Source organism: Ostrea edulis, chromosome 10 (assembly GCF_947568905.1).
Source record: "Ostrea edulis chromosome 10, xbOstEdul1.1, whole genome shotgun sequence".
In the NCBI taxonomy this organism is placed as follows: Eukaryota; Metazoa; Mollusca; class Bivalvia; order Ostreida; family Ostreidae; genus Ostrea; species Ostrea edulis.
Genome location: NC_079173.1, coordinates 698,274 through 770,362, shown reverse-complemented (window position 1 = coordinate 770,362; position 72,089 = coordinate 698,274). Strand labels below are relative to the sequence as shown.

The 72,089-nt window shown below is 37.2% G+C and overlaps 4 protein-coding genes and 2 long non-coding RNA genes across 8 annotated transcripts in view; 3 read left to right on the top strand and 3 right to left on the bottom strand.

Annotated features, from left to right (window-relative positions):
- The window catches only part of LOC130050839 (uncharacterized), an 11,932-nt gene extending 10,682 nt beyond the window's left edge, over positions 1-1,250 (top strand). For both annotated transcript variants that reach the window (XM_056151626.1, XM_056151625.1), the window contains exon 4: positions 1-1,250. This exon is cut by the window's left edge and continues 4,215 nt beyond it. The gene's annotated coding sequence lies outside the window, so the exon portion shown is untranslated.
- Positions 1,251-8,253: 7,003 nt separating this feature from the next.
- LOC130050837 (uncharacterized) lies at positions 8,254-17,640 on the bottom strand. Its single transcript, XM_056151621.1, has 4 exons — positions 17,152-17,640; positions 15,639-15,767; positions 15,266-15,271; positions 8,254-11,374 (listed from the first exon to the last, which is right to left on the bottom strand). Exons 1-4 carry the CDS (start codon positions 17,407-17,409, stop codon positions 10,199-10,201), a joined length of 1,569 nt encoding a protein of 522 aa, XP_056007596.1. The 5' UTR covers positions 17,410-17,640; the 3' UTR covers positions 8,254-10,198.
- Positions 17,641-18,985: 1,345 nt separating this feature from the next.
- Positions 18,986-22,280, top strand: LOC130050831 (uncharacterized). The gene is made up of 2 exons (XM_056151609.1): positions 18,986-20,353; positions 21,165-22,280. Exons 1-2 carry the CDS (start codon positions 18,990-18,992, stop codon positions 22,225-22,227), a joined length of 2,427 nt encoding a protein of 808 aa, XP_056007584.1. The 5' UTR covers positions 18,986-18,989; the 3' UTR covers positions 22,228-22,280.
- Positions 22,281-33,326: 11,046 nt separating this feature from the next.
- Positions 33,327-66,568, bottom strand: LOC130050846 (uncharacterized). 2 transcript variants are annotated; one of them, XR_008799151.1, is made up of 8 exons: positions 66,305-66,568; positions 65,288-65,338; positions 62,559-65,132; positions 61,864-61,989; positions 56,893-56,996; positions 52,903-53,021; positions 51,774-52,270; positions 33,327-33,421 (listed from the first exon to the last, which is right to left on the bottom strand). It is a non-coding gene; the product is annotated as an uncharacterized LOC130050846 (long non-coding RNA). The 2 variants fall into 2 exon arrangements; XR_008799152.1 differs by lacking the exons at positions 65,288-65,338; positions 66,305-66,568 and having other exon boundaries at positions 62,277-63,364.
- Positions 40,320-50,124, bottom strand: LOC130050848 (uncharacterized). The gene is made up of 3 exons (XR_008799158.1): positions 49,220-50,124; positions 45,662-46,036; positions 40,320-41,253 (listed from the first exon to the last, which is right to left on the bottom strand). It is a non-coding gene; the product is annotated as an uncharacterized LOC130050848 (long non-coding RNA).
- Positions 50,307-52,872, top strand: LOC125648798 (uncharacterized). The gene is made up of 2 exons (XM_048875793.2): positions 50,307-50,379; positions 50,616-52,872. The coding sequence occupies exon 2, from the start codon at positions 50,647-50,649 to the stop codon at positions 52,297-52,299; it is 1,653 nt and encodes a 550-aa protein (XP_048731750.2). The 5' UTR covers positions 50,307-50,379; positions 50,616-50,646; the 3' UTR covers positions 52,300-52,872.
- Positions 66,569-72,089: the final 5,521 nt, after the last annotated feature.

The following is a 72,089-nucleotide window of genomic DNA, read 5'->3' as shown; positions in this document are numbered from 1 at the left end:
AACAAAAACCCAATCACAAATTTATTTACTTTTCCCACGTAAATATACTTTTGTATCGTTATATAATTTATTTGCGCAATACACACGCACGCTAATGTCAAATGACGTCAAAGTGCACTTTTTTCGCGTTTAACTTGTAAATTGCATTACTTTCATGAAGAAATAGGTCTATGACACTTGCCCGTACCTAAATATGATCATAAGAAAAAATGAAGCAAATATTTCAACCTTTCTGAATATGATATACGTTTTTAAATATTGTGTTTTTCAGAAAAGATTTTACTAACAGAATATAACACAATTTTTGTCATTTCGGCTTAATTTTCCTACTTTCCGGTAACGATGTGCGATTTTAAATGCGTGTTTTCAACTAGTTCCCAACATCGCACAGAAAAACTTTGAGTAGAAAAATTGTTTAGTTTTTACTCTACTTTTAGAAAATATGATTTGTTTCATTATATTCCAATTATTAACAAAACGCCCCCAATTTAATCCCGTCGTCACATAAAAGGCGTCACTGGGCGTTAAAGGGTTAAGAGACCGAAAACAACCTGGAGAGGAACAGTAGAAGCAGAAAGAAAGATTGCAGAATGGAGAAACTTGAATGAGATCAAGATGGTAGCAATAGAACAGAGTGGATTGGAGAGAGTCTCGGTCCTATGTGTTTTGGCATGGAGAGAACTAAGTAATGTCTAGATTGTTGGAGATAGGATGACCAGGAATATGAATGGATGTGCTGGAAACTGTACTAAGACCCTTATGTATTTGGATTGATTTACATACCATCATGATTTTGCTATGAAAAACTTGAAAAAAAATCCTCAACTCATATTGTAGCTGACATTATACATTTGTACTTATTAATATTTCAAATGAACATATATTTAGACATACAATATCTAAACTTTGGAGTCCATGTACATCTCCACATTGGATAATAGGTTATGATATATGTGTGTGAAATCTTTTCCTATGGTATGCACATGTTAACACATTAGTTTAAATGATGATGTATATCTTATGACTATAGAAGAGAATGTGTTCAGAACAGAATATGTGTCTAGAAGAGTTGTTGCCCTTGAATGTAATTCATTATTTACATGGGGTTGAAAAATAATCCAGCACACAGTAGTACTAAATGCATTATGTTAAAATACATTTATGAATGGTATAAGTGATACTGTCAATTACTGATTAATACACTTTGTGAAATCATATTATTGTTATGTTTAATAAATTTCAAGGCTGCACCTTTGTACATTTTACAATATAATATTCTGCACTTTGGTATCAAATTCTCTTAACCTAATTTAAGAGTTACATTTTCATTAACAGCAAGTTAATTATGATATGCTATGTAGTTTGTCAAAGAGGCATTAACTGTGAAAGTGATGGCAACCTTTTTATTCAAAATCTCTCGTCAAGAATATATATTAATGCCTAATAATAATATTTATTTTGTACAAAAACATGAGAAACCTAATAAAACGACAATAGATTGTCACTTTTAGTGTATAGAAATACATAAGGACAAATTATTGTCTTGCAAGACAATAATCATTTAATTACCAAAATTCATGTGATATTCATACACATTCATGTGCCTGTTTTGGGGTTAAAAGGTGTTTGAAATATTTAAATGCTGGTGTTATCACTGAAATATACATGTATGATATGGAGCAAATTTCATTTAATTCATTTTTTGATATCAAAATGACAGCTAATGCCCCTTTAAGAATAACTATTTTCAATGCACATCATAATAACCTTGTTAAGCTTGAAAGAATATTGGCTATAAGGAATCTTGATCATAAATATTAAAAATATTTTTAATTTCTCTCAAGGAGTTCCTTATAAACAAGCATAAAATCATGATTATAGTACATTGACTCTTGTGTGTTTCAATCTGTTAGACTTTCCCATTTTATTGCATTTCTTGGAAGTTGTGTTAAAAGAATGGGTGGTCTTGAAAAAGGTTGTTGTAGTGAACAGTAAAGGTCAACTGCTATTCAACAGTCTGTATACCTAGTCACCAAGGGCAAGGATAGAGGTCATGTGGTTCTGCATTTCACAGGGCCAGTTAAGGGGCTAAAAGAATATAGTGTTAATGACAATTATTTCCATGAATAATGAGAGACATCTCCCATCTCTTGTTATAGTGTTCTTCTTTAAAGATTTTGTGGGAGATGTGAAAAACTTTATTTGATGCACAGACACCAAATTAAAAGTGGAGCTTGTTGATTCTAAGTGACATCCTTGCCATTATCTTCAATGTAGTCTTTCATGTGTTTTATAAAGGTTTGCAAACACTAGTGCTTGCATAATGCACAGACACGTGAAGTGGGTAGTGTAGGTGTACAGATGTTGTGTACACACCACCACCCCTCCACTGTCTACAAAATATATACCTGTAGAACCAGTAATATCACCAGAATATGTTATTTCCCCACCGGTCACCTTCATAAGTCATTATGAAGTCAGTTCTACATTCTATGAGCGCTGGTGAGATATTGATACATACCGTACCACTGAATCTAAAAGAAATCCATTTTACCACCGTCCCATTCCAATTTGATATCCTTTACTCTCATGCGCTTTAAATCAGAGACGGGATGCTTTTAACTTTGATAAAGTTGAATTTTCCATTATATTCACATGCATTGTAAATTATCATCCCTTGCGAATTATGATATACTGGCTGACACACACACCCCACCCCCAACCCCTTACATTGCATGGTAGGATGAATCCGCCCCCTTCTTTACATATATGGTGTTGAAGTTTGGAATAGAGAACATCTGTTATGGATTTTTTGGACCCTTTTTTAATTTCGTTTGATTGTCAAGAATTTTAGACGATCGCGAGTTATCCTCTGCTGCCCCCCCCCCCCCTTTCAGAAAAAAAACCCCATGCTATGTGTCTGTCTGATGCTCTTACGATTCTTGTGTGCAACAAAAATGAAAGTTCAGTAAAATTTCTGGCAACTTTCTTGCATATTGTATTGAAAAAAAAAAAATGGTTTACAGTCAATGTTAGCCCTAAAATAATATATATGTCTCTGATAAAAAGCCTACCAAAAATACCGTGTAATTTCATTCCAAATGTACCTAGCCAAATTTGTCATGTAATTGGGTATGTAAGGTATTTTATATCTATTAGAAAATATTTTATTAAGATTAATTTTTCGAATTTGAATATGGCGTATTATACGCCAACAATTATTCCGGAAATATATTATCCATTGGTGACGTTTCACCCAAGTAAGTATAATCTCGCGAGAATACCGCTTGTTTTCATCTGCCCGTGTAGCACATTCCAAACTTTTAAAGAAAAAAGAAGAGATGAAATTGAAAGTATATAATAACACGTTTAACTTCATTTCAAAACAATCAACGTTCTAGGCGACAGAAAACAGTAGGAGGATTATGGAGGGTGATACTGAAGCATTTTCAGAAATTCCCGGTCCTAATGGAGATAAAATGTTAATTTAAAGCAATTTTGATGTAGAAAACTGTTTTAAAACGATTTCTGAAATCTAAAATCCCGAGATCGAGGACTTGGCAATAAAACGAGAAAAGTAGAACCATTATCTTCCGACGTATTTCAACGACTTATAGATGCTAAACAGATGGGAAACGGTAAAAAAAAAAAATTAATTCAGTATAAGGTAGCATTCCTTAAGCAAAGAAATAGCAGCATCAGATCTGTAAACATTCCCGTTCATACGATGACGCCACGTAAACAAAGTTCTACAACTCTTACAAATCATATGAAATATTGAAAACGGGCGAGTTTGGTAAATCCGAAAAAATAAATAAAAATAATTCACTTATTTCCAATTTTAGTATCAATTAGCAAGCCGCTAGGGGCTGCTTAATAGAATATACATGTACATGAACAACACAACGATAGATATGACGAATTTCTCAGCCAAGAAGTTCAGTTAATTCTAGACCACATGAGGGGATGTGGACCCATAATTAATCATCCAATTATCGTGACCAGCAATGGAATAAAACTACAAAACCCAGACTTTAGTATGTTTCACAATACCAATAGTGCTGGAAACGTAACCATTAAAGTAAACTCACTGAAGGAATGGAATAGTCAAATATCGTTGTACAGTATATCATGTATTTATGCTTGGGCCAATACCCCCCCCCCCAATTTAAAAAAAATGTTTATCAACTTGTTGTGTTTTAGGTATATGATATAAACAATATCACACTCTAATGTTGATCTCGGACCTGGGATTGCCCCTCGAGTGATCTCGGCCCGAGCCCGATCAACTCTCGGGGCCAATCCCAGGTCCGAGATCAACATTAGAGTGTGATATTCTATATATCTCGTGCCTAACAAGTGTAAGTTTCAATATTTGATTTCAGTGTAAATTGCACCGTACGTAGCGTGAGATTCAATATCGGTTTTGATTTGACAACAGAGATTTGAGATTACGTTAATAAAATGTCTTGTAAAGTTTATCTTATATATACTAGATATCTGCATGCATAAAAGTGATGGGATATCTTATAAAGAAAAAAATATAAGATGTCTTATAAAAGATACAAGATATCTCGTAAACTTTAGAAGATATAACTTTTATCAGATACCTTATAAATCTTTTAAACAGGAATAACTGTGTTATACTTATAATCCATCGCAGTATCAATAGATATGGGAGGGGGAATACAGGGTGAAAAAGGCGAGCTCCGATATGTAAAGAAAAGACAGGATAGCAATATCCCAGATTTCAAATAGTGTTGAACATTGAAAAGAAAAGAAAAAGACGGGATCGAAAATGCTGCGGGAAAAGGCAGGATCCGCAGTTGTCTCTATATCCCAATAAAAATTGAAAGGTTACTCCCTTAAATTCCTGTGGATTCTTGTCAGTTTTAAGTGATCAGAAATTTCAGTACATGTTTCTATAGGCGATTTTGTCCGTTTAAGAACAATGCTTTTGTTTTGTTGTCTCTTTCACATTCGCAGTTTCCATATCGTTATTTTAAAATAAATCTCTCAGAGGATATTTTCGAAATTTTCCAAAGCATTGGAAAAGATCGATGTCGGAAAAATTTCTAAATTCAAATAGTTAGGGGGAAGTGGGGGTAAAAACTCGTAAGTTTCTGTCATCCTACATCGATTACACGTTAGTGGGGGGAAAAGACAACTGACTTTAAAACCACAAAGTAATATATTTTAATAAACGTTTAATAGTTTCAATGTACACTTTCATTTGTTTTACTTGTTAATCGATTAGTTTCAACATACTTCATATTTAGTTTTGTATTGGGGGGGGGTGTCTTGGTGAGAACTATGCGAACTCAGTTTTCTCTAACATTGAACATTTGATCTCGCCCCTAAAATAATTTGTCAGATTAAGTAATAAGATCAATAGATATTCTACTTCGAGAAAACATTTATTTTCGACACATGGCATGCTTTGATGTCTTTTACTGTTATATATACCCAAATTTTCGTAAGAAATTCGGAAGTAACCATCGCTAGATACTGTTAATTGAATGAACAACGGCAAGTTCTGTGAATTCTAGCAAAAACTAAATTCCCCAAACCACCCCTCTCCTGTACATGTAACACATTATTAAAGAAATTCAGCATTTCGTTAGCATTCTATAACGTCATAATAAACCACAGCAAAAGTCTCTTTTTTGGAAGTAAAACACAGAAAAAACTCTAAACACTTTGTTGAAATATTTCGACCGTGTTACCGGTCTTCTTCACGAAAACACGACTGAAGAAGACCGGTAACCCGGTCGAAATATTTCAACAAAGCGTTTAGAGTTTCTCTCTCTCTCTCTCTCTCTCTTTATATATATATATATATATATATATATATATATATATATATATATATATGTATATATATATTACTGACTCGGCCTAAATTGCAATAAAATCAGTAGCAAAGAAATTTTCAACACTTCGTTCGTGTTCAGACCACAGGGGCTCGTCACGAATTGACCCTCTCTATTCTATATTTACATTTATTTGTAAATATAAAATAGACGATGTCTTTTAAAAAGACAAATATTTCGTGACGAGTCCCTGTGTTCAGACGAAATATGCTTCTCTTGGATTTTCTTTGCAGTTTCTTGAAAGTAATTTCCCTAAAAAATTTTTAGCAGTTCTACAAATTAAAGACACCTTTGGTACATTGTCAGGGGTACAAATATTTCTTTTTATTAAATTTTGTATGATTTCTCTATTAATATACACTTGATTTCTTTTTAATTTCATACTCGATTAACAAAAGTACATCCGGTGTGAGCTTCGTTTGCGACATTTTCGGTGCAAGAGTTCCCATGATTGACAATTTTATAACGTGGCCTTTGCGACGCCTAATTTCTTACTGATTTTACCATAAAATAAACCCTCGGCATGTAATTTTAAAATCAACGTCATTTTTTAGTTGGTATTGGTTTTCCCTTTTCGCAGTCTCTTCCATCGTGCTAAAAGATTATGTAATGACACGCTAGTGTAAAGACACGTGTGACCATCTAAAATTATTTTTATTCCCGCCCCTTTAAATATTGGTCCAATCGCAGTGATTGTTCTTTCCTTGATGCGTCAACATTGACAGATTTGTTTTGAAACCAACTATCCGAGACCTCGAATGAACTTGAGAAGCTGAGTCGTTCACACTTACTGTAAATTCACAGTAATTTATATTTTGATTTGTCTCAGTCTTTGGAAAGTAAGAAATGATTGGCACAACGTCTGATTTGAAATCGATTTATTTGTGTCCACATTGTTTGGCTACCGACCGATGTAACATTGTATAACTACATGTAAGTATTAACCGCATAGCTTTGAAAAATGCCACATTGTGCTGCATTTAATTGTAGCACAGGAGTTTGAAATTTTATCAATAAAGTTAATAAAATGTATTTGATTGACCAAACCATGAGCTATGCGTAAGCATAGCGAACAGGAATGAAACGCCGTTTAGGAGAAATCGAGAATTTCGCTTTGAACCGCCGCTCAATGAATATAACTCGTCAGTATTTATCACTAACAACATTTGCCTACTTAAATTTGCCTCCTAACCCCTCTCTAATGCTGTCAGTATCCACTTTATTTGATTCCGTGTAAACATTGACTTTACCGAGGAGCCATTGTAATACGTCACATTCACTCCGGGCCTGACATTTTAGTATTCCAATATATTAAACTTTAAAATAATTATAAAATGCTATAAATCCTTTCGTATATTTCTTTTTGAATATAATAAAATTAATCATGACATATAAAATCCTCAATTATTATATTTGGAGGTTAGAAAAGATGTTAGGTTTTTAAAAATAAAGGGCGATAACCGTGTAGAAGTTGCATGTGCGCGAAATTTGAAAGTTTGAAGTTGTCTAAGAAGAAGCTGTTGTCCTTTAATTCATCATGTCCAACAATTTTGCTGTTGTGCTTTGGTAAGTTTATGATCAGGTACTTATATAATCAATTGGTTACAGATTTTCACCTGCACATTTAAATCTAGGTCTATATTATTTCATTTATACATTGTGATGAGGCCTTGGGCCTTATAATCATTTCTATAATCGAAAGGAAAAAATGATTGAGATTTCCCATTGCATTGTGCCTTCACACTTCTCAAATACTACCAAATTGACAAACATGAATTGTCAATTGATTAATATATTGTCATGGTTCAATATCTGGGGATATGATCAATCACATGTGTTTTAAATGTTTTAAATGAATTCAATAAAATTCACTTGATTGACCATGTCCTGAGCTTCACTATGCTAATGCATAGCTCATGGCTTGGTCAATCAAGTGAATTTTATTAAAATTATTGCTAATATTGCTGTGAATAAGACCATGGGAGCATGAAATTTCTTCAATAAAATCCACTTGAGTTGATTGAGTGCTAATTCATTAATATACAAATTTGGAAAATGTTTGTGAACATATAATATATTTCAATCATTTTTCCTTTCAATTATAGAGGCCGCCATTTTGTACGAATACTTATTGCATCATACTGTATGTTTTAAATATATATATGAAAAGTAATAGAATAAGCAGTACACAAAGTTAAAATTTAAATGCAAGCGATTTCATTTGTGATTTTTAATTTTTAAATACCTTATACCGGACACTGATTTTAAATTTATTATCTTAATATACCGGACACTGATTTTTAAAAAGGAAAGCGTTTGCGTTGAAATTTTAACTTTGTGTACTGTTTATTCTATTTCTTTTAATATCTTATACCAGACACTGTGATTTAAAAATAACCCAACAATTTGGATATCTATATATACACACACACAGCACAGGAGATTGAAATTGTATCAATAAGTGAACATAGTGCTTACTTTATTGTTAAAATTTCTAACTCTTGTGTCAGATGTAACACAGATTACATGCACTTGTTTTAAATTCAAGTGTGCATATATCATTTTGAAATAAGATTTATTGGGTGACAGACCCACTTCCTATGGCCATAGCAGTGAATGAGAAGAATGTCAGCTGGAAAGTTATGAATAAAACCATTAAGTGGAGAAGGATCAGTATTGAATCCCCCCCTCCCCTCCAAATTAGAAGCCTATGGAAAAGTTTAGAAAAGTCAACTCCCAACTTTTCCTCTGGTTTTGATTGTATATTGTTTAATGTCCCTCTCCTGAATTTTAACTCATGGATACGTCATCAGTGCCCATGAACATAGCGAAGGGCGAGTATGAATGAATTTTTTTTTATAAAGGGCCAATATATGATATACAACCATTTAAATATAAACAAAGGTAGCATTCCACGAGATGTACAACAATTATAACAAGATGCCTAACATCCATGACAGTGTTCGAAATAGGTTTAAAACTTAGTATAGACCACGGGTCTATGCCAACACAAGATGACATCGAATTGGCATAGACCGCATCATTGAAAAAAAACCCCACAAATATAAAACATTTTCATTTACTTCTAATATACTTAGAAAGCTTATTTTCTTTCCATTACCATAACGTTTAGTCGTTTATCAGACATCAACTGACAGGGTCCTTAGGGATAACTTTATTGCTTTAATTCTACAAAATCGGCATAGACCATTTGGTCTATCTCAAATTACAGTTAGCATAGACCAGTGCCATAAACTCGGTCTATGGTTAATTTCAAACACTGATCCATGACCTATAAATTTGATTTCATAATGCATTAGTTTTAGTTGACACTATGGTATTCACATCAATAGAATTTACTTTTAAAAAAACCAACAAAAAAACCCCAGTTAAACATGTTTATGAATAATCCAATAAGAAATCAAAACATGTGCATGTAGGTGATTAATTTGAACCACATGACCTATAAAAGAGATTTTTATTAAAAACAAGGTAGCAAGTGCGAATCCAAAGAATAGCTGATACATTTAGTATGCTGGTATTCGACATAATTCATTGAAACAGAGGCATTAAGATCAAATACTTACAAATATATAGTACAAGTGTTATGTGTCAATTACCAAAGTTATGGTCACTTTAAAATTGTCTAATTATAAGCACACACACATATATACATGCATATACACAGTTAGTGACCAACCCATTCACACTGTGAATGTTTTTCACTATGATCCTTCAAGCCGTTTAAAAAAAAAATAAAAAATCCAGAAAACAGATTATCAGATAATAATATAAAAAAAGTTGAATGAAAAGAAAAAATAGCTTTCTAACATTTATTTAGAAAACATGTATACTAACCATTATAAAATGTAAAGAAACAGTATCTAAAATTGGTGCCAGCAGGATATGCATTACACGAGAAGGCAGTTGCAGATCTTTTAATTTATGTGTTACATAATGTACTTGTACTAATGACCCATAATGTAAATTTATGCAATTACAATCTACCTACATGTACATAAGGAGTACATGCAAATACAATGAGTAGGTAGTGATAAACAAAGATAGTTTTCCTCCAATAACCTTAGTATGAAACTAATAAAATCTTCACATCACATTGGATGTGAATTACACTAACTTTAAGACTGAGGGTCTACTTGACATTACCTAGGTGCTCTAACCACTAAACTATTAAAGCAGATCTGTAGTCCCAAATACAAACAGTTCATGATTCAATATTTTGGTATTAAAATGTGAAGGATGCATACTGAAATAGCTCAGGATATCATGTAATCTAAACAAAGTTACCATTTTTATCCTAAAGTTCAAGATTTGCCCTTTCCTCGTCCTTTTCCCTTTTTGCTGCAGCCAGCACAAAACCATGATGATTTTGATTTTTTCAGGAAAGCTTCTGTTCCTTTTAGATTTACACATTTATAATGGAACCAGCCATTACACTTGTCACATGCAAGACTTTCATTCTTCACCTCAGCTGGTTCCCATTCACATTCAGCCTTACACTTTTTGCAGAGGAAAACCTCTTCTTGAGCCGATTCACCAACTGTTGATTTTTCTGCCTTTGAGGTTTCAGTGCTTTCCACAGTTTTATTTACTTTGGATTTCTTTGCCTTTGAGGTTGAAGTGTCTCTATCACCCAAAGCTTGTACTTTTGTTCGTAAAGCCTGCTTCTTCTTTCGTGGCACTGTTGTTTTAAAATGACGCAGTGCATCAACAAAGGCAATTCGTATAAAATGTTCAGTGACATCTCTAAATAGTTCCATGATAAGTGTTAAGTATAATTCATCTTCTATTTCAGAATCATCACTGAGATTAATATTTTCAAACAGTGAAATCCAAGTATCAATCAAATTGTTATCTGAATCTACAGCCTCTCTACATTTGGTGTGCAAATTTTCATAATACAAATGAAAATATTTATCACTGAGACTTTTTTGGGTGACCTGATTTAACAATACAAAAAAATCATACACTGGCTCACTGACAATGGTAAGTCCTCTTGAGGGGCCTTGTTTAAATTCAATTTCATTCATAGTGTCCTCATTCGTATCACTAACCCGAAAGTTTTTCAACATGGCCTGTTTCTTGTACTCTAGTTTCCTAAGTGTTCTACTTTTCTTGCTACACTTGCCCACTGTTCTTAACACAGATTCTCTAACTCTCTTTGCGACTCTTTGTACACAAGCTCCAGTAAGATAACGAATCTTCCCTTTAGCTACAGAAGATAATTCAGAGTGAATTTGTAGCTGTTCCGCTTCTTCTGCTTGTTTTTGAACAATGTCAGCTGCCATCTTTGCAATCTCTTTATCCATGAGCCAAAAGGCTACTTTTGTGGAAAGTTTATTTTGCAGTTTCGTTACAAATTCATTCTGGAACAATTTCTGCATGGATGTCAAATGCAGCTCACTGGTCACAAAACTATTCAGCATGCTGAATGTTTGAGTCCATTGTTGTGGTGATTTGGGTTGTTGCCTAATGATTTCCTTGATTTTGAAGTACAAAAAGTTGATATGATTCAACACCAAAGAAGAAGACCAAAAATCCTCAGGTATGTCGACTATATAAGGAACATTGCCCTGTTCACTGATGAAGTTGTGAATATTCCAAGGGCTTTGAAGTTGAGGAAATGTAACTGTTCCAAGGGCTCTCTGGTCTGAGGAACCTGGATCCATGTTAGCTGCAGCTTGCTCTGTATCAGAAGACTGTGGAGCTTCACTCAAAGACTGTGTTGGCACTGATCTTGTATTACAACAAAGCAAGTCATCTTTGAAGTCTGTAAAGTCTTGGTCGTAAAATTCATAAACAACTTCAGGATGCTTTACACACGCTGCTTTAGAATTGAAATTCAGGACCCGTAAACCACTGGTTGATACAGCACGTCCAATTGCTACCCCCATTTGTCCCGGAGCAAAAAATGAATAACAATCAATTTCAACATGGTGCAATGTTTGTCCTTGAGCACGGTGAACAGTTAAAGCAAAGGCAAGAATAAGGGGAACCTGAGTCCGGCTAGCTAAATTTTTCTGCTGTCTGGTGTCATATATGTCAAATGTGGTTGCAGTTACTGTGACCATGTTACCATTAAAGTTGATTATTGGAGCACTGCCCTTTTGTAAGTGATGCACAATTCCGGTCATCCCATTAAACAGCCCGTCTCCTATGTTTTTTATCAAAATGACTTTGGCACCTTTCAATAATAGTGTTTTGGGTGCAATGCATCCACGTAATCTTCTGACATCCCCTGAAATTGTATAGATATATAAATAATGAAATATATCTATTAACAATAATAATTTTCATTCAGTCTATGCGAAAGACATCAGACCTGACCGAAGTGCAGTGCCTCAGGTCTGATGCGTCATTTTTTACACCGGATCGGAATGTCTGATGTCTCAATTTCCAGTGATGAGCTTTATTATTTTGAAACAGAGTCATTGAAATGTTTGTTATAAGTAAGAAATATCACACAAATCCAAATATGTAAATGAATGTGATTAAACCGCATGGACCGTCTAAGGTATTATGCAGGAGGGATCCCTGGTATAGTACATGTATTCCTAGTATAATAAATAAGATTTCCTTGGTTTTGCATTTTCACGTGTTTCACTTTTTAGATTAGGTTTTTCGGTCTGACAAAATCTGGTTTGGTCCGGTGTGATCATTGATTACACATGACCGAATGTCCTGTGTGGTCCAAAAAACTTTCGCATAGACTGTTCATTCATAAGTTAATTTGATATATCCTTGTGAATTCGAAGAAAAAAAAATCCTATTTCTTCTTCAATATAAAACAATTTTATTGACAAGTCCTTTCCTTTATATGTTCATAGGTATTAATGTAGTGAATAAATGCAGAGGATTTTGGCAATAGTAATGAATAGAGTTCCTTAACTGTATTGCATTTCCAACCCCCAATTTCTCATAATAATAATCCAAACAGTTTTTCTGCTTGATGTCCAACAGGAGATACAATTTTGTATTCCATGTCCAATACATCATATATATATGACCAATCTATCCCCAATCTTTATATATTCGAATTTGACGGTCATGAATTTCCAATTTATGGTAGAGGCCAAAATGCCCAGTAAAATAACAGAAATTCTGCAATGTTATTTTCATGAATTATAAGCAAATTTTTTCTGTCAATGATTTTATAAACCATGCATCATATCAAGTGTGGCAAAACCATTTCTAAAATTTGTGTTTTCAAATCTAATTCTGTAAAACCAATTCTGGAATGTGTAATAAGAGGCCCAAGAGCCACATCGCTCACCTGAATCACCTTGGCCCTCTCATTGTTCAGCTGTCGTTATTTTAAAAAGGATATTTTCCTTACTCTATATCCCCAAGACAAATTTTGATCCCCAATTTTGGCCCGACGCTATGCCTGGAGAACATGATTTAGAAAACTTGAATCTACTCTATGTCAGGGAACTGCTAGGTAAATTTGAACTTTCCAGGCCCAGTGGTTCTTGAGAAGATTTTAAAATGACACCCATGGCAATCCTATTCCTGCACTTTCATGATAATCTCTCCTTTGAAGGTGGCATAGCCCTTCATTTAAACTAACTACATTCCCCTTCACTTAAGGAGGATTTGTACCAAGTATGGTTGAGATTGGCTCAGTAGTTCTGGGGAAGAAGATAAATGTGAAAAGTTTATGGATAGACAACAGACAAAAGATGATAAGAATAGCTCACTATATCTTTCAGTTCAAGTGAGATAAAAATCATCATAACAAATTTAATGCATTAAAAAATTTCATAGTTTGAAATTAACAAATACAATTTTTATCAATAAATTCTGGTATTAGCTACTTCAAATTCAAAATCTATTGTTGATAGGTCATAAATGGGCCACTGTTCCATTTTACTGTCTATGAGGCCAACTCAACTTAATTGATAGATTATCATCTCTGCCCGCCCCCAATTTCTTTATTTTGTGGAACTTGCGATTTCCGGAATATTTTTTCCATGTCCAACTCCGGTATTTACATTTCTTGTTTACATTTCTGGTATAGCAGCGTGAAAAGCCAGATGAAGAAAATATATCATATGGTTTTCTTGATTTCTTACAGGCGTAAATGAAAGGAAGGGGTTAATGTTCTTCATATCTTGAAACAGTTTGTGATCTTTCCGTGTTTGAAATTGAAGCTTAACCTGAAATTTGTCTGTGAAATAAGCATAGATTGATATGAATGCGGGAGGTTTCGTCCCTATTACCTATTCGTACCGAGTGGTTTCGCCCCCATTTAGTACGGCAACAGTGGTCGGGACGAATGATCTGTGCATACTCTCCTTTAACGATGAGCAATTAATTGAAATTAATAAATACTAAATATTAACTTACTTATGTCCAAGGTACGTCCATTTTTATTATTATACCAACAATTTTTAACATGGCAAGTTGCATTCATTGTAGAAAATCAGTAAGTAAAATTTATCTTATGAAAGAGAATTAGCATTATGTAAATAAAATTAGTGTGTCTATTGTGTGATGAAGAATTCAACAATTCTTAGCTATCATCTAAGCTCAATTATATGACTATTTATGAGGAAATTTTCACATAGAAAAAAAAATCAAATAAAAATTTATAGATATATAATTGAAACTGTAGGAGTTATCATTATGATATTATGAAAGACATGTATTCACAAGATATTTAGAATTAATTTAAGATATGTGTCATAAAAGTCTTCACTTTCTAATATTTTAATGTGAATTTTAGTTGAATTTGTTCATTTAAATTCATATGAATTTTATAGCTTCATATCAAACAATAGTGAACGATTTGTGAATTTATAAAATAGTGATAGCTACAGTGAAAACTACCACCTAGTGTCGTTGTAAAGAACGCATACAAAAACTTGGATTACTTACATTAGAAAGAAAACTAAAATTTCAGTTTCCAAGGATATTCTATTCCAAACGTATACTTATTATTTTTACAAATTCCATGATTTTACGTGCACCTATTAGTACTTAGTGGTTTTATCTAGATTCTGCACAGGTAAATCAGGGTGAAACCAATCAACTAGTACATCGGGGTAAAACCACTCGACTATAATCTAATGTACCTTATGTAACCTGCACTGAAATAGGGACGAAACCACTCAGAGCGAATCCACTCATTGCGAATAGGTAATCGGAACTAAACCACCCTTCTGATGACAAGAACTCGTTTGTCATTAATATTTTTCTCATATAATTAAAAATAAAAAAATCCTCCCATCCGCCCCATACTTTTTGGTGACCCTGGATGATAATCTACTAATTAAGTTGAATTGGCCTTAGAATTATCTAACATTTGTGCATCTGGATCCGGACCATAGAAATAAATCAAAATCTAAAGCTGCAGCCTGGGTTAATACCTTTATCTTTGGCCTTGAATGAAAACATTTCCCCAGGCATCTGTTCCAGCATATCCTGGTTGACAACACAGGTATCAAAATTTGTTCCATACAATCGGGTGATATCTTCAGGTGGTGCATCTAATGGCCTGTTCAAACTTTTCAGAAACTGGATGGTGTCATCTGATGGCCTCCCTTCACATAATTCATTCACTGCTTTGATAAGAGGGAATTCACTCTGACGTAGAACCTATATAGGATAAGAAAAATCTGCTTAGAAATTATAAAACTCAAAATTCTACAATATTGAGTTATTGCTTTAGGTAACAATACAATTCTTGTTAAAGTACACACAAGTAAGGTGAACTCAATGGCCTCAAATTTTCCTTCTTACCTCCAAGAGATTAATATGATGAGGAAATGTCATATTGAATTTCTTACTTTGGAAGCAATAACTTCCGTCATCCTCATATCGAAGGTTGGGAACCGGAGGTAACTGTTTAAAATCTCCACATCCTATGACCTGTTAATTTACAGCAGAATATTTTACACAACATACTTCCCTTTTTGAACATGAGGGCCAACAGGCCATAACAGGCACCTAAGTTCCACAGCCCATATAAGCCTCATTCTGTGGTCTTTAGTGCACAAGTTCAACATGCAGTATCCTTTCACATTAAATTACAATAAAAAAATAGAAGCCTTCGAGAAAATATGAAGACTGAAGCTTTCAAATAAATTCCTTTTCATTAACACCCCCCCCCCCAACCCGAATTATATCTGTATCCTCTCCTCTAAATGTGTACTTAATCAAGCCGATTTCAACAGCATTATACCAGTACACTATGACCATTTTAGCTTCCACTCCTTCAGAAATTAGTATCCCTACCCCAGGAGTCATGAAATTTTTAATAATAAGTAGACAGATTTATCATCTTTTATCAGTTTCTATTCAGTTTCAGCAGAAGTACAAGATTTGTAAACATTGTAATAATACATTTACTGATACTCTATAATATATTTTGGCCCTAATGTAAAATCAGAACACCAACTCTGGAGGCCATGCATGAAGTTGGTAATTATGGTAGAGAGTTCCTTGTCAACATTAAAATATGGCCAAGTTAGCATCTACCTCCAATGTATGAGTAAACTGACCTGACCATTAAGACCCATGTTTTTTTGGTCATAATCATTATACACAATTTTTTTTTTATTGTTGTCACAATACGTAAAATTAAAGAGTAGAGAAAAAGATTTTTCACGATTTCATACATCTTCACTGTATATAGCCATATGAATTTTACAGTTTAGATGCAAGGGTTCATGGACATCATAGATAATCATGCATTTAGTTTTTTTCTCGCACATGTCTGAAAATAGAGAGGAGGATTTTTAAGTTTTGAAATATTTTCCCCATAGAGTTATGTTGGTCCTACCCTAAGACCTAAATTCCTAACCCGTAAATCATGATTTTCATATTTTAGGTAGTGAACTTCACAGACATCATAATCATGCATTTGTATTTCTCCCATGTGTCGGAATATTTTGAAAATTTTGCATTTTAATATTTAAAGCAATTTACCATTAAAGATGGAAACTTGGTCAAATTTTCAACAAACAGTTATGAAGTGAAACTGTATGCTTGCAATGCATATACATTATTTCACTTTTTAAGGTCACTTGAGTTACTGTGGTGACCTAATGTCTTTTGTTTATCATTGTACATTGTGTAATGTCTTTTAACAATTTAACATTTTCAATTTATCCTGGAATATGATATTGTTACCATTTTTGATATGAAATTGTTTTAGGATAAGAGGAATGTAAATTGTGAAATTTATGATCTTCAATTCCCCACGGCTCATGGGGCCCAAAGTGCCAAAAGATGTCAATAGTTATACACACACCTGCAATCCACCAAACACTTGGTCGTTTCCCTTCACATGACGACACACAAATTCAATCATGGCAAATGTACGGGAAGACAACATGCTTATTTCATCGATAATTAAACACTGTGCTGCTTGAATTCTTTTCCTTGCCCCTGCAAAACGATCATCACTATCAAATAGTTCTCCTAAGGTTTGGTGGGAATAGCGACCATCCAGGATTCCAGCCCAATGATGCAGAGTTGTGGCTCTCATCCCCAGCTGCAAACTTGCCATCCCGGTACTAGCAGTCACAGCAGTGTTCTTCTTTTCATTGACTTCTTTAATAATTCTTCTACAAAAGCAATTTCTCAATTAAAAAAAGGAAACAAATATACATAAACATGCATTGTAACGTATGTTGATATTGCATTGTCTTTATCATGTCAAAACCAACTGTTGTTTTGAACCTGTTACCTCAATTTCTCCAACCACAGACCTATACTTCAACTACAGTCAATACCTATCTTATCATCATCCCTTTCCAATTCATTGTAAGAGTAGATTTAGAATGAGATCACTTCTTTGTGCGATTATATCAGAAATGTTGAGCTTATAGATGTTCTACAGTCTGTGTTTTTGGCTCAATTGCTAATACCTCGTACATATATATGTGTGTGTATGTGTCTATGAACACCATTATTAAGTCAACAAGAGGCCCTTAGGCCTTATTGGTCACCTGAATACTAGAGAAAAAGTATCACTACTGACATGGGCTATGACATCTTAAAAAAGAATTCCTGTTCTGAATATATAGTTAGCTAAATTCTAAGTTTGAAGATGTGTTTTTAAAACCTCACCACCCTCAAAAGTGCATACACTGATGAAAGGCTATACATAATATCATAGGTGTATTAACATTAAAACATTAAAAGATATTAATATAATTACTAATTTGGATCCATCCTAAAGTCAAAACCCTGGGTTGTGAAATTCAGCATCTTTTGTACATAATTCTTAAGTGTGCATTTAGATTTTATACAGTATCAGTCGGGGCCGTCAATCTCTTTTAATTGGGTCCATTAATTGAACCCTTCCCAATTGGACCCCCCCCCCTTCCTATTTTACTTATCTAGAAATTCCCAATATAAAAAACTTTTACATTGTGTGTATAAATTTTTTTAAATCGTGTTAGTTGCTTCTTTACATGACTTCTTGTGCATTTTCGACAAGGCCCGAAATGTAAAATTTTCCAATTTGACCCAAAACATCGATTATTATCCCAATCTAATGGGACACGCACCCCGTACCGACAGCCCTGTCAGCAAACTTACACATAAATACTATATACTAAGTTTGGCTCCACTCTGGGGTCACAACCCTTAATCTGGAGATCATCAAATTTACAATTTTGGTACAGGCCTTCCTGCTCTACACCACTATGCATTTAGTTTTTCTTACATGTGTGGATTTCTAGAGAAGAAGATTTTTGAAAATTGGTCAATTTGGACAGTTTTTGCCCTGCCCATAGCGCCCCAGGGGTGCACGAGTTCTGAAATTTACAATTTATTATGTCCCTCTTGTCCCAGTGATGCTTCATACCAAAATTTGAAAAGAATTGGAATGGTAGTTATTAAGAAGTTAAAAATGTTCAATTGTTAATGCACGGCGCACAACAGCAAACTCAGGTGACATAAAAAGTCTTAAGGTTAAGGTTATTGGGGGAATCAAAAGAAGCCTATATAGCTAGGGAATGTCCATCTAGCAGACCGACCCTTGTTATTTATACCATAATCTACATTTAAAAACAAATTGTTTTACTAAATATAAGAATAAAATGATTCTCACGTTCTATTAATTTATCTTACAGGTTGTCAATGAATTTAGAACATAAAGATGATGGGAATTTATCCGTTACATTGAACGATGTACACAATGCCTGTGCAGAGTTCATGAGGAAAACAACAGGAGGGAATGCACCAAATGTGGATGTACTCAGTAAAAGTATCACACGTCCATTTGATGTACAGGGAAATTTGATCTCTACTGGAGGAAAGAGAATAACATTATTCAAAAATCTTGGTCCTCGCGCATCAAACTCCTCGGTTGTTGGGACAATAAATTTACCATCTGTATGCCAGATCCAATGCACAACACCCAACCTCACATTCAAGTGTCCTATTCCTGTTTTAATCAATGACACCCAGCAGCATTGCCTCATGGCATTTGAACCCAATGATTTCTCAATTGAAATAAACAATATAAAGCTATCATCAGGATTTCCCATTCCCTTAGTGCAGTCAAATGTTGATGGAGTTATATTCTTGGTTGCAAACATGAAAATGTGTGGTGGAGTTCCCTCAGATGATGGGTATTTTCCTAAGACTTTCCACCAGGAGAAGATGTCCAGCACGTACGCAAATGATTACAGGGTGGTTATGAGGTCAAAGTACTGCAAGCAAATTCTGGACTGGCTGGGGAAAAACCCATCATGTACATCATGTCATGAATCTCATCACATAAGGAAGAGGAGGGAGAGAAAGAGAAAATGCCCAGACAGCAGTGAAGTAGAGAATAAGGAAAATAAACAGACCTTTTCTCCTCCAGCACAGCAACAAGCCGAAAACCCACCAATTTCTAAGGATGTACTGACAGAAAGAAAGTCCGTGGTGGATAATTATATCACCCTTGATAAAGAAGATCATGCCGACATGGAAAACATTTTGAACTTTGTAAAGAAAACTGATCTCCCTGATGAATTTGTAACCCTACTAAAAGCTCAACTGGAAAACTGTAACAAAGACTTAGAAGTACACCAACGCAGATGGGACCCAAAAATCATTAGTCTGTGTTTAACTCTCTACATCCGTTCTCCTCAAGCTTATGACGACTTGAAAAAATCAAACTTTCTGCTCCTTCCTTCCAAAAGACTTCTCCAATATTATAAAAATTCTGTCAAGCAGATTCCAAGGTTTAATGAGGCCAACTTGACCTGGATGAAGAAGGAAATGGACCGGCAAAACATTCCTGAATTTGGTCGGCACGGAGGTATAGTCATTGATGAGATGACTATACAAGATGACCTCATCATAACAAAGTCCGGCGACACTTGGAAGTTGGTTGGATTTGTGGACATGGACGACACCAATAACAACATTGACATGATCTCCAATGGAAAGAAGCGAATGCAATTGGCAACCCATGCACTACAGTTTATCTTCCATGGATTTACTGGATTCAGGTAATTTGACCTTTAAAGATATTGTGATTTACTTGCATTGAACTCATATTTTTATGCTATGAAAAGGTTCATGAGCTAGAGATTATTTTTATGAACAAAAATGTCTCATGAGCTCTCCAAATTGGAAGTGGGATTTAAGTATTGAACAAAATGTCAAGTTTATCGGAGAAGCCATATATGTAGGAGGAGAAGTGTTCACAAGCTATTTTACACCCTCCATCCCTCTTAGATCCACTATAACTTTAAGGAAATAATTGGATCCTCCTTTCCTGACAATATGCACATCTACAAATGGCAATGAAGCATTGTACAAAGTCCCAAGCTATCCAATGTTGGATTAGAAGCGTTCATAAAATTTTGTGAAAGACAGACGGACAGACAGACGAACATCGAGTACAAAAACAATATGTCTCTCCATGAAAAAGGGGAGACATAAATATCATAATAACAGATTGAGCCTTGTCATTTTATAAAGAACATGAGGTCAATGGGCCTTCATTTAACAACCACCCGAGTATTACTAATGCACAATGAGCTATGAATTGCAGTTCAAAGACAATTTCTTGTTAGAAAACTGCATATCTTAAGCTATATTTTACTATTTAATGACAGTATAAAACAGAAATATCCCTCAAAACAGCCTAGGTACTGATGAAAGACTATACATAAAATAATATATGAATGAAGGGTATTGAGGAATTGCAGCAAATTTTGATTCTATTAGGGAGTTTCATTGCATTCCATCATTACTAGCCCTAAATGTGTTGAATGAATATGACTTGTAATATACAATTTTTACTCTTGACTTTAGATGGCCAGTTGTGTATTTTGGAGCCAATCCTGCGACAGCACATCAACTCTACACAGCATTTTGGAAATGTGTAGATTTGCTGGATGACATGAATGTGACTGTAGACCATGTCATGACAGATGGTGCCTCGACAAATCGTTCGTTTGCAACGATGCTTTTTCCTGACCATCCAAAGAACTCTAATTGGGTTTTTCAAGATATCTTTTTTCGGGAGCATGGCATGTGTTTTGTTCAGGACATCATGCATGTGTTGAAAAAAATTCGCAATAATGTGGAATCCAGTAAATCACAACACAAGACCAGTGCTGGAAGATACTTAGTGCATGGCAGCAAATGCATCACTTGGGACCACTGGGAATCTTGTTACCAGTTTAATTTCCAAAGCGGTTTCTCAATTCATCGCAAACTTACAGAAGAGCATGTCAAACTAACTCCAGCTACAAAAATGAGGAATAGCTTGGCCATTGAAGTGCTAGACAGGGAAATGCTATACTTAATGAAGGCGTACCAAGCTACCCTGAAGAACCCGGAGAGCCTGGCGTCAAGCATCGAACTGTTGGAGCAGACCTCAGTGCTTGTGGACATTTTCTGTACCAGAAATAGGCCAATTTCATCCCAGGATGACAAGAGGTTTGAAATGCTTCACAATGTTGTGAAGTATTTCAAATCATGGGAAGATGCCATTGAGGACTCTGTTATGTTCATTTCCTCAAAAAACCTGATGACTCAAGAGACCAGAACAGACTCCGCTCTAATGGGATTTATATCCTTATGTAAAAACGTGCTCAATGGGAAAAATAGCCTAAATCCCGGATATCTAAACTCAGATATTGTGGAGAATTTATTTGGACAGCAGCGTGGAGTAAGGAATGGATTAAACACCAATCCTACTTTGGCACAGTATGGACCATCAAATACTGCCATTATTCTTGGACAGTGTACTGTGTCAAATAAATCGAATTCCACCAACAAGGCATCCTTCTTCACAGCAACTACCCCATGTCCAATAAATACCTCCAGAAATAAATCTCAAAGAGCTCTGAGGAGAGGGATTCGATTGTGAATCTATGTATGTGGTATGTGAGATTTGATTATATTTCCATGACCATTAACTGATGAACGACTCAGTAACATAATATTTTGAAATTCATAATATTCTCCATATATATATATATATATATATGTAAAATATAAAATAAAATATGACATGTTTTACCTATTGATTAAAGGACACTGAGACAATTTTTCACATTTATATATATATATATATATATATATATATATATATATATAATAATTCCAGTAAGTCAATGAAATTCATTCCGATACTATTTTTCATTTTATGATCTTAATACAAGATTTAGGGGAAAAAAATTAATAAATACAAGAAATAGAAGACTAATCTTCAAAGGTTAATAGTCATGGAGCATGGTATTAAGATATATGTTGTTTTATTTCAAAACAAACCATCTCATCATTTTAATAAACAAGCAGTGTAGCATTGAATATTGAAGATTTATTTGGACAGCAGCATGGGGATTAATTGATCTATCTATTAAATTTAAGTATATATTTGGTATGAGGCCACTAAGTCCAACAGCAACGATGTTGAGAATAATGATGCCATCCATACCCAAGTATCCCACAGGCCCCACTTCTTTTGGCAATATTGACAAGGCTCAACATTTATCATTCATGATTGTGAAGAAATGTGTGTAACATATTTGATATATAACTACTAAGCAAATGGTTCACAAAATATTAAGATGGCAATATTTTCTTTGACTATAATTATTGTACCCCCCCCTTTCATTATCATTTTTAAGTCATCTCACCAGTCTACAAAGTTTATCATTATTTGACTCTCATTAAACTAAATATAAAACAACTAACACAAATAATCAATGCAAAGATTATATGAAATACTAGAAAGTACAGGCTTGTGTACAGCTGTAAATCAGAAATATTCTTTTCCAAATTCATTGACAACACGCAGTAATCATGGTCAATATATACTCAGTTCATAATCATTTCATTATTCATTTACTTTATCTACATATTAATTTCCTTATTTCATAGAAATACTAGTGGTATAACTGGTATTTCTATTTACTGAAGAAATAGTTATAGGCCTATCTGTCAGACTTCACCAAAAGTTTGCGCGGGAAATGTCAACTCCCGTGTTTTTTTTATAGCAAACTCCATAATATCTCTCGAAGTTAACTTAACATCGCTGACAAATTATCTGTACAGTATTACCTCAGTAAATGGGTTTTATCCGTGCCACATTGTCCTGTCAGTAGAAAACAGTGCCCTTGTACTGCTCTAAAATAAGCCTCTTCTCTGGTGTCTTCCATCTCTCCCTCAATGGCCTCAGCGTATTCCGGAAATTTTCAATCCGCAATATCGTTTTAAAATGTCAGGCCCGGAGTGAATGTGACGTATTACAATGGCTCCTCGGTAAAGTCAATGTTTACACGGAATCAAATAAAGTGGATACTGACAGCATTAGAGAGGGGTTAGGAGGCAAATTTAAGTAGGCAAATGTTAGTGATAAATACTGACGAGTTATATTCATTGAGCGGCGGTTCAAAGCGAAATTCTCGATTTCTCCAAAACGGCGTTTCATTCCTGTTCGCTATGCTTACGCATAGCTCATGGTTTGGTCAATCAAGTACATTTTATTAACTTTATTGATAAAATTTCAAACTCCTGTGATTGTAGTAAATGTGTTAGGTCGTAGAAGAGGGTGCATATGTACCTCTACCCAAGGGATACTAGATTTAGAAGAAAAAATATATGGGTATATACATACAAAATGTCGGCACGGTGGATTTGTTGCCTTAAACACTGCACTTAATTACAGAATCTATCCCGGACTTGTTTTTTTCCGGGGGAAAGTCTATATGCGGGGGAAGTCAATGCAGGGGGGGGGGGAGTCTATGCAGGGGAAAGTCTATGCGGGGGAAAGTCTATGTGGGGGAAGTCTATGCGGGGGGGGAGTCTATGTGGGGGGAGTCTATGCGGGGGGGGAGTCTATGTGGGGGGAGTCTATGCGGGGGGAAGTCTATGCAGGGGGAAGTCTATGCGGGGGGGGTCTATACGGGGGAAAGTCTATGTGGGGGGAAGTCTATGCGGGGGAAAGTCTATGCGGGGGAAAAGTCTATGCGGGGGTAAGTCTATGGGGGGAGTATATGCGGGGGAGTCTATGCGGGGGGGATCTATGCGGGTGGGGAGTCTATGTGGGGGGCGGAATTCTATGCGGGGGGGGGAGTCTATGCGGGGGAAAGTCTATGCGGGGGCGGGGGTTTATGCGGGGGGGGAGTCTATGGGGGGAAAAGTATATGTGGGGGAAAGTCTATGCAGGGGAAAGTCTATGCGGGGGAAAGTCTATGCGGGGGCGGGGGTCTATGCGGGGGGGATGAGTCTATGCAGGGGGGAAAGTCTTTGCGGGGGGGGGAGTCTAAGGGGGAGTCTATGTGGGGGGAAAGTCTATGCGGGGGGAAGTCTATGCGGGGGGGGGGAGTCTAGGGGGGTACAAGTCTATGAGGGGGAAAGTCTATGCGGGGGGGGAAGTCTATGCGGGGGGAAAGTCTATGCGGGGGGGGGGGGGGGAGTCTATGGGGGGAATCTATACGGGTGGAAAGTCTATGCGGGGGGAAAATCTATGCGGGGGAAAGTCTATGCGGGGGGAAAGTTTATGCGGGGGGGGGGGGTCTATGCGGGGGAGTCTATGCGGGGGGAAAGTCTATGCGGGGGGAGTCTATGTGGGGGGGAAGTCTATGTGGGGGGGGGAGTCAATGGGGGGAAAGTCTATGCGTGGGGGGGGGTCTATGCGGGGGGAGTCTATGTGGGGGGAAAGTCTATGCGGGGGGGAGTCAATGGGGGGGAAAAGTCTATGCAGGGGAAAGTCTATGTGGGGGAAAGTTTATGCAGCGGAAAGTCTATGCGGGGGAAAGTCTATGTGGGGGAAAGTCTATGCGGGGGCGGGGGTCTATGCGGGGGAGGGGGGAGTCTATGGGGGAAAAAGTCTATGTGGGGGAAAGTCTATGCAGGGGAAAGTCTATGCGGGGGAAAGTCTATGCGGGGGCTGGGGTCTATGAGGGGGGGGGGAGTCTATGCAGGGGGGAAAGTCTATGTGGGGGAAAGTTTTTGCGGGGGAAAGTCTATGCGGGGGAAGTCTATGTGGGGGAAAGTCTATGCAGGGGAAAGTCTATGTAGGGTAAAGTCTATGCAGCGGAAAGTCTATGCGGGGGAAAGTTTATGCGAGGGAAAGTCTTTGCGGGGGAAAGTCTATGCGGGGGGAAGTCTATGCGGGGGAAAGTCTATGCGTGGGGGGGGGTCTATGCGGGGGGAGTCTATGTGGGGGAAAGTCTATGCGGGGGAAAGTCTATGCGTGGGGGGGGGGGGTCTTTGCGGGGGGGGAGTCAATGGGGGCAAAAGTCTATGCAGGGGAAAGTCTATGTGGGGGAAAGTCTATGCAGCGGAAAGTCTATGCGGGGGAAAGTCTATGCGGGGGGAGGGGGGGGAGTCTATGCGGAGGGAAAGTCTATGCGGTGGGGGGAGTCTAGGGGGGAAAGTCTATGCGGGGGGAAGTCTATGCGGGGGAAAGTCTATGCAGGGGGGGGGGGTCTATGCAGGGGGAAAAGTCTATGCGGGGGGGGGAGTCTATGTGGGGGGAAAGTCTATGCGGGGTGGGGGGTGGGGGGGAGGGAGTCAATGGGGGAAAAGTCTATGTGGGGGAAAGTCTATGCGGGGAAAAGTCTATGCGTGGGGGGGGTCTATGCGGGAGAAAGTCTACGCGCGGGGGGGGGGGTCTATGCAGGGGGAAAAGTTTTTGCGGGGGGAGTCTATGCGGGGAGAAAGTTTATGCGGGGGGAAGTCTATGCGGGGGAAAGTCTATGCGGGGGGAGTCTATGCTGCAACACCGGCGGTTCTAACGGGTTATCAGATTATCAATGTGTAACGTATATAACCTTCATAAAGCTTCATCACCTGGTGACCCAAGTCTTGATCTTCGCGAGAAGTGAGCTGCCATTCTAACGGGACTGTCGCTTTCATATATATATATATATATTTTTTTTTTACAAATTCTTAAATTTAAACTTCTAATCCATGTTAGATATTGTTGCAACCGACCAGAGCAAATCAGTGACCCAAATCTTTAAATCTAACAACCACTCAATACAAATTGTCTGTTGAAGTTTATAATAGTGTTTAACATAAACAATACCAAGTCGATGATTTTAAGCGAGAGATACAAGAGAACTCTTTTGATACCTTATGGTGATACTGAAGTCATTAGCTTCACGCATTGATATACGTACGGGCTTTTTATTCATAGTACGAACGTTAGATTTAAAGTTTAAACCACTGCATGCAAGTCCCTGTCTTCTTTTAAAGGTCTTCTTTATCTAGGTGGGGTTACGTCTGTTTGCTGGTTCAAAATACACCCACGGTCGCTCTGTTTGGTCTTTTATCACACATTGACAATCCAGGTGAGGTACGATATATCCACTGTTCTGTTTAGTCTTCACACATTGACAATCCAGGTGAGGTACGATATATCCACTGTTCTGTTTGGTCTTTTGTCACACATTGAAAATCCAGGTGAGGTACGATATATCCACTGTTCTGTTTAGTCTTCACACATTGACAATCCAGGTGAGGTACGATATATCCACTGTTCTGTTTAGTCTTCACACATTGACAATCCAGGTGAGGTACGATATATCCACTGTTCTCTTTGGTCTTTTATCACACATTGACAATCCAGGTGAGGTACGATATATCCACTGTTCTGTTTGGTCTTTTGTCACACATTGAAAATCCAGGTGAGGGTACGATATATCCACTGTTCTGTTTAGTCTTCACACATTGACAATCCAGGTGAGGTACGATATATCCACTGTTCTGTTTAGTCTTCACACATTGACAATCCAGGTGAGGTACGATATATCCACTGTTCTGTTTAGTCTTCACACATTGAAAATCCAGGTGGGGATATGATAAATCCACTGTTCTGTTTAGTCTTCACACATTGAAAATCCAGGTGAGGGTACGATATATCCACTGTTCTGTTTAGTCTTCACACATTGAAAATCCAGGTGAGGTACGATATATCCACTGTTCTGTTTAGTTTTCACACATTGAAAATCCAGGTCAGGTACGATATATCCACTGTTCTGTTTAGTCTTCACACATTGAAAATCCAGGTGAGGATATGATAAATCCACTGTTCTTTTTAGTCTTCACACATTGAAAATCCAGGTGGGATACGATATATCCACTGTTCTGTTTAGTTTTCGCGTTCTGTACAGCTATTTCCTCTGATCTGATGTTTCCTTTTGTTTACAGTTTTCACAGATTCAAATTTTGCGGAGATTATTTAATTGTTTCCGCACCACCGAAACTATACATGAAAGATTGATGTCAGGTTTCCTGGCTTTTAGTTTTCCGGAAATTAGCATTTTCATTCAGTGCCATCACAAAAAAACTTCTATCCCCTATTTTCAGTGGCGGATTTAAGGAGCCTCTCCCATACATTTTCAAATCTAATGTAGACCATAGTTTCTTAGATAGAAATAAAAAGTAAACAATAAAGATTTCCACTTATAGAAATACATGAGAAAATTTTTTGATATATTGTTATTTTTATTGCGAGAAATTATATTCTATTAAAAAAAAAAAAAAAAAAAAAAAAAAAAACCCAACAACTTAATTTGATGTCATTTTCATTAATTTCATCTCAATGACAGAATTTAAAAAAAAAAATATACACAGGATACACTCCCTGTTACCTCCCCTATAATTTCAATTCTGCATCCGCCCCTATTAAATTGTAAACTATATCCCACAGGGCCATGGCTTGACCAAACTTAAATCCGCGCTTTATGTCCATGTTTTAATATCAACTGCAATTCGGTAGTACTGTTCCTATTGAGAAATTCTTTATAGTGGGTCCTTTTCTGTCCCGTAAAATACTTGTTTCGCCTATTGTGGTCCATCCTTACTCCTTGGGGGCCATGATTTGAACAAACTTCGATCTGCAGTACATGTAGATGCTTTATATTGAGATTGTTGGAACCCCTGCAGCATCAAATTGTTTGTCAGTAGCCTGCTTCGATTTAAAAACCGACCATAAGCAGAACAAGCTCTTGCGTATCAAATCAGATGAGATATATAAACACCATATTTCACCTGACCATATGTAAGTGACAATGATTTATTTCTACATAAAACAAGAGGTACTGTGAGCAATGATCACTAAGAATACCCCCCGCTTACCCCAATCTCCCAAAGGGTGTTGTTAATAGGTATAAATTACCTCTTTTCTGAGTGTAAAAATATGGTATGCCTTTGTAGAAGAAAATGGAAGATATAGTCCGAACACAAGTCCATGGCATAAACCTAAAATTTTGACCTTGAGATAAAAGGTCAAGGTCATAAAGAGGTCATGAATGTACATGACATATAGTCTCATGGTGATACACCCATGTTTTATGGTATGACAAAACCCTATAATCAATTTTGACCTTGAGGTCAAAGTTCAAGGTCATATAGAGGTCATGAAGGTACCCGACACATTGTCTCATGGTGATATACTCATGTGTCAAATATGGTATGCCCATGTCAAAGAACAAAGAAGTCATGGCGCTGACACGAATCCATTGTAAAAACCCTTAATTTTGACCTTGAGGTCAAGGTCATATGGAGTTCATGAAGGTTCATGATACATCGTCTCATGGTGATACACGCATGTGTCAAATATGGTATGCCTATGTCAAAGAACAAAGAAGTTATGTCCTGGACACGAGTCCATTGTAAAAAAAAACCACCTTAAATTTTGACATTGAGGTCAAGGTTCAAGGTCATATAGAGGTCACGAAGGTACTCGACACATCGTCTCATGGTGATCCACCTGTGTGGCTAATATGGTATGCCTAAGTCAAAGAACAAAGAAGTTATGGCCCGGACACGACAGACAGACGGACAGACAGAGTGATTCCTATATACCCCTCTGAACTTTGTTCGGGGGTATAATTGAATATGGGATGTTGACGATGGAAAAGCTGAAATCATCCCGTTTTTAATAAAGTTGAGTAACGTTAGTGTGCCGTTAATATCTTTCAATAAAATATCAAAGTATGAAGCAGTAGTGGGCGACTCTGTGGTGTCTTTTATTTCGAGCTCACAGGGGTATATCGAAGTGATGCATTCGTGTAACCCAGCTCTTGCCCACTCCCTCCGAGGACGTGGTTTGAAGAACTCTAATCTCTTCTTATTACTGAAGCTTTGCATCAGATTTGTGTTTTCTGGATAATTGGCTCTTGTAATATTGAAACACCATGTTTAAGAATTCCTGCATCGGGTTCAGATTAGTGTTTGTTCAATTCAAGGTTAAAAATTCCTACACCGAGTTCAGATTACGTGTTTGTTTAATTTAAGGTGCTAACGTTGTCCTGATACTTTTAGATTTTTATGTTTAAATAAAACAGAAGTGAATTGTCCATTCTTCAAACGTGATCAGATTACAACTCTTCTAAAATGTTATTTTTAAGAATATGCCCGTTTCGCCCCCAGAGGCTCCTGGATTTTACAGATTTTATAGGATTTGAAATATGTTTCCTATCTAAGTCATTTGTAATATTTTCTATCATTTCTAATAAAGTGAAACTAGTAAAATAATGCAAAGTTGAGGGTTTTTGGAAAACATTAAGTTCTCCCAATAAAGTAATTCAAGTAATCAAAAGATTTTGTCATTTATTTCTCCGGGAGTGGAGGAAATTATTGCTTTCTTTATCGTTTAGTACATTTTTTCTAAACAAGACACAACGATTTACTGTAAATTTGAAAATTTTAGGGGGGGGGGGGTGTCTGAATATACTAATTCACATTCAAATCAGAAATTGCCTGCAGTACACATTATTATCAAACAGTACATTTAGGGATATTTTAATGACGAAAGGATGGTTAGAAAATTAAAAGAAAAATTTTCAAAATCAGGTATTCTCAAAAATACAATATATATATAGTTTTTGTAATCGTTGGAATTTTTGTCTCAAAATGCTAAAAAACATATTAGGGAGGGGGATATTGATATTTTGTCTTTTTCCAAAACTCCACATTTATCATGATTATTTAGCCTGTAGCACATTTTCACATCCCCTGCAAGGCGACCATATCCACAGCAAAACTCCTACATTGATTGATTGTATATTGTTTAACGTCGCTCTCGAGAATATTACACTCATATGGAGACGTCATCACTGCCGGTGAAGGGCTGCAAAATGTAGGCCTATGTTCGGCGCTTTTGGCCTTTGAGCAGGGAGGGGGGTCTTTATCGTGCCATACCTGCTGTGACACGGGACCTTGGTTTTTGCGGTCTCATCCGAAGGACCGCCCCATTTAGTCGTCTTTTACGACAGGCAAGGGGGTACTAGACCTATTCTAAACTCGGACCCCCACGAGATCAAGGTTCCTAGAAGCTGTGTGTAAAGGCAAATAACACACACCTTGGGACACGGAGAATCTCCGTGGTTTGTCCACTGTGTGAAGTATAAAACTCGTGTCGTGTTTTGTAGGTCAACAACATGAGAGTGTATGAGAGAGAGAGAGAGAGAGAGAGAGAGAGAGAGAGAGAGAGATAATGCGGGGTTTGGTAAATTCACAGAAAGACACACATACATAAAAAGGTACAATCCCCGCTCGGTATGTAACAATTTGCTACAAAGTGCTGCACAAATGACGACGCTATGCAACAAAAATAAGAAGGAAATAGAGTTACATAGCGTTGCGGTTCGTTGTTACACATCGTGTCGTAACAAACAGATCTGCCTAGGAGCAGGCATATAGAATCAGGGGGCGGGGTTATGCCCCACATTTATGACTACGATCGTTTCCTGGGTTTTTTTTTCTTGAATGAAAATATATCATTAGGTAACTCCCCTCTCCTATTTCTGAAGGACATCCCACCATGTATTTCAATTCAAAACAAAATATATATAAAGATTTAAAAAAATGAAAAAAAAAATGTTTGGATTAGAAACGTTTAGGAAATATTTTACCCCATATTCACCGTAATGTTTTTCTTGCTTCTACTCCGGATTCGATGTTCAAAATTGGTCGTCTTTTATCAGAACTCCCCACGGTAACGTAATGTATCACAATAAACGTGTTAAAATTCCCAATTTTCAACAAAAAGCGCTGTGGCTTCACCATTCAGCGGCGAAAGTAATGCTACAATAACGTCATAGGCGATTTGTTAGAAGCATTTTCCTAAATAAACTCTCTCATCTCCTATAGGCGCCTCAACTTACACCTGGAACCTGACGTTTAACTACCCCGGATCCTGACTTGTAACTACCCCGGATCCTGACTTGTAACTACCCCGGATCCTGACTTGTAACTACCCCGGATCCTGACTTGTAACTATCCCGGATCCTGACTTGTAACTACCCCGGATACTGACTTGTAACTACCGCGGGTCCTGATTTGTAACTACCCCGTCCTGACTTTTAGCTACCCCGGATCCTGACTTGTAACTACCCCAGGTACTGACCTTTATCTACCCCGGATCCTGACTTTTAACTACCCCGGGTCCTGACTTTTAACTACCCCGGATCCTGACTTGTAACTACCCCGGATCCTGACTTGTAACTACCGCGGGTCCTGATTTGTAACTACCCCGTCCTGACTTTTAGCTACCCCGGGTCCTGACTTGTAACTACCCCAGGTACTGACCTTTATCTACCCCGGATCCTGACTTTTAACTACCCCGGGTCCTGACTTTTAACTACCCCGTATCCTGACTTTTAACTACCCCGGATCCTGACTTTTAACTACCCCGGTTCCTGACTTAACTACCCCGGGTCCTGACTTGTAACTACCCCGGATCCTGACTTTTAACTACCCCGGTTCTAACTTGTAACTACCCCGGATCCTGACTTTTAACTACCCCGGATCCTGACTTGTAACTACCCCGGATCCCGACTTGTAACTACCGCGGGTCCTGATTTGTAACTACCCCGTCCTGACTTTTAGCTACCCCGGATCCTGACTTGTAACTACCCCAGGTACTGACCTTTATCTACCCCGGATCCTGACTTTTATCTACCCCGTATCCTGACTTTTAACTACCCCGTATCCTGACTTTTAACTACCCCGGATCCTGACGTTTAACTACCCCGGTTCTGACTTGTAACTACCCCGGATCCTGACTTTTAACTACCTATAGATACTTACACAACACTTTGATTAACCATGGCCTTTCTGTTGTTTTAACGGTGCATCTTTATAATTCTCACGTAAAAGATGTATTCCCTATGTTGGCCCAGCCTATTTCATCGAGTGGGGGGGGGGGGGGGGCAATCTGGAGAAACAAATCTGCACTACCCAAGGATTAACCATGGTTTTCGTATACACTTGAAAAGAAAATTCTAAACAACGAGATGTTTGTAACACACATATGTCCCTCATCGTGCAAAATTGAAAAGGGTGATACATACATATTCAATTGATAGTAGTATCTTAAATTCAAAATACTGAGTAGACAATATCTTCCTAGATGTATGTCAAGAGTGGATTGACCATGTGACCTAAAACTCAATAGGGGTCATCTACTCCTTATGTTATACCGCTGTACCAAGTTTGGTGTCAATCAAGCAAATCATTTTTAAAATATAGGAGATAATATATTACAATGTCCAGTTCAATCCCTGGCCTTTGACCTTGTGACCTCAAAATCAATCGGGGTAATTTTCTCCTGAAGATGTACCAGTATACTAAGTTTGATGTCTGTCAAGCAAAGGGTTCTCAAGATATTAAGTGGTCAATATATTACTGTGTCCAGTTTCACCATTGACCTTGGTCCATGTGACCTCAAAATCAATACAGGTCACCTTTTCCTGAAGATATACCAGTGTACAAAATCCGATGTCTGTCAATCAAAGGATTCTCAAGAAATTGAGCTGACAGTATATTCCTACATGTATGTCCAGTTTGACCCTTAACCTTTGACCGCATGGCTTCAAAATCAAATAGGGTCGTCTTCTTCTCAAGATGTACCAGGTTTAATGTCGGTCGAGCAAAGGGTTCTCAAGATATTGAGCGGACAGTATAATCCTAAACTATTTATGAAATAAAACGCAAATACGCAATATAGGATAAGCTCGCATGCGCGAGTGCAACAGAAGTTTAATCATACACGTGTAAATGTACATAGATATCTGGAGGTTCATTGTTCCACTCAACTCAATCTACAACAGAAAAAAGAGTAATAATTCAAAAACATGTAACGTATTTCATGTAATTTCCTCATTAGAGGGCGCCTGATACAAAAACATGTAACATATTTCGTGTAATTTCCTCACTAGAGGGCGCGTGATGCAAGCTTCACTCACACTTCAAACATACACAGGTAATTTACCTATTGTTTATCTGTACACAGGTAAGCTTTCTATTTACAGGGAATGGATGATATGTAAGTGAAAGCTTGAGTGACGAGCCCTCTGGTACATGTAAGACAATTATTTCAATAAGCAATGTAATCTGATTCACTGATAAAAAAAAAAATAGCTGGCGTGTGGATTCAAATTGTTGAATTTTAAAGCATACTTTGTGTGCCACTAAAACCACAGGAACACTTCAATCCCGGATATATGGTTTCCGATCATTTTTTATAAGCTTTATGGTTACATTTCCGAAATCAAAGTCGCATATCATCCCCCTCCCTCAACCCCCCAGTCCATGAGGATCCTAGATAGAATATATCCCTAGTACACTTGCTTGTCGTAAGAGGTGATTAAATGAAGCGGTCATTCGGATATGACCGGAAAAACTGAGGCCCCGTGTCACAGCAAAGATACCTCCCTTGTCAAAGGCCATAAGCTCTGAGCATAGGCCCAAATTCTGCAGCCCTTTGTCGGCAATGGTAATATTTCTATACTATACGCCTGAAAAAATTCTCGAGAGGGACGCCTACAAAATATACCCCCCCCCCCCCCACCCCCTACACAACCAAAACTAGGTGAAAGGTGAAGACAACGAACAGTGATCAATCTCATAACTATTATACAAGCAATACAAAATTGAAAATAGAGAGATGTGTAAACACGGATCCCTGGATATACCAGAGATGGAATCAGGTACCTAGGAGGAGTAAGCACCCCCTGTTGACCGGTCACACCCGCCGTCAGCCTCATATCCCGGAGTTATCCGTAGTCAAAATGAGTGTGCCAAGAACGGCCTAACAATCGGTATAAAACAAGTTAGACAGCATTTAACCCAATGTATTATAGCTCTACACATGTGAAAATCTCCTAAAGTCTGTAAAATTTTGATTAGCGTGTTCAGTTTATTGTCAGTATACAGAAAAGTTTGTAAAATTCTGCTTAATATATAGGTAGCGATTGTTCCTTAACTAAGCGCTCAATGGGACTTTGTTTATTTCTGTGAAAGTCACACGTCACTCACATACATGTAAGTTTGTTTGGAATTTTACACTGGATAATAGCGAGAAGAAATTTACAACGTCGCGCCAGCATAGTCTTTGGCACGATAAACAACCCTCAATGCAGACTAGTCTTTGGCACGATAAACAGCCCTCAATGCAAACTAGTCTTTGGCACGATAAACAACCCTCAATGCAGACTAGTCTTTGGCACGATTAACAACCCTCAATGCAAACTAGTCTTTGGCACGATAAACAACCCTCAATGCAAACTAGTCTTTGGCACGATAAAAAAAACTCAAAGTTACGTCCGTAAGTGCTTCACCTAAATCAGGTGTTGTCTCTATATAAAACTCTGTCCAAACTGGGACAGTAGTAATGATTACTATATGACCCCCCCCCCCACCGCACACACACACACACACACACACATACGTGTAACGCGTGTCAAATGAACACCTTAACTCCCCACCTGCAACTGAACACTTCTACAGTTATTGGTATTTTAGTACGAAAATTTACTATTTGGTACTAAAAACAACATAGAAGACATTGCTGCGGTCGAAATTTGTGAAATATAGTTTTATTCACTCCTTGAATTTTTGCTTATCAAGTGAACACTTTCCTTTACACACTGTCAATTGAACACTTTCCTTTACACACAGGCAATTGAACACTTTCCTTTACACACGGTCAATTGAACACTTTCCTTTACACACAGGCAATTGAACACTTTCCTTTACACACGGTCAATTGAACACTTTCCTTTACACACAGGCAATTGAACACTTTCCTTTACACACAGGGGATTGAACACTTTCTTTTACACACGGTCAATTGAACACTTTCCTTTACACACGGTCAATTGAACACTTTCCTTTACACACGGTCAATTGAACACTTTCCTTTACACACAGGCAATTGAACACTTTCCTTTACACACAGGCAATTGAACACTCTGAAACACGCGGCCAGTTAAACACTCTGATACACACGGGCAATCAAACACTTTGAAACATCCAAACAATCATTCTCACCACGCTAAATACATAAGGCCAATCTCTAAAACTTACAAAAAAGTGTGAAACGATTACATAAATGGAAATTGGGATGGGATAGACAGGGAATCCACACATTTCGTTGAAATTATCGCCTTAAGAAAATCAACAACAAAAAGGGGGGGGGGGGATAGTATTGATTGGATGATTGATTGCTTATATAATTTACGTCCCGTCGAGAATATTTTATTCATATTGAGACGTAACCAGCTTTAAGCGGAGTACCTATCCAATGTATCCATAGGGTTCAAGGTCGTAGCAGTGAGGGTTCTTTGAAATATCGTGCGAACACCTACTACATGTACGACCAGGGATCTACGTTTATAAGGTCACATCTAAAAGATCCGTGATTCTCACTTCTAAATGTCGAGCGTTTGGCGAAGGAGCAATCACTACCAATTTCAACGTCTTAAAATTGGGTTTGCGAATGAACGGTGCTTGAACTCACGACCTCCCGGTTACGAAACGAACTCTCTACCATTGAGCTACCGCGACCGGTCGGGGGAGGGGTAGTAGTGTCCATAATGATAACTTTAATTGTAATAATAACTTATAATAATTATCATTATATATATATATAAAGCACTAAATAATCACAACTAGGTACTGAAAATTTTCGCCCCAGCCCGGGGTCGAACCAGCGACGTACGGCACCCACCGCCAAGCAAGATTGTCAAACCAGTGCGTAAGTCCACTCGGCCACAACGATTTCCCTGATATATATATATATATATATATATATATATATATATATATACTTCTATGATTATAGACTCCCTCGTTTGTCAATACATGCTGTACGAGCCAGACTCGGTAGTAATTCAACCAAAAAGTATGATAAATAAAATCAAAATTCTGTATAATGCAGTGCCTAAAAGATCTAAAAACAAGTATTAATAATTATATACATTTTTTGTATTACTTTTAAGTTTTTTGTTGACTTTTGATATAGATAAAAATTAGATATCTTTGTAAAAAAAAAAATGTTACGCGATATCTTAATTCCACTCCAAAAGGTAACATTTTCATGAACATTCTGTGTAAATGTAACTACATAGATGTGGCCTTACAGAAAACTTTAATCAAACGTTGCAAAAACCATAAATTGTTTGAAAATCCGGTGTATAACACCAGTTTATATAACTTCAGAATCAGGATTTGCTCCAGATTCCTTCATATACTGTTACAAAAATATCTACATGTTTATGATATGTACATGGAAATTATGTCAATTTTGACTATCATCTCACTTTGAAATATGAGGACAAAATTGTAATAGAAACCCCCCAAAAATCACGATTTTCCTTCATCTTAGATATTTTTGTTTAGAGATTTCGTGCTTTAGGCACTCATTACGTCCTCCCCTTGGATAATTCCTGGTTTCGCTCCCGCCACATGCCAACAACTAAATATCCGCTAAACGTGTTGGACCCCCCCCCCCCCCCTCCCACTAAACACGTCTGAAACACACTGAGGACAGGGATGACCAAATTCAAGGGAATATATTACTTTCTGTTTTTGTTCAAAAACTGGACGTGTCCTCTCATGACTTTTGTAATACAAATTCACCAGGATGATTTTTAAAATCTTAATGTTTTACATAAGCTCAAATAATTGAAGTCCAATAATATCCATGTGGTGGAAATATTGCTTGCAAAAATTAATTTAGAGCTCTGTATGAATGACTTGATTATCTCTTTTAATTCAATAGATCTTTTTAATTATATATACAGGGCTATTTCATAAGTAATTAATGCGCACATCATCGTTGTTTTGTTTTTAAAAAGAGAGCAACAATTCAATTAAAGAAATCATTCATTCAGTTGTGGATATGTCGAATTAATTAAGGATTATATCTCAATTAGATAATTACTCTCACTAACATAATTATTGCATGCATCAATTTAATTAATGATATCATTAATTCAATAGAAGAGAGCTATAATCCATTTATTGCGCACATTAAGTGATGTTAGCATTAATGAATTATTGCTCTCTTCAATTGAATTGTAGCATGCATTAATTCTATTGTTGGTATCATTAAATTATAATTCATTTGAGGAGAGCAACAATTAAGTTATTGTGTGCATCAATTCAGCGGAATAAATAATGATATCAATAATTCAATTCAAATGAAGATATCATTAATTATTTGAAGAGATCTTTGATTGCAATGTTGCGTGCCTGAAATGAATTAATAATATCTTCAAATAATTAAAGATATCTTCAAATATCTGAGTTTGTTATTTTGGCGCTCCATAGATCTAAAACTATTCCTAGTGGATTCCAGTGCTTTCTGACTCAAGACATCATACCAGTTCTTGCCACAAATGAATCTCACCATACAAGTGATCTAGCCACCTCTCTTTTAATCTCTTCATAGTATTCATATACGTAAGAGGATTTTTCTCCTTGAAAAGGTGATATTCAAAAATTTGTCACTCTTTAAGGAATTTTATGATCCCCTAATAGTATGTACATGTACCATGATAATTTCTGAACTGTTCGGTGAAAATGTTGACAATCAAGAATCAGTCACTGGTTATTCATGTGAAATTTAGCTATCTCATATGAATAAACTCTTGATTATTTTACTACAATGTACCATATTAACCAATTTCGGAAATAATTCCTTATTTGTCTTAAATTTTAATTTGATATAAAGATCGAGCAAACTGAAACAATAAACCAAAGTTCACATTGAACACCAGTGAGACAATCATATACAAATATCAAATTCATATATTATAGAATTCATTAAGATATTTGAATTATTCTAATCTTTTAATGTTTCATGGTAGCAATGAAAACAGCAGGTCTTTTATTCTCAGTCATATATTTTATTATATAACAGGGGATATTACATGTACAATTAGTAAATATATATACATCATATATGTAATTGCATGTGCGAGAAAAATGTATACATACATAAGTAATTCAACCACAGACATATCCATAAATTTACATTTAATACATTGAATATGTCCTTTGATTAAATAATCAACAAAGATGGATCCATATGATAATACATGTATTTGTAAAAGAAAAAAAGGAGTTCCATTTCTCATACAAATGATATAGGTAGAAATATCAAAATCAACAAGAGGCCCATGGGCCACATCGCTCACCTGAGTCATCTTGGCCCTGCTGTTTTGATTTTTAAATGCTATTTTATCAATCTTTATTCTCATGAATAATGTGACCCAAACCTAGCTCTAAAGAACACAACATTACTAAAATGAAATCATATAAGACAAAGATATGACTAGCATGATATTGCTGTTCTGGATAAGACCAAGGTAAAAAGTCGTAGGTCTTGGTATGATATGAAAGACCTTGCCATAAGTAATCAATATACAAAACATAAAAGCCCTATCTAAAATAGTCCTGGATATACTTAATACGTTATACTTTCTTAAAAGTATGTCAAACTCAGAGTTCAGGGTCACAAGGTCAAATAACATAATATGATTGATTGTTTTAACTGTTTTCCGCCACACTCAACAATTTTTCAGTTATCTGGTGGTGCCCAGTTTTTATTGGTGGAAGAGAGAACCCAGATACAATGTACCTGGGAAGAGACCACCGACCTTCCGAGAGTAAACTGGGAAACTTTCTCAATTACCGGTGCGAGCAGGATTCAAACCCACGCCAACCAGAGGTGAGAGGCTCCTCAACAAGATGAAAGGTTTTATCATAAGAAATTCATAATATATAATATATATGAAAGATCTACCTTAAACACAATGTAGTTCAGGACATACTGAATAGGTCAGATTTGTTTTGCCATAAAAATTGTATATACAAGATATGAAAGCCCTAGCTTAAATAGTTCAAGAGATATCTTTAAAGAATTTTCCTTTATATCAGCTAGCATATAAAACTTTGACCCCCTATTGTTACCACACCATAACTCCCGGGGAAATGATTTGAACAAACTTGAATATGCACTATGTCAAGAAGGTTTAATGTAAATTTGTGTGCTTCATACTAAATTTGAAAAGAATTCCGTTATTTGAATCGTAGATTGATAGCTGTGCGGTATCTTCATCTTTCAGTTATAGAATTTAGTTAAAAATGTTCAATTGTTAATGTCGACGGACTACAATAGATGCAGATCAATAGCAATATGTCATCTGAGTTTACTCAAGTGACCTAAAATTGTATAATTTTTCTAAAGCTTTTGAAAATTGATAATGCTATAAAAGCCTAGTCTGATCCCTTACACCCCATTTCAATAGTTAAGCGTAAAAACAGACTGGTGGGGATGGGGACCAAACTTAAGAAAGCTGTGAGATTAGTTCAATATTCAAACCTACAGTATTTGAATAATAAGTATTTAACCCAACTGGGATGATTTCATCCTAAATATTTCACTAAAAATATTTGTGAGGATATTAGTTCACACAGACATTATGTTTCAAAATGAGTATGAGTATGGAAATGAACTGGGGTTCAAATTGACTGGCTACTTAACATGGCTACATCAACAAAGAAATTGAAATCACTTGAAGCTGTTTTGGGATTATATGTGGGTTTAGAAAATATTTGAAAGTATGTTTGGAAACAAGTATAGTGGGAAAATATGTTGGGAATTATTTAATATTAAATTCATGAGACAGCGATGCAGGAATGCAGTGATAGAGGGACTTAAACATGCACTTTTTTTCTCTGCCATAAATTGAAGTTTATTTTATAAGGGGTTCATCTGAAGCTCTCTTTTCAAAGAGCTACGGTTCTGCATCTAGTTTTTGAGGAGAAGATTTTAAAAGATTTTCCTTGTATATATTTCACATGTAAAACTTAAATCCCCTATTGTGACCCCCACCCTACCCCTGTGAGCTTTTTACAAACTTGAATATGCACTATATATGAATGTAAAACTTTGATTCTCTATTGTGACCCCACCCTACCCCCAGAGACCATGATTTGCACAAAACAGGAACCTTTCGTGTGAATTCAACTTTCCTGGTCCAGTGGTTCTTGAAAAGGTTTTTTAAATGACCCCACCCTATTTTTGCATTTCCATGATTATTTCCTTTTTGAAGGGTGCATGACCCTTTATATGAACAAACTTGAATACCCTTTATCTATTGATGATGCATACCAAGTTTGATTGAAACTGGCCCAGTGGTTCACTCTGGAGAAGAAAATGAAAATGTGAAAAGTTTATAAACAGACAGACGACAGGCAAAGGTGATCAGAAAAGCTCACTTGAGCCTTTGGCTCAGGTGAGCCAAAAAAGTATACAAACATGTTTAATGTTAAACTTGTTTGTTTTATTGCTAAACAGCTCCATTGCCAGCATCTACCCTTACTGAGCTTCCAGTGTCAGACCTTGATATCAATCATCATCACTCATTTTGACTATCCAGGTCAAATTAATCTTTTTGCAAGGGTGAGGCCTGGCTGTCCTGTCGAGGTTGAAGTTTGTACTTCCACACTTGGCGACCCAGTGGATTGATCCTATCCAATCCTGTAAACTCTAGGTCTTGTTCTAGGATCTCATCCCATGTCAGCTTTGGTCTACCTATGAAGTTCTTTTCTGTTGATAACGATGCATAACATTCTGACAAATCTGCAAAAATATTTAGAGAAGTGATTAGTAAAAGGTCTTCATAGAAATAGCAATAAATGTATAAATAGATAAAAATCATAATTTCTATTTCTACAAAGTAAGTGTTTATCAAATGATCAGCTGTAAATTACCTAGGCTGTGTCAAGCTGAATGAGCTAGTTTGTGCAGAACGAACAAAAATTACACCAAACACAGCGACACCTTTTGGAAATTTTATTTTTACAAACTTGAATCTGCACTACAGAGCTGTATGTCAGGAAGCTTTCATGTAAATGTAAACTGCTCTGGCCTAATGGTTCTTGAAAATTCTCTATACTTATTTGAATGTAAAACTTTGATCTCCTATTGTGGCCTCGGCCAACCTTCCCTGGGAGGCATGATTATGACAAACTTGAATCTGCACTATTTCAGGAAGCCTTTACGTAAATTTGTATTTTACTGGCCTTGTTATTTTCCTACTTCTTGTGAAGATTTTCCCTATATATTTGTACATGTAAAACTTTGATCACCTAGTGTGGCCCTATTCTACTCCAGGGGGTCATGATTTGAACAAACTTCAATCTACACTTGTCCGGAAGCTTTCATGTAACTTTCACATCATCTGGCCCAGTGGTTCTTTAGAAGAAGATTTTTAAATGACCCCACCCTATTTTTGCAATTTTGTAATTAGATCTTCCCTTTGAAAGGGGGTGTGGCCCTTTATTTGAACAAACTTGAAAGCCCTTCACCAAGGATGCTTTTTGTCAAGTTAGGTTGAAATTGGCCCAGTGGTTCTTGAGAAGAAGTCAGAAATGTGAAAGTTTACAGACAGACGGACAACAGGGAAAAAGAATGTTCAACTTCAGTGTTACATGAAAATGTACTTCAAAATCACTCAACAACAATTATAATATTGCTGTATGGAAATTTTCTGTCCAAAGAAAACAATGTAAAAAAAATGATGTAATCTACACTCTACAGCAACATGTGAGAATAATGAACGTGAAATATATATTCTGAAAAAAAAAACAAGAGATGTTTGTAAAACACATATGCCCCCCATGGTGCAAAATTGAAAAGGGTTATACACACACCTCATTTAATTGATAGTATTATCATCAATTCAAAATATTGAGCAGACAATATCTTCCTATGTCAAGAGTGAATTGACCATGTGACCTAAAATTCAATAGGGGTCACCTACTCCTTATGCTGTACCAGTGTACCAAGTTTGGTATGTGTCAATCAAACAAATAATTCTTAAAATATAGGAGACAATATATTACTATGTCCAGTTCAACTTTTGACTTTTGACCTCAAAATCAATATGGGTCATCCTCTCCTAAAGATGTACCAGTGTACTAAGTTTGATGTCTGTCAAGTAAAAGGGTTATCAAGATATTGAATGGACAGTATATTACTATGTCCAGTTTGACCCTTGACCTTTGACCATGTGACCTTAAAATCAATAGGAGTCATCTTCTCCTGAATATACACCAGTGTACTATTTAAAGTTTGATGTCTGTCAAGCAAAGGGTTCTGAAGATATTGAGCAGACAGTATATTCCAATGTCCAGGTTGACCCTTGACCTTTGACCATGTGACCTAAAAATCAATAGGGGTCATCTTCTCCTGAAGATGTACCAGTGTACCAAGTTTGATGTCTGTCAAGCAAAGGGTTCTCAAGATATTGAACGGACAGTATATTCCTATGTCCAGTTTGACCCTTGACCTTTGCTCATGTGACCTCAAAATCATTAAGGGTCATCTTCTCCTGAAGATGTACCAGTGTAACAAGTTTGATGTCTGTCAGGCAAAGGGTTCTCAAGATATTAAACGGACAATATATTCCTATGTCCAGTGTGACCCTTGACCTTTGACCATGTGACCTCAACATCAATAGGGGTCATCTTCTTCTGAAGATGTACTGGTGTACCAAGTTTGATGTCTGTCAAGCAAAGGGTTCTCTAGACATTGAATGGTCAGTATATTCCCATGCACAGTTTGACCCTTGACCTTTGACCATATGACCTTAAAATCAATAGGGGTCATCTACTTCTTAGGATGTACCAGTGTGCCAAGTTTGATGTCTTTCAAGCAAAGGGTTCTCAAGATATTGAGCGGACATTATATTCCTATGTCCAGAGTAGATTGACCCTTGACCTTTGACCTTTTGACCTGAAAAACAATAAGGATCCTCTTCTACTCATAACTAACCAGGGTTTGACACTAAGGCACGTCCGACCGACCGAGTCTACTAAATGATAGGTCCGGTCGGGTAAAATGTCGATTTACTAGTCCGACTGGTCATGTTGATAAAATAAACAAGAAACTTTATTTTAAACCATAAGATATCTTATTTTTAACTTTAAAAAATAACTGTAAAGAGTTTGCGAGCAATTTTGAACCGCGTGATGACAAAATCTCTATTTTTAGTTCGAATACATAGTCGCTGTCGGAAGTGATGTTTTACGACATTTACTCTGTTAATGGGTGTCAAGTTATATTTCGGATAAATATATATAAACTGAATTTATTTTCATTTGAAAAAAAAACCAGTTTATTTTAATTGAATATAAGAAAGTGTCTATCACAGGGATCGAAATTAACTTTTTTCACCACTAGCAAATTTTAGCTAGTGGATTATTTTCCAACTAGCAAAATTGAGCTTTTACTAGCATTTTTCAATCGATTACTGTTTTACATGAATTTAAGAAAACAAGCATGTCTCTTTATCAAAATTTTGGGAAAATCTTTTAAAATCTCCTTTAAAGTGCAATAATAAAAATAAGATTGCGAATTCTTTCATTTAAAATTCAATGAATTATCAGACAACATACATGGTGTGGGTCATATGGTACACTTGTGCGGCGTACTCGCTGTCCAGAGATCTACCACCTATTAACAGCATCATGTGGATTGAAATCTTGAAGACTGTTTGCGCCAATTTAAACTATATGTTCAAAACTTTTGGAAATTTCATCTAAAAAATTCTAGTTGAAAAGAAAACCCCGCGAACTCGAAGTGTTTGACTATAGAGTACAGAAGGACACCGCGTGAAATGGTGACACACTGTCATGTGTTGTTTTATATAGACACGGACGAGATCAATATGCTTGCTATTTAAATCAGACGTCTCTGAGACATCCGAAGTGTGTATGAAGTAGGCCATCGACTGAGATGACCTTGGCCTTAGTTATTTATTCGATCCACGTTTACTTTTTCAATACTTGTATATTCATTCTGTAAAGAGTTTCTATGCACAAGACAAGATTATTGTAAACTTCAAAGTACAGCCAATAAACCGAGGAAATCCGGGAAAAAGATTGGGGTTTTTTCACTCGCAAAAAGTTGCGATCACTTGTGATTTTTTACTTGCAAATTCAATTTTTAACTCGCATTTAGCGAGTATTTCCCCTTAATTTCGTTGCCTGTATCAAATGAATAAATTAAATCGTAAATAGCCATTTTTCGTTGTTGACACATGTGCGGGAATGTCTCGACTTCTCGTCCTCAAGGAAGGATGTTCCGAGAAAAAAAAAGGAGTAGATTGGGAAGTTTGAAAATAAAAGCACCAAATTGAATGACGAGACTAAAGATGTTTTTGAGACAATTAAGTATGTTTTAGTTTAAACTTAACGTTTGTCATTTGAATTAAGTACTTAAATATGGAGAAACCATCAGGGTTTCTTTTCTCTGGAAAGTTGGTCAGGGCTAGTGGATGTAAGGTCAGGTCTAGTAAATATTATTTGAAGTAGCCCGACTGGTCTAGTGCTCAAGAAAGTAAATGTCAAACCCTGCTAACCCACATATGAAATATCATTATCATCAAGTGAATGGTTCTCAAGATATTGAGCGGACAACACATGGTCTACAGACCGACCGACAGACCGACCAACAGGTGCAAAACAATATGCCCCCTCTTTTTCAAAGGGGGGCATAAAAATAAACTCCAACCACCTGTCCATTTTTATTTCCAAACAAAGATGAAAATCTAAAAAATAATTTTATGACTAGGCCAAAATAAAAAATGTGTTTGTTTCAGGTCGCTTGCCCGACCCTAAATATATCCACCGACCCTATTAATTTTTTTCAATTTTCCGATTTCAATTCATCGATATACGAACTATTACCCGAAATGCCAAGACATCTATAATTGTAATATTAAAACTCCATCACATACTGTGTATTTTGTCAATTAAACATTGTGCTCTGAACCCATTTTTTATCTGTTAAACACATTATATTACAACTTTAACTATAAAATTTTCATTGATTCGAAGGCACTTATTTATTTTTATAAAAAAAAATATTTCAAAAAAAAATAAAATAAACCTACCTACCAACCCTTTTTTTAAAAATCAGAGGCGACCTAAAACAAACATTTTTTTTTTGGCCCTATGTGGCCTAAAATATTTTGTATACTTACTAATTTCAAAACTCGAAAGGAAATGTTATCCATGTGAAGCCATCTTGCTCTGTTCATCCTCTGGGGAAGACAATTAATTCTTTGATTTTGCAGTTTGTGTCATGACTACACCATAATATCTTCTAATCTCGTCATACTATCAGAAAGTAATTTTGGCAGTTGGCAAGTGTATCAATGGTGTTACTTCTTCATGATCAGATCTTCTATACTGTGTCATATTCAGCATAAAGTAACAATTAAGGGCTATCATCTAGTTCTGAGGTACTGAGGAAGGGCTGTTTTTCTCAACACATAGCCTTTCTTCTGGTATTCTTAGGGATACTTTATTCATCTTTTAATTACATTTCCTTCTTGGAGATTAAAAGTTGAAGACCACTGAAAGAAAAATTAGTGATTTAATGAATTCCATGTAGTTTATCGAATGTGCTGACCAGAATATTATCTAACTGTAGCCCCCCCCCCCCCCCCCCCCCCCCCCCAAGCATGCAATGTCATACATGTATCTGAAATCAATACTTATAAAAATTAATTAAAATTAAAATCTTCAAATATACAATCTTGTTACACATCTCCTATATTTTTCACTTACGATAACTCTGAATTTTTAATAAGTGCGTCCTTTTGTCCACAAACTTTTAATAACCCCTCATAAACAATTTACAAATATGATATCAGAAATAATAATCTAAAAAATTATCCTGTTGTTCATAGATGCATGCCATCAACATTAAGAGTATAACAAATAACAAAAGCTCTCCTGACATTGTGCCATTCTGAAAGAAATGAGGTGCTTATACCCCCAAAGGCAGGGGGGTAACCCAGAATTGTGTCTAGAGAGCGGAATAATATATTTATGGAATTAACCAAAAAATTAGTAATAATTTTTTTTTAGCTATGAATTCATGTTAAATAAAGTGCACTGCCATGGCACATGATACGCCCATCACATATTGTTAACAGTATAGATAGTACCCATTAAAACATTTTTTTTTTTATATCACCTTAATTAAATGTCACAGTGACCTTAAAGTAGGATGCGACACACCTTCTACCTAAGATGCATTAGTTGACCAATTTTGGTGATTCTAGGTCTAATAGTTTTCAAGTTATGAGCCGGACAAGTTTTTGCCATATATTGCCATATCTTCTTAATGAAAAGTCACAGTGACCTGGTTTTATTGTGCGACACACCTTCTACCCAAGATGTATCTACAGACAAAGTTTGATGATTCTAGGCCTTGTAGTATTTAAGTTACGAGTCAGACACGAAAAAGCTAACAGACGGACGGACAGACACGCCATACCATAATACGTCCCGTCTTAAGACGGGCGTATAAAAATTGGTCATGGTAGCTCAGTGGTAACACAGTCTTCGACATTAACCAGTGGCCTGATGCCCGAGGCCAGTAAAATCGGGATCGGGCTTCTTAAAATATTAAACCCTGGAGTCCGATGGGCCTGTAAATGTTTTCTTATATGTTCTGTATATATTACAAATAAAGCGTGAGATTGACTCAGACTAAATGTCATGACTTAGTAGTCAAATTTCGCATAGAAAAATTATCAACCATGCTGCCTTTTCTGAAGTATAGGGAGGGGGCTCGTCCGGGAAATTCAAAACCACCCAAGCGTATTTCACAATCACAACCATCCGATTAAAAAACCCAAAAAAAACTGTCGTACGAGGAGAAAAAAACGAAAATTCATGCCCCATTGGACCGAGGGCAGTGTTCAAAATTAACCATAGACCGAGTCTATGTCAAATGGCACTGGTCTATGCCAACTGTAATTGAGATAGACCAAATTGTCTATGCCAATTTTCTAGATTTAAAGCAATAAAGTTATCCAAGAGGGCCTTGCATGGTCAGTCGACGTCTGATAAACATTATGAGGAAAGGATGATATTACAGAAATGGAAAGAAAATACACTTTCTAAGTATATTAGAAGTAAATGAAAATGTTTTAAATTTGTGTTATTATTTTTTCAATGTTGTGGTCTATGCCAATTCGATGAGGTCTAAGTCATCTTATTTTGGCATAGACCTGTGGTCTATACCAAGTTTTAAACCAATTTCGAACACTGCGAGGGTAGGCCTTGGCTAACATTTAAAAAATGTTTTGTACGTGGTGTATACAAAACAGAGTTGAACATGAGCTGCTGATGTATCTGCGAGATTAATCAGTCTATGCGAAAGACATCGGACCGTCGGACCTGACCGATGTGCAGTGCCTCAGGTCCGATGCATCATTTTTTACACCGGATCGGAATGTCAGATGTCTCAATGTCCGGTTTTGAGCTTTACTATCTTGATGCGGAGTTTGTTATAAGTAAAAAAAATAGCACACATCCAAATACGTAAATGAATTGATTAAAACCGCATGGACTGTCTAAAGTATTATACGGGAAGGATTCCTGGAATAGTATTACTAGTATAATAAATAAGATTCCCTTGGTTTTGCATTTTCACGTGTTTCACTTTTTTACATTAGGTTTTTCGGTCTGACAAAATTTGGTTCGGTCCGGTGTGTTCATTGATTACACTGGACCGAATGTCCTGTGTGGTCCAAAAACTTTCGCATATACTGGATTAATATGTTGAAAAATAATATAATCCTTTTAATGTCAGTTGTTCTTTAACTATGATCATCTTGACCTGTATTTTCCTACAGTAAAAGAACTGTGCATAGAGTAGAATCAGCAAATAACAAGAGATCAAATTAGAAAATAAACATTTTGGGCCTGCAAAATATTGTTCGGGCTTGCACAATTATTATACTGGGAGGCCCGAAGGGCCTGTGCTTTACAAAGTTTTTCGTGAAGACTGGTAACAGGATCAAGAAATCATGGTTTCGAGCCATGCTTGTACTTTATTTAGGGTGAAAATGTAGATAGTGAGGTGAATGCTCCATCATCATATTTAGCATTCAAAAGAGAAAGTTGCTGGTCTTTCAGATGAGACCTTTAAACACCACATGCATGCGTCTAAATGTGTGGCACTTCATACTACTGAAATATTCTCTACAGGTATTATACTAAAATCAAACATACACATACATGTATATTCATATATATGTTAAAAATCTTAATTATCATTTTAGAATTTTCTTCTTCTGACAAAATGATGCGCAAGTACATAAATGGAAGCTATGCCACTATATGTCATGACACTGTACAGCTTGATCAGTTGATACATCACATAAACAGTCACAGATGTAAACAATCAAGAAAAACTCAGTACACAACATCACCCCTTAATTTTGAATTGTAGCTGAAGATCATTCTGCCAAGATCGAAATGCAGCTTGGCAATGATTAGCGAGGGTTATATTATTCTTAAAAAGTAGATTGAAATCAAAAGTTAACTGCCAAAGTTATCAGGAGACAATAATCCATACATGGTTCGAATTTCCTCCACTGCCACCTAAAGTGCACGTGTAAACAACGCGTGTGACATGCACCACACCCCGACAGGCTACATTGTAAACAAGTAAAATGCATTCAGAGTAATAGTTTTACATATGATATTCTGTTTGGTTTATAGTCTTAGTAGCTACATACCTATGTGGTACACCTGTACCATGTGCGTACTGCAAACAGTGCGGCGTAATGTACATTTGCATCCTCGGGGATTTCAACCCGGACAAAGTGGAACATGCCAATCCGAATACATATATATCTTTCGTTTTTATTTTTGCATTTTATTTATTTATCTATTTATGTCATGGCGTTGGGAAAAAAACTTCAAAGTAGGGAGACCGATGAAAAGGGGGATACGGTCCAATCATCCAAAAAAAAGTCCCGTGTGGAGGGGTGGGGTTGATTCCTAAGGACTTGGCGCATATCTATTTGTTTTTAAATGTGAAATTCTATCCAAAATCAATATGAATTTTTAGTATACAGAGTACATTAACTGCAAAGATTAAATTTTAGAAAAAACCCCAAACAGTTCACGTACTAGATATATCACTTTCATCATCGGAATTTTCAGTAACTCGGGTACTCTGTCGCTTGTACATAACACGATCGGTATGAAACACCATTTAATCAGTCTATCTAATAAAAAACTCATTGTTAATATGCAAAAATTTTCTTTCAACCATGTTTACTTACCTCAGATGGGCCAACTTCTTTCCCTGGAAAACTCCATTATGATGACATCACAAATTACGTCATTCAAAACAGAGCATGCGCACTTCGAAAGTGTGTAAGCCATGCTCGCAAGGAAAAAAGATGGACGAGTGCTAAATCTTTACACACCTGTTACACACATCTCATAAATCCTGTTAAGTAAACACTTCAGGATTTTGATGGTAGATGAACTATTTAATGATTTTATGCTGATTTTTATAAAAATCCAACTGAACACCACCATTTTCGTGTTCCTTTGACCGACCCCGTGTTGATTTACACGTGTGCCTTCTTATTCACTGGTTCAATTGACAGGGCTTACAAACACACACACACACACACACAGGCACAATTGATATTGCGAAGTATTTTTCTACACGGACTATAATGAAGGTATTTATATATACATTGAAACAATTCTATCTTCTGACGTCAATGTTGACATCGCTACCCAGTATGATCTAGGTCAAAACAAACTTTAAAACTCTATTTAAATAGATAATGAATACAGGCTGACGCACCGCACAAATATTTAATCACAGGACTAGACGGAAGGTCGATATAACAGGGAGGCCATGTTGGATTTTCAGGTGAGACAAACTTAATATCCATATTTGTGTGATCAATAAGATAGATCTGCTCATTTTTAAAATAATTTCACATAACTCTGAAGGGGGGGGGGGGGGGGGGGGGGGGGGCTTATTCAAAATGCATAGACGTCTCTGATATAAATGATGGCAGTTTATACAACATACTGTAATTCTAGCTGGTCAAGTGTTTCAATATGTCAAACTCTTTGATTAAAATTCCCTAATTTAATTAACAGTGAACTCCTCATGTGACCCCGGACATCAGAAATGGACCCGTTCCGCAGAGCCCAGATTATCCTATTGTGTGACCTCTGTAAAACGGCCCACCTACAGAGTCACTGTGAACGTTGTGATATAAATCTATGCCAGACCTGTGCTGGGAAGCACCTCTCGGATTCGTCTATAAGACACAAAGTCGTGCCCTATAAATACAGAAAATCTCTTAACTACTCAACATGTCCAGACCACGCCGACGAACTCTGCAAACATTACTGTGAGAAATGTGACATTCCTGTCTGTTCTACCTGCGTTTCCTCAAGTAAACATGAAGGTCACGATATATCAGATATTCTGGAAAAACTCAGCGCTAAAACAGAAAGTTTACAGAAAGATCTGGACGAACTCGAGACCAGAATTTACCCGCGATATGAAGAAATGGCGTCCGGTGTGCAAACTGAGAAAGCCGACTTAGAAACGAATTACGGGAAACTGACAACAATTGCCGATCAACAAGGAGAAGCCTTACACCGGGAGATCACCGCCATTGTCAACCAGCGGAAATCCGACATTCAGGAGATGAAAAACAAACACCTATCTACCCTGAATAAAAATACAGATGAAATCACACAGAAAATGGCGGAACTCAAACAGATCATGTCCAACTTGAAATCAATCCTAAAATCAAATGACGTCTCCTTAACCTCTACTTACAAATCTAGGAATTCCGAATTTACAACATTACCGCCTACAGTCCGAGTTACAGCACCGAGTCTCTCTCCTCAGAAAATAAACAAAGATCAGCTCAATGAAATGTTTGGTTCTCTGCCGCCATTATCCATTAACACAGAACATGGCGACACAATCAAGTCAGCAGAAGCTGTATCGTCTCCTCCAGTCAAACCACTGCTTGATGAGCCGCGCGTCACCGCCACCATAGACACTGGGTATAACAGACTATTCAGTGTTAACTGTCTGAGTGAAGATCAAGTCTGGACATGCAGTCAGTATAACGACACCATGAATCTGCTCAACCTCCAGAGTGAACTACTGACATCAATACAAACCAAGTCAGGGAACAGACCGCGGGACATAGCAGTGACACGGGACGGAGATCTTGTTTATACTGACTATAGAGATAACACTATAAACTTAATTAAGAATAAACAGATACAGACCGTGATCACACTACAGGGGTGGAGGCCTGGCTATGTCTGCTGTACCGCGGCTAACGATCTCCTGGTTACCATGATCAGTGATGATAACAAACAATCCAAAGTCGTGCGTTACTCCGGCTCCACAGAGAAACAAAGCATTCAGTTTGATGATCAGGGTCGTCCTCTCTATAAATCTGGTAACATTAAATACCTCAGTGAGAACAAGAACCTGGATATCTGTGTGGCTGACTGGTTAGCTAGTGCAGTAGTGGTGGTCAATCAGTCAGGAAAACTCCGATTTAGATACACTGGTCATCCCTCTAATACCGAGCAATCATTTGATCCAGCCGGCATCACTACAGACAGCCAGAGTCACATCCTGACAGCAGACTATCACCGTATCCACATCCTAGATCAGGACGGACAGTTCCTCCGTTACATTCACTGTGATTTAGAACGTCCATACGGTTTATGTGTGGACATCAGAGACAACCTCTTTGTGGCTGAGTGTCGCACTGCTAAAGTGAAGAAAATCCAATATCTATAAACACAGTGTTAATTACACAGCTCTACAGTGTTAATTACACATCTAAAAACCCTGTTCATTACACATCTAAACACAGTGTTAATTGCATCTTTGTGTTGATTACAGCTGCTTGTTGATTACAGCCCTGTGTTAATTACAGCCCCATGTTAATTACAGCCCTGTGTTAATTACAGCCCTGTGTCTGTGATGTGTAATTAACATGTACTTGTGTTTGTGAGTTTAACTGATAGAACATTAGTCTCTCACTGCTGTTTAGTAATTATATCTTACAATATCTGTATTATTATATCTAATCTTAGTATACTAATTAATAATTAGATTGTGTTTCTAGTTAATTATCTATATACAATTAGACACATGTTAATCATGAAATGTAAATAAAGGTAAATCAGTTCTTGTGATGTACTAAGTCACTTTGTCAGTATTTTGTGTGTAGCCTTGAATTATAGTACATCTATACAAGTACATATACTTGTTTGTGTGTGATAAACTACTAACTATTCGTTTGTTAATTATGTATTTCAATATGTGTTTGATTTTACAATGTTTATATTAGATAAACATGATACAGAGTTCAGTCTTACATTATTACTGAGTACTTACTTAGATTTGTAGTACTGTAACAGAGAGTGACCCCAAACGTCCAGTCTTCATCACAGATCTTCAGATTCAAGGTCACAGTCTTCTGTTGACCATCAATAACATCACAACACTTCACAGTCCTACAAAACACAAAGTGTAATTATATCTAACTGTATTGTCAACAATTGTCTGTATTTCAGAACTTAATTATCTTACAAAATGTCCAGTCTATTACAGTGTGGTATATTTACATGTTTATATATATGTAAATGTAACAGGAAGGAGAAAACTCGTGCTTCAACTGGAAATCAAATCCGAGACCCCTGTATAACTAGTCAGGTCCTCTAACTATTGATCTACAGTGACCGGTCTAACAGAGACCCCTGTATTACTAATCAGGTGCTCTAACTATTGATCTACAGTGACCGGTCTAACAGAGACCCCTGTATTACTAATCAGGTGTTCTAACTATTGAGCTACAGTGACCGGTCTAACAGAGACCCCTGTATTACTAATCAGGTGCTCTAACTATTGATCTACAGTGACCGGTCTAACAGAGACCCCTGTATTACTAATCAGGTGTTCTAACTATTGATCTACAGTGACCGGTCTAACAGAGACCCCTGTATTACTAATCAGGTGTTGTAACTATTGAGCTACAGTGACCGGTCTAACAGAGACCCCTGTATTACTAATCAGGTGTTCTAACTATTGAGCTACAGTGACCGGTCCATCAGAGACCCCTGTATTACTAATCAGGTGTTCTAACTATTGAGCTACAGTGACCGGTCTAACAGAGACCCCTGTATTACTAGTCAGGTGCTCTAACTATTGAGCTACAGTGGTCGGTCTATCAGAGACCCGTGTATTACTAATCAGGTGTTCTAACTATTGAGCTACAGTGACCGGTCCATCAGAGACCCCTGTATTACTAATCAGGTGTTCTAACTATTGATCTACAGTGACCAGTCTAACAGAGACCCCTGTATTACTAATCAGGTGTTGTAACTATTGAGCTAGAGTGGCTGGTCTATCAGAGACCTGTGTATTACTAATCAGGTGTTCTAACTATTGAGCTACAGTGACCGGTCTAACAGAGACCCCTGTATTACTAATCAGGTGTTCTAACTATTGAGCTACAGTGACCGGTCTATCAGAGACCCCTGTATTACTAATCAGGTGCTCTAACTATTGAGCTACAGTGGCCGGTGTATCAGAGACCCCTGAATTACTAATCAGGTTTTCTAACTATTGAGCTACAGTGACCGGTCTATCAGAGACCCCTGTATTACTAATCAGGTGTTCTAACTATTGAGCTACAGTGACCGGTCTATCAGAGACCCGTGTATTACTAATCAGGTGTTCTAACTATTGAGCTACAGTGACCGGTCTATCAGAGACCCGTGTATTACTAATCAGGTGTTTTAACTATTGAGCTACAGTGGCCGGTGTATCAGAGACCCGTGTATTACTAATCAGGTGCTTTAACTATTGAGCTACAGTGGCCGGTGTATCAGAGACCCGAGTATTACTAGTCAGATGTTCTAAGCACGGAGCACATGGTCAAAACTGGGCACTTAACTAGTAATACAGGGGTCTCTGAAAAACTGGGCACCTAACTGGTAATACAGGGGTCTCAGATAGACCGGTCACGGTAGCTCAATGGTTAGAGCACCTGACTAGTAATACAGGGGTCTTGGATAGACTGGCCATGGTAGCTCAATGGTTAGAGCACCTGACTAGTACAACAGGGGTCTCTGATAGACCGCTCACGGTGGCTCAATCGTTAGAGCACCTGACTAGTAATACAAGGGTCTCTAATAGACTGGTCTCGGTAGCTCAATGGTTAGAGTAATACAAGGGTCTCGGATAGACCGATCACGGTAGCTGAATGGTTAAAGCAACTGACTAGTAATACAGGGGTCTCTGATAGACCAGTCATGGTAGCTCAATTGTTAGAGCACCTGACTAGTACAATAGGGATCTCTGATAGACCGGTCATGGTAGCTCAATGGTTAGAACACCTGACTAGTAATACAAGGGTCTCCGATAGACCGGTCACGGTAGCTCAATGGTTAGAGCACCTGACTTGTACAACATGGGTCTCTGATACACCGGTCATGGTAGCTCAATTGTTAGATCATTTGACTAGTAATACAGGGATCTCTGATAGACCGGTCATGGTAGCTCAATGGTTAGAACACCTGACTAGTAATACAAGGGTCTCCGATAGACCGGTCACGGTAGCTCAATGGTTAGAGCACCTGACTTGTACAACATGGGTCTCTGATACACCGGTCATGGTAGCTCAATTGTTAGATCATTTGACTAGTAATACAGGGATCTCTGATAGACCGGTCATGGTAGCTCAATGGTTAGAGCACCTGAATATTAATACAAGGGTCTACGATAAACTAATCACGGTAGGTCAATGATTAGAGCACCTGACTAGTACAACAGGGGTCTCCGATAGACCGGTCATGGTAGCTCAATGCTTAGAGCACCTGACTAGTAATACTGGGATCTCAGATAGACTGGTCATACGGTAGCTCAATAGTTGTTGTTTTTTTTTTTGGTAGCTCAGGGGTCTAGGATAAACCGGTCACGGTAGCTCAATGACTGGAGCATGTGACTAGTAATACAGGGGTTTCGGATAAACCGGTCATGGTAGCTCAATGGTTAGAGCACCTGACTAGTAATACAAAGGTCTCCAATAGACCAGTCACAGTAGCTCAATAGTTAGAGCACTTGATTAGTAATACAGGGGTCTCAGATAGACCGGTCATGGTAGCTGAATGGTTAGAGCACCTGAATAGTACAACTGGGGTCTCTGATAGACCGGTCATGGTAGCTCAATTGTTAGATCACCTGACTAATAATACAGGGGTCTTTGATAGACCGGTCACTGTAGCTCAATGGTTAGAGCACCTGACTTGTAATACAGAGATCTCTGATAGACTGGTCATGGTAGCTCAATGGTTAAAATATCTGACTCATACAGGGGTCTCAGATCAACCGGTCACGGTAGCTCAATGACTGGAGCACGTGACTCGTATTATAGGGGTTTCGGATAGACCGGTCATGGTTGTTCAATGGTTAGAGCACCTGACTAATGAAAGAAAGTAAAAGTGATCAAGTTCACATACCCCACGCTCCAACATTGCTTAACAATGTCTCACATAATGAATGGTAATGCTATGCATTACTGCAAGAACAGCACAGAGGGGCTCAAAATTCAAAAGGGGCATAACTCCAAGAAAAATAATTGAATCAGAATTTTCTGGGAATATGCACATCTACACAGTGTGTCCTTATTAACTACAAATTTTCATCAAATTTTGTTATGCGATCTCTGAGGAATTGTACTGACAACAACAGGACAGAAGGACTCAAAATTCTAAGTTCAAAAGGGACAATCAGAATTTCCTGGGAATATGCACATCTACACAGCATGTTTCTATTAACTACAAAGATTCACGAAATGATGTTGAGTGTTCTCAGAGGAGTTCCGCTGACAAGAAAGGTTCAACAGCACTTAAGAAGATGTCATTTAAGTGTTTTACACACCTATACTATATAACATGTTTGGCATCGCCCTGAGGTCAGAACCCCTACCCCAGGGATCATGAAATTTACAATTTTGATAGAGGCTTTCCTGCTCTACATCCCTATGCATTGAGTTTTTCTTACACATGTATAGTCGTAAAGAAGATTTTTTGAAAATTGGTCGAATTTGGACAGTTTTTGCCCCGCCCCTAAAGCCACAGGAGTCCAGGAATTCTGAAATTTACAATTTATTTCCCCGTTGTCTTGAAGATGTTAACACACCTAACACGACAGACAACGCATGACAACGGATGTAGACCAATTGCAATAGGTCACCTGAGTTTCATTAAAAATATTAATGCTATATTACATATGCCCTGGCCATTACATGGAACATTTCACATGTAAATCCATTAACAAATCTGACATTCCATGGAACATTTACATGTAATTCCATTAACAAACCTGGCATTTTGAACACCAGTAGAGCTATCCAGGTCCTGCAATATGTCAGAGTCTCGGGAAAATTATCCTCATCAATCAACAGCATGTCTCCAGTAACCGTTACCCTACAATATTTATTTTCACATCAAATATTGGTTAACCACAAACTGATCCTTTACACCATTATATCATGCTTTTAGATCACAAATTTATACTCAAAAGATCGATACAATGATACTGAATGTATGAAAATGAGACCAAACCAGTGCACATGTATGAATACTGAGTCCTAGAAGTTCTATGAAAGCTCTATCTTAAATAGTTCAGGAGATAATGAAGAGGTCAGATTCTTATCAAAAGTAGATTTAGGTCATAAGGTCAAACACTAAATCAAAGTCTTGCCATAAAAATCTATACACAAAATATAAAAGCTTTTTCTTTAAATAGTTTAGAAGATATTAACTAGGCCATTTTTTTGGAAAGTAGGTGGAGGTCAAAAGATCAAATGTGATTGTACCACAAGGTCGTTTTGTCAACAAGAACCTATAAACAAAATATGAAAGCCCTGCCTTGAATACTATTGAAAATATTTGGTAGGTTACATTTCCTTGAAATAAGGTCAAATTTCAAGGTCACAAAGTCAAAGGTTATAGTATGAAAAAATAGGTATTGTCATAAAAATTTTAATACAAAATATGTTCAGGAGATATTGAATACGTCAGAATGATCGAACTCCCAGGTTAAGGTCAAACTTCACAAAATAAGGTTTTTCCATAAAGAATCTATATAATACAAACAAGAGGCCCATGGGCCATATCGCTCACCTGAGTCACCTTGGTCCATATCAGAAGACTTTCCATATATATTTGCATGCAAAAACTTAGTCCCTATTATGGCGCCAACCTACCCCTGAAGACAATGGTTTTTGCAAACTTGAATCTACACTATGTCAGAAAGCTTTCATGTAAATTTGAACTTCTTTGGCCCATTAGTTCTTGAGAAGACGATTTTTAAAGATTTTTCCTATATATTTGTATGTAAAACTTTGATCCCCCCTTGTGGCCCCATCCTACCGCCATGGGCCATGATCTGAACAAACTTGAATCTGCATTATGTCAAAAATCTTTCATGTAAATATCAGCTTTTCTGGCTCAGTGGTTCTTGAGAAGAATATTTTTAAAGATTTTTCCTATATATTTGTATGTAAAACTTTTATCCCCTATTGTGGCCCCATCCTACCCCAGGCAGCCATGATTTGAACAAACTTAACTCTACACTATGTTAGGAAGCTTTCATGTAAATATCAACTTTTCTGGCTCAGTGGTTCTTGAGAAGAAGATTTTCCCTATATATTTGTATGTCAAACTTTGATCCCCTATTGTGGCCCCATCCGATCCCCGGGGGCCATGATTTTAACAATTTAGAATCTGCTCTATATCAGGAAGCTTTCATATAAATCTCAGCTTCTCTGGCTCAGTGGTTCTTGAAAAGAAGATTTTTAAAGATTTTTCCTATATATTTGTATGTAAAACTTTCATCCCCCTTGTGGCCCCATCCGACCCCCGGGGGCCATGCTTTTAACAATTTAGAATCTGCACTATAAATCTCAGCTTTCATATAAATCTCAGCTTTTTTGGCTCAGTGGTTCTTGAGAAGAAGATTTTTAAAGATTGGTCCTATATATTTGTATGTAAAACTTGGATCCCCTATTGTGGCCCCATCCAATCCCCGGGGGCCATGATTTGAACAAACTTAACTCTACACTATGTTAGGAAGCTTTCATGTAAATATCAGCTTTTCTGGCTCAGTGGTTCTTGAGAAGAAGATTTTTGCTATATATTTGTATGTCAAACTTTGATCCCCTATTGTGGCCCCATCCGATCCCCGGGGGCCATGATTTTAACAATTTAGAATCTGCTCTATATCAGGAAGCTTTCATATAAATCTCAGCTTCTCTGGCTCAGTGGTTCTTAAAAAGAAGATTTTTAAAGATTTTTCCTATATATCTATATGTCAAACTTTGATCCCCCTTGTGGCCCCATTCGACCTCCGGGGGCCATGATGTGAACAATTTAGAATCTACACTATATCAGGAAGCTTTCATATATTAAATCTCAGCTTCTCTGGCTCAGTGGTTCTTGAGAAGAAGATTTTTTAAAGATTTTTCCTATATATTTGTTTGTAAAAATTTGATCCCCTATTGTGGCCCTATCCGACCCCAGGGGGCCATGATTTTAACAATTTACAATCTTCACTCTATCAGGAAGCTTTCATATAAATCTCAGCTTCTCTGGCTCAGTGGTTCTTGAAAAGAAGATTTTTAAAGATTTTTCCTATATATTTGTATGTAAAACTTTCATCCCCCTTGTGGCCCCATCCGACCCCCGGGGGCCATGCTTTTAACAATTTAGAATCTGCACTATATCAGGAAGCTTTCATATAAATCTCAGCTTTTTTGGCTCAGTGGTTCTTGAGAAGAAGATTTTTAAAGATTGGTCCTATATATTTGTATGTAAAACTTGGATCCCCTATTGTGGCCCCATCCAATCCCCGGGGGCCATGATTTTAACAATTTAGAATCTGCACTACCTAATAAAGCTTGTCTATAATTTTCATTGTTTCTGGCCCAGTGGTTCTTGAGAAGAAGATTTTTATAAGATGCCACCAAAATTTCACATATTCTTAATTATCTCCCCTTGAAAAAGGGCATGGCCCTTCATTTGAACAAATCTGAATCCCCTTCACCCTAGGATGCTTTGTGACAAGTTTGGTTGAATTTGGCCCTTGGGTTCTGGAGAAGAAGTCGAAAGTGTGAAAAGTTTACAGACGGACAGACTGACGGACGACGGACAAAATGTAATCAGAAAAGCTCACTTGAAGCTTCGGTTCAGGTGAGCTAAAAATGAAAGCCCCACCTAAAATGGATCCAAATATATTTGATAGATTATGTTTCAAAAGTAGACCAAAATCCTAGTTGAAGGTCACAAGGTCAAAGGTCACGATATAAAATGAACTGTCTTGCCACAGGAAATATACATACAACATATAAAAGCTGTCATGTAAATTTGAACTTGTCTGGCCCAGTGGTTCTTGACAAGAAGATTTTTAAAGATTTTCCCAATATATTTGCATGTAAACTTTGATCCCCTTTTGTGTTCCTAACCTATCCCTGGCCCCTGGGGCCATGATTTTCACAAAACTTGAATCTGCACTATGGCAGAGAGCTTATGTGTACATTTCAGCTCTTCCAGCTTAGTGATTCTTGAGGAGAAGGTTTTTAAATGACACCACCCTATTTTTGCATTTTCGGCATTATCTCTCCTTTGAAGGGGGCACAGCCCTTCATTTGAACAAATGTAAATCCCATTCATCCAAGGATGATTTTTACCAAGTTTGATTGAAATTGGCCCTTTAGTTCTGGAGAAGATTTTAAAATTTGTCAGTGTAATTTCACTATTATCTTCCCTTGGAGAAGGATGTTGCCCCTCATTAGACCAAACTTGAATCCCCATCACCCAAATATTATTTGTTTGAAATTGGCCAAGTTGTTCTGAAGAAAATGAAAATTTGAAAAGTTTACAACGACGCAAATGACAGACAACAGAAAGTTTTAATCAGAAAAGCTAACTTGAGCCTTCAATTTGCCTGTTACTTAGGGGCAAGTATCAAAAGATCGATGTTGGATAAAAAAATAAATTCAAATAGTTAGGGGGAGGGGGGATAAAATAACCCATAAGTTCCTGTCATCCAACATTGATTACACTTTAGTGGAAAGAGAAAAATGACAATTAAGCTATTGTTAAAAACCACATAATAACATTACATTTTAATAAACATCTAATAGTTTTAATGTGCACTTTCAATTGTGAATAAACAGTAGAAAATTACACAGAGTGTTATTTATAATCGTATGTTTATACTTGTTAATCAATTAGTTTCAACATTCTAAAGGGGGGGGGGGGGGGGGGGGTCTTGGTGAAAACTATTTGAATTTAGTTTTTTGTGAAACATTGAACGTTTGATCTCCCCCCTTACTTGTGTGATATGTGATCAAAGGCTATTCAACAAGAGGCTCATGGGCCACATCGCTCACCCGAGTCACCTTGGCCCATGATTTTTACAAACTTTAATCTGTATTATGTCAGAAAACTTTCATGTAAATTTGTACCTATATATTCGCATGTAAAACTTTGATCCCCTATTGTGGCCCTACCCTACTCCTGTGGGTTTTGGTTTGAACAAAATTAAATTTGCACTGTTAGAAAGCTTTGATGTAAATTTCAACTCTTCTAGCCCAGTGATTCTTGAGAAGAACTTTTTAAACGACCCCACCCTATTTTAGCATTTTTGTGATCATTTCCTTTGAAGGGGGCATGGCCCTTCATTTGAACAAACTTAAATGATCTTCACCCAAGGATGCTTTTTCCCCAAGTTTGGTTTGAAATTGGCCAGTGGTTCTGGAGAGGAAGTCAAAAATGTAAAAAGTTTACCGACGGATAGACAGATGACGGACAACAGGCGATCAGAATCAGGTGAGCTAAAACAGTTGAAATAAGCATTTTTTCCTTCCATAAAGTACATATTCTGAGTGTCCTTGACTTTTCAAAAATGACCTTGAACCAAATGTCCTGTCCCAAGAACTATTGCTGATCAATTTCTGATGAATGGTTTAGGAGACGGGAATCAAAAACTGTTGAAATAAGGAACTTTTATTATCTGAGTGACCTTGGCCTCTCCACAATGACCTTGATAGACTTTGGTCCACAAGTCCTTACCTGAACATTTGTGATCAATTTGATCAATTTCTGATGAAAAAGTTTAGGAGATATGAGGTGGAACAGACATGACAGAGAATGTATTAATGCTCCTCAAATTTTTTGGGGATCATAAAAGTTTACATAAGAAAGGACGAATGGACCACAGATAAGGGGAGATCAAAAAAGCTCACATTAGCTTAGATTTCAAGTGAACTAAAAAGGAAAACAAAATTACCAGCTCCATACAAAAGGCTATCTCCAAAAATGGATCAGATCTGATGGTAAGAGAACTGCTTTCTGCTTCTAAGAAATAGGATCTGCTCCATCAGCAGGGTGTCAACATCTTTTAAGGTCCAGAAAGCTGAAAAACCAAAGTAGCATTGAGTGCTGGAATCACCAGAAATCAGACAGGCAAGTAAAATTGTCTACAAGTTGAAAATGCTCAGTAAATTTTTGGAAGAAAATTTTGTCAAGCAACTTTGTTCTCTGTTTCATGATAGAATATGAATAAAAACTCTGCAACGCAGGGCATATGCTTCCGTAATGAATTTATACTAGCTTTCCTATGAAGTCCAGTAGTGACCTTGACCTTTTGGACCCCAAAATCAACATATACAAATAATTTCAGATAAATTGTTAGAAACATACTTTATAACCTTAGAGTTTAATCCCAAAGAAGCCTTTAGGCCACATCACTCACCCGAGTCACCTTGCTCTTGGTCAGCTGTTTTGATTTTCAAATTTTTTTTTGTATTTTCAATCATTATTCCTAAGAAATATGTTGACACTATTTTGTGGCCCCACCTAGCCCCGAAGTTCACGACATAAAGCAAACTTAAATTCACACAACACAGGAATGCCTCAATACCAATATGACTATTCTGTAAAACGTTCAGGTCATTATATGTATACAAAATGTGAAAGTCCTACCTAAACCGGTCAGTAGATGAAACTCTAATGTCAAGGTCACGAGGTGAAAGACTTTATGGCTATAAAAAAGAATGCAAATATGAGAGCCCCATTGCTCATTATTTAAAAGTTATGAGGAAGGTTAAAATTTCAGACAGACAGGACAAAAACAATTCCACCCCATCCTTAGTCAGGGTCATAAAAAAACCTTGTTTTCACACAACTTGGGGACATTTGCATTTGGATATGATTTAGTGTGGCCCTGCTACTCTTGAAAAGTCTTTGTTTTAATAAATTTTCTGCATATTACCATATAAAACTCTGATTTCATATTCTGCCCCCACCCTACCCCTGGGGTCCTTGTGTTCAACTTCAATTTGAATTAAATGCAGCTACTTGCATACTAATAGCGAGCGCAGTGCTCTGGCTCATACTGCAAGGTCCAATGACTAAAGAGCACAGAATAATCCGAGCTAAATCTGAACCTTTAACTGAGGATCATCCCAGAAGTCCCTTGTCAAAAATGGCGGAAATCTCGATAAGTCACATTTTGGACTATATGAATTTCTTTGAAAGGATATGTTAAGATTCCTACAGAGACTTTAAGAATTGGGCGATATTCAGAGAGGAATGGTTTTCTGAGGGGCCGATTTGGAGAAGTTTCACTGTATAATTACCCCTTTCAAGTTGACACGCTGCTTCATTTGAACAAACATGAATCCCCTTTTCCCAAGAATGTTTTGTGGCAAGATAAAAATCCCTCCCTGCTCAAAGGCCATAAGCGCCGAGCATAGACCTAAATTTTGCAGCCCTTCACCGGAATTGATGATGTCTCCATGAGTGAAATTTCGTTGAGGGAGGTGTTAAACGAATCCATACATACAATCGACAGATGACAATAACGAACGGGCAGATCAATAGCAAACGATCACCTGAGTGACTAAGGTGACCTAACAATGCATTCCTGGTGAGTCAGGTACATAGAATATACTGGTAATATAAAGAGAAGATAACACTGATAATAAATTCCACAAAGTATATAAAATTAAGAGAAGGACAATTTATACTTATAGGTATACAGTATAATCTGTCTAAACCGGCTATGTGTGGTTCCAAAGAAATTGGCCGGTTTGCACAGAGTCCGGAGTGCAGAATGTTGACAAGAATGAGAGTTGCTTCCCTTGTATTCACTATCTATGCATACGTGTGTAATGATTGCTAATGTTTTAATATATCACAAAAGAATTCAAAATGTAAAATATAAATATCAGTGTTTTATTGTCGTGCTCATTTGAAAAAGTTTCAATTTTTATTAAACAGTTTAAAATCTGGGAATTATTCGCGCAATTTTCTGTTGGTAAATTGTCAATTTCGTCTACACCATCGCCGTTATCAAGTGCTACATTATGTACGTTCGTCAAGTTTGTGTTGTGTTCGTTTAAAATTTGTCTTTCCCAGCTTTCATTGTAAATGTATCGCTTTCAACTGTCTCAATTTGAGAAACGGAAACTAATACAATGCCGAGTGATCGACCGGACATTGCGAGTTATGCTAACTAACTGCATATCATCACTGTCTGACTTGCCATAGAGCTCCGAGAAGTCCACGAGGGGAAACCCTGCTTTTAAAAAACATAACGGAATTGTTGCCGATTTTGTTTCATTCCAAGAATGTATCGAATCCATCGATTAATTGAATTTTGTCTTTTAATGTCAGTTCTCGTCTCTGTCGTTAGGGGGAGGGCGCCATTACCTCGAGCGTGGTGCTGTCATAATTGAAAAGTGCACCCCATAAAAATCAGGTTTTATTTTAAACTGATCGCGACTCATCGCCAGTTGCACTCTTTTACTTACCTGTGGCTTCTCTTGAGACACCTTTTGTGTACACCGCGTGTGATCGACTGAATACCGACAGGTTGGTCATCGTGGGGTGGCTGGTTTAAATGCGATAATTAGAGCTAATTACGAGCAGTTGGGACCTTGTGTACACCGAATACAATTGACCACAACAATTAGGGTGGTGTATCATCGAGGGGCCGGTTTACACAGGATAATTAAAGTTAATTGATAGCAGTTGGGACTGTGTGAGCCGGCCGATATACAGAATACGCAGTATCCGGAGTACAGGGAATTATTAATAAAGGATTTGTTAAAGAAATGTTAGGGACTATATTTTATGGCCGGAATTGACAGAGCGCCGGAGTACTCAGAGGCCGGTTTGGACAAATTATACTGTATGTTATAATTGTAAGTAAACTGAGGCAATACATGTGTTATGTCTTTAACTAGTAACCGTAGCCAAATTCAGAGAATTCAAACAGCATTATAACTCTAAACTTAGATGATTTGAAAGTGTTGCATTGTAATTCATCTAGTCTAAGGGAGATAACTGTAATATCTGCTTCCATGCTCTCTACAGTCTGAACTTATGAGAAAATTGAATACTTCTCTTGAATCTTCTTTGGAAAATTCCCATGGATTACTACATCTCAGCAAGATCACAGTTATATTTATTAAAGCGTTCAGCCTCTACCAGCACTCCAGCAGGTAATGATGGGCTGAGGAAAAGTCATATATCCAGCATCAACCACTGTCTCTACAAATATCCAGCAATATGTTATGAATTAAACTTCACAATGTAAATGAGGCTGATATGAGTCACAAATATTGCCAGCTAGTGAACGTCAAGACCATCAGGAAAAATGAGTCTCCACGTGCCACCCTTGTTTAGAGCAATAGGTAACCACTGACCTGGACAGTGCTGCTGGTCAAGCGGCAGATTCCATCTACCAGGGCGGGCTTCTGGAAAAAAAACCATTGACACCTGTCACTAGTCCAAGAGGATAAAAATGAGTTCAACAAGAGGCCCAGGGCCACATCGCTCACCTGGGCTCACATTTAAAGATTTTCCCTATATATTTGTATGCAAAACTTGTGACCCCATCCTACCCCTGCGGCTATGATTTGATCAAACTGAAATCTGAAATATGTCAGAAAGCTTTCAGGTAAATATCAGCTTTTTTGGCTCAGTGGTCCTTGAGAAGATTTTTAAAGATTTTTCTATATATTGGCATTTAAAAATTTGATCCCCTATTGTAGCCCCATCCAACCCCCGGGGGCCTTGATTTTAACTAACTTGAATCTGTATTATATCAGGAAGCTTTGAAGTACATCTCAGCTTTTCTGGCTCAGTGGTTCTTGAGAGGAAGATTTTGAAAGATTTATCCTATATATTTGTATGTAAAACTTTGACCCCCTATTGTGGCCCCATCCAACCACCGGGGGGCCATGCTTTGAACAAACTTGAATCTGCATTATGTCAGGAAGCTTTCATGTCAATCTCAGCTTTTCTGGACCAGTGGTTCTTGAGAAAAAAAAATTTAAATGACCCCACCCTATTTTTGCATTTTTGCGATTGTCTTCCCTTTGAAAGGGACATGGCCCTTCATTTGAACAAACTTGAAAGCCCTTCACCTAAGGATGCTTTGTGGCAAGTTTGGTTGAAATTGGCCTAGCGGTTCTTGAGAAGAAGTCGAAAATGTGAAAAGTTTACGAAGACGACAGACAACGAACAAAATTTGAACAGAAAAGCTTACTTGAGCCTTTGGCTCAGGTGAGCTGAAAAGCATCAAGTCTAGGTCCCCATTTTTGCCAAAAAATACATGCAACATAAAACAAAACCTGTATATACATGTATAATAATAATATCTGTATTTTAATTACTTTTAAAGAGTCAGACTTCTGAATCCTGTTTGTGATTCTACTTACCATCAACTGTTCGAAGGCCGATTCTGAATACCCGTAATTTCAGTTGGATTGTAGGAATGCGGTAAATTGAGTACTGCTGCCTACCGACTGACCAGACTTCAGTCACCACCTATAGGGGAAAAAACTCACATGATTAATGAACATATTTGATATATATTTTCAATAGTATGTTCCTATTGCGATTAAAGAGCTTGAAATATTAGAATAATGAACTGCGTTTCATCTACTACCTCTAGATATGCATATGCCCTACCATGGAACAAGATCCCGATGAATGTAAAAACATAACAATATAAACAAGAGGCCCAGTGGCCACATCACTCACCTGAGCCACATTGGCTCTGCTGTTGTTCAGGGTCAACACCAAAGTATAACAAGGTCTTGCCATAAACATGATAAAGAATTCATATTCAAAACAGTGCTACAAGTCACATCTACTATCAGGTCACAAAATGGCCACCTAGAAAAATTTCTGGTCGCCATTTTCATATATCTAGTCGACATGTTCAAAATTTCTACTCGCCATGGTAAAAGATTTTGTAAATAAGGTCTACAAGTTTTTTTTTTTTAATTTGAATATCTTTCAAGAAAAAAATCAACACCCATGTATGCGATTTGTTTGTTTTATTTTTAAACTGAATAGAAATGTGCTGTGAAACATGCTGGATGCTAACAAGTCAAGTATTTACTCTGGCAAAAGTTGTATTGCATTGGGCCATCCTGTATATTTTACAGTACGCTTCTGGGGAAGAAAACCTAGCGTTCCAAACAAGGATTTACTTTAAAGTCCTCAACTAGAAAACTGACACGGTCAGCGAGGGCCCCGCCGAGGGTTATTAGAGGAAAGTGACATCTGTATTTGATATAGCAATGTTTGGGGCTGGTATATATGTTAGAATTAATAATATATAAAGATACATTGGAATGCCAATTTGTGAAAAAGGAATCATGAAGCATATTTTTGAGAGAGACTTATGCAATTTAAATTACTTCTGTTTGACACACTCATGACATCCACTCAAACACAACAGAGTGCAACAAAATTCCATTGTAATAGGGGACTCAAAATGGATAACTGGTACAAAATATGGTACATACTATTCAAAAAGGATTATGAATTTGACATATTGATGTCTTGGAAAAGGAAATTCTGACATCGGGGCTCTAAGCATTTTCAAACACATTGTCATTTGATAAAAGTGTTCTACATTTTTAAAAACAGAGATTAATATGTCTTTACATACATAGGTGAGAAAGTTTCCATTATTCCTAGCCAAGACATACCATGTATGCGCAAAAAATGCATAAGCAAATATCAAAATACTCACATAAAAAATGTGGACAAAGCGCAGCGAAACACGCCATTTCGAGATTTTCACCGACGAAAGCTCGGTAACAGTAATGAATAAGGTACACTCGTTTTGTATCTATTTTGTGACTTTCTTTATCAAAAGGAACAGTTCTCTAATGTGTAACGTGCAATTGCTACATAATTCAATAACTTGAAGCATGAAGCAGTTTCACTTTGCAACCGGATATAAGAAATTTTATTTCCTATATAACATCAAGCATTTTTTATATTACATTAAAAAAAAACAAATATATACACACACACAAAATTTGAAAACTGTACGATAAAAACTGTTTGAGTTATCGTGTCACAAAGAAAGTGTTGACGGACAGACAGACGGACGGACGGTCGGATGGACGGACAATGTGATTACTATAGGGCTTCCCGCATTTCATGCAGGGCCCTAATAAGTGGGCCTTCACTGCTTATGCGAATAAGAGCTTCTACTTTTGTTGGATATTTTACTGAACAATCAGTACCAGCATCAATAAGAACACTACATCCCGAGTTTGTAATTGTCTGTGAAAATTAGCTGCAACAGTTGCCTCGCTCGACTTACTGCTAATAATGCAGTCACGGACAAGACGTGTATCTTACTGTTACCGTGAATAGTCACAGTTCCACATTTGAAAGATGAACACCAGGTCGTGGTGAAATCGGACAATGGGTGTCCAGAAATGGTGGACGTTGCTGGCTGATTGGCCTCACAAATTCTGCAAAACATTTTGCAATCTCTATATCAACCATGAAAATTCCTTATCAAGACTGAGGTTCTTCATTTACTTTTGCATTTTTCTTTAGACACAGAACGATTAAGAAAAATAATAAAAACGCAAAAAAATTGATGGAATTCGGTCGGATCAAAAACATTATTTCTTAAATCTTTTTTTTTTCACGTCTAAAAATAAGAACTACTTAAAAATCTATTCCCTTGACTCGTCCGGTAATGCAAACCATGATGACCTCCTCCCCCCCCCCCCCCCCCCCCCCCCCCCCCCCCCCCCCCCCCCCCCCGCTGATAACCAGCCATGCCACTTCATGACTGAAAAATCAGTAATTATAATTCTAGTTTTGTGAATAAATTTCAATGTATCCTTCATGTCCTTACAAAAACAGTGGAGAGGGTCTCAAATATGTTGCAATTTATTCAATATCATTTGAGAGTGCTGAAATATTTCAACATTGTGTTACAACTAGGATTATGTACAATATTATAAATTTTGTTCAAATTTTCTCTTCTAAAGCATGCCATTGCTACAAGGAGATTTTTATATGAATTTCATTTTTAAAAATCAAATAGGTGCGTATTAGTGACTTGGAAAGATAGAAAGTAGAAATAAGGAAAGTAGCCTCTATTTTTGAGAGTATACAGTTCAGAACAAGTCACGGGTCAAAGGTTAAGTAAGTCACCGTGAAGGCGGCAGAAATAAAATGTATAGGTATAAAAATATTTCAATCCCATTCACATATAAGTTTTATGCTTTAATGATTTGATATAAAAGTTTAAACCATGGGAGAAAACTAGAATGGGCTGTTTCTGCTGCCTAATTTTAGTCATATACTGAGTATTTGGCAAATATATATTGTTTAAATTAAACCTCACCAAAGCATGAACATTACAAAATATGTACATACCTACGTACAGTCATAGGACATAATTATTCGCCACTTTCAAAATGGCTGCCATGAAACGCACGTCCACTTGGTGAAGTTTGAAAGTTGTTTGCTGTGGATAGAATTAAAATCTTACCTCAGTATTTGGTCAGATTTCCTTTCATCCTGATTACCTCCTTTAGTCGCCCTGGTATAGAATTATAAAGGTTCTGTACATAGTTTAATGGAATGTTTTCCCACACAGTCCGAATTTCCGCTATAAGATCTTGTCGAGAGTTTATAAAATGGACACGGGTTTCTAGTGTTCTTTTCAAATGTAACCATATGTTCTCTATTATATTTAAATCTGGTGACTGTGCTGGCCATGTTGTTGTATTAATATTGTTGTCAGCTACATAATCTTTAATAATTTTGGCTCGATGAACAGGGGCATTGTCGTCCATGAAAATGTAGTTGTTCTCCGGGAAATGCCTGGCTATTACTGGCCATATATTATCATCAATTATTTGTAAATATCTTTGAGCATTAATGTTACCTTGGATATCAGTCAAAGTGCCCATACCTTGAAAACAAATGCATCCCCAGATCATAACACTTAACTTTCGTCGCGGAGCAGGACACGCTAGTTGGGGGTTATACTTTTCATCCGCTTTTCGCCACACGTATACCTTGTTGTTATCCCCAATAACAATCTGACTCTCATCACTGAAAATCCATTTACACCATTCTTGCTGAACTGTCCAATCTTTCCTCTCCTTGCACCATTTTACACGTTCTTTTTTATTCACTTCACGAACTGCCACTTTCTTCTTTGCAACCCTCCGTACATATCCTAATTTTTTTATTTTTCTTTCAACAGTTTTTGTACAAAATTGATGATTCCTATTTTCATTAATAATGCCTGTTATGTCTTTGTAAGTACGTCTCCGATTTTCTTTGATGACCCTTGAAAGTTTGTTAGAATCCCTCTGCGTGAATAGACACTTACGGCCCCTTCCCGTGCGATTTTTCACATCAGAATGCTGTTTGAATTTCTTAATAACACTTCGCACGGTAGATCTGGGTATTCCTAAAGTCTTTGATAAGTTAGAAACATTTCCGTTCACTTTGTGTGAATTAACTACGAGATTTCTGACTTCAATGCTCAGCTCTTTCCCTTTACGACCCATTTCAATCAACAATGTTTACTAAGTTTATGATCAATAGCAGACGAAAAAATGTATGTGTACACGTCATCAATTTTAGTAGCTTGACCCTGTTGTAAAAATATGAAGGGGAAATTTGTTGTCTATTTATAGCACGGGGGTCTATTTTCGGTTCCTAATCGCAAATACAACGCCATTTGCGCACAGGGTGGCGAATAATTATGTCCCATGACTGTAGCTGCGCTCGCTCAAACGGTAGCACCGTCAACATATTATTGATTATCACACTTGAAACAACAGATGCATTGCTCGACTGCCCCTTATACAATTCTACAAACATACATTTTACCATGGGGTGGATCATCTAGGGACGGATCAACTGTGGAACGGATAAACCTGACACCGGATGGTCTGACATGGATGGCATTCAACCGTCCGAATTTACTCTTACTTTACTCTGACATGAGGCTGTGAATATTTTGGCTTTAATGATTAATTTGTTTTAAAGTTTTCTTTTTTCTATTTAAGTAACAAAAACGCTGACCGGTAAATATTTCTTCAAAACAGTCAATTTCATCTATTCACTGCATACAATATTTTCCGTTCCATTTTCTGTTCCGCGTTTTAGCAACACCCATGAAATTTGAAAAACCCGTCTGTCCTGAATATTTCTTTCATGCAACTCAGGCAAAACCAAATAACCAGAGGAATCTAAATAAATGGTACCTACGTGTAATAGTGCTGTACCCGACAGTCATTTTCGCTAAGTATCCGCAAATATAAGCTTTCTGTCTGATCACGCTGATTCGGCGTCCATCTTCGTTTCCGCTGCAAGTGTCTTCTGCTTCATCAAGAAAGACAACTCTTGTTTTAGCAATCGCACACTCTCGGGCCTTTCCGGCAAGTGAAATACAACGCATTCATATTCCCGAGCTTACGGAATGACCCGAGAAGTTCCTTTCAAGATTTTTTTTTTTGTTGGTGGCGGATCAAGAAAATTTTGCAACCAAAGAGAAGGAAGGGGAGATCTCTTTATATGAACCCCCCCCCCCCCCCCAACTACCATAACCAAAGGGGGTTGGGGTACACGTACTCCCGTATCTTTTAGATCCGCAAACGTAAATTCTAAAAAATCTAAATTTTATAGGCTATAACATCTAAATATAAATTGAAAAAAAAAAATGTCAGCGTACATTTTCATTCTTGACACCCCTTCCCCATTTTTACTCACCCATGGCGTGACGCCATTGTGCAACATGATTTCAGGTTTGCTCCTATATATGTGTAATCTTCAATATATTTTCATTTCTACAATAGCGGATCTGGACCTTTTTTTTTTTTAAATGAGCGAGATGCGACCCAAGTGTGTACCTTTTTCTCCTACCTACCCCCCCCCCCCCCCTCCCCCTCCCCTGTAAACGTGGAGATCCCAAAACGGCAAAAATGGACTATTTAAAAAACAAACATAGGTGTATGCCTATAAACAAAATTGATATGTTTTTTAAATCAAGCCCCGCTACTCTCCCCCCCCCCCTCCCCTCCCCATCCACCCCGTCCCGCTAGATCCGCCACTGCTGTACAACAATATGCGATCAAGAGAGTAATCCATTCACTTTTTTTGTATAGAAATATAATCAAGTGGCGTAGCGACCTTTACACAACAGCCCAAATGAAT

What these genes read in the sequence shown, in the direction of transcription:
- LOC125648798 (XM_048875793.2), top strand. Translation starts at nt 50,647, where the DNA reads ATGGACCCGTTCCGCAGAGCCCAGATTATCCTATTGTGTGACCTCTGT.
- LOC130050831 (XM_056151609.1), top strand. Translation starts at nt 18,990, where the DNA reads ATGAATTTAGAACATAAAGATGATGGGAATTTATCCGTTACATTGAAC. An exon ending in CATGGATTTACTGGATTCAG is followed by an intron (nt 20,354 to 21,164) that starts GTAATTTGACCT and finishes TCTTGACTTTAG; the next exon opens with ATGGCCAGTTGTGTATTTTG.
- LOC130050837 (XM_056151621.1), bottom strand. Translation starts at nt 17,409, where the DNA reads ATGGCAAGTTTGCAGCTGGGGATGAGAGCCACAACTCTGCATCATTGG. An exon ending in AAGTGTTTGGTGGATTGCAG is followed by an intron (nt 15,768 to 17,151) that starts GTGTGTGTATAA and finishes GTAAATTAACAG; the next exon opens with GTCATAGGATGTGGAGATTT.